Here is a 70,567-nt window from a genome sequence, read left to right as displayed (position 1 = left end):
GGGGCAGGACAGGAATAAAGATGCAGATGTAGAGAATGCACTTGAGGACCCAGGGAGGGGAAAGGGTAGGCTAGGACAAAGTGAGAGAGTGGCATGGACATATATACACTACCAAATGTAAAATAGATAGCTAGTGGGAAGCAGCCGCATAGCACAGGGAGATCAGCTCCGTGCTTTGTGACCACCTCGAGGGGTGGGATAGGGAGGGTGGGAGGAAGACGCAAGAGGGAGGGGATACGGGGATATATGTATACATATAGCTGATTCACTTTGTTATACAGCAGAAACTAACACATAATTGTAAAGCAATTATACGCCTATAAAGATGTTAAAAAAAAAAAACGGTTAGAAAATGGGCAGAAGACCTAAATAGACATTTTTCCATAGAAGACAGCCAACAGGCACATAAAAAGATGCTCAACTTCACTAATCCTGCAAGTCAAAAGCACAGTGAGATATCACGTCACACCTGTCAAACTATTATCAAATGTTGGCCAGGAGGTGGAGAAAAGGGAACCCTAGTACACTCTTGGTGAAAATGTCAATTGGTGCAGCCACTAGGGAAAACAGTGTGAAGATTCCTCAAAAATGTAAAAATAGAATTACCATAGGATGCAGCAACTTCACTATTGGATACATAACTGAAGAAAATAAAAACGCTAATCTGAAAAGATACACATACCCCAATGTTCACAGCAGCATTATTTATAGTAGACAAGATATGGAAGCAACCTGTGTCCATCAACAGATGAATAGATAAAAAAGATGTGGTATATATCTATATATACAAGGAAATATTACTCAATCATAAAGAAAATAAAATCGTACAATTTGCAACAAGGATGGACCTGGAGGATACTATGCTAAGTGAAATAAATCAGACAAAGAAAGAAAAATACTGTGCGTTATCGCTTACACGTGGAATCTGAAGAATAAAATAATGATTGAATATAACAAAACAGAAACAGACTCACAGATGTAGAGAACAAACCAGTATTTGCCAGTGGTAAGAGGGAAGCAGGGAGGAGCAAGATCCAGGGGTAGGAGATTGAGAGGTACAAATTGCTATGTATAAAATAAATAAGCTACAGTTTATATTGTACAGCACAAGGAATAGAGCCAATATTTTGTAATAACTTCAAGTGCAGTACAATCTATTAAAAATTTTGAATCACTATATTATACCCCTGAAACTAGTATAATATTGTAAAAATAAACTATACTTCAATAACAAAAAAAAAAACTCCTCTGCAGCCAACCATGCCCTTCTTGGCCCTCAGTATACGAGGTGCCTGCATCACCTCACTCTCCCTGCTCTGTGAACACTATGGAGATTACACCACATTTCCTCGTGATTTTTTTTCACACTAATCCCAATCATCCTACCCCTCAGGCACAAATCCTTCCCCCTAAACATAACTGGTGATTAGTTTCTATATTAGCACCAATGAAGGGGAACACAGTTCAGAAGTTCATAGCTAATCTAAGAATGAGTTATAGCCAAAAACTGGTCACCTGGAAGTGGACCATCTGTGCGCAACAGGCCTGACCTGTGGCCACTGTCAGGGTGTGAAAAGATTTAGGGCTCAGGAGAGGAGAAGGTTCCACAGCTACTAGTTACGGACTGTCTGAGCCTCCGGAGTGCCACCTCCCAGCTCCCATAAAATTACAGAACAAGCACGAACACAGAAGCCCTGTTCCCCTCAGGCTTCCCTGTGTCCATAAATGTCACCACCACCCACCCAGGCGCTCTGCTCACTAACCAGCACATCGTCCTTGACTCCTCTTTGCTCTCATCCCACATCCAGTCCACCTGCAGGCCCTGCTACCTCTGTGTCCAAACTTACCCGAACCTGGCCAGCCACGCGACAGGCTCACTGCACTTAGAATAAAGCCCAAACCCCTTCTCAGGGCCCACGAGGCCCCGCCCCCGCTCCTCACTCACGTCTTTCCCACAACAAGCTCAGCTAGTTATGCCTCAGGCCTCAGAACAGGTGCCTACAGCCCGGTCCCTCTTCCCCAGACCTTTCCCTGCCTTTCCCCTCGTCTGGTTTCACTCCAGCGCTTATTTTCTTCATTGCTTGTTACTTTATTGTCTGTCTCCCTCTCCAGTCCCATAAATGTCAGGTCCTTGAGAGCAGGGCCTCTGCCTGCCTTGTTCCCACTAGACGCCAGAGCCCTGACAGTGCCTGGTGCACAGTAGGTGTCAGAAGAAGGCAAAGAAGAGAAGCTGCTTCTGCCAAAGTGGTAGCTCTGCTTCCAAGGGCTGGCAGAAGGGGAGGGGCGGATGGGTGGACAAGTCCACTGACATTCTTCTCATGTGATTGCCTTTCAGCTAAACCACCTAACTCAGTGACTGGAGAAAAAATAATACGCCCAGGACATATTTTTCTTAAGGATGGACAGTAAGTGTTTACGTTAGGGGGCCATTTGGGCAGGTGTCGCTACCATGAGTACAGAATGTGGACTGCCCCCTTTACTGGGGCAGCACCTGTCTGTCTCTGGGAGGGCTCAGGGCATCCTCCGCACCTGCCCTGGTTGACAATCCCCCGAGGTGCTCAGGGATCCGCGGTGGCCCAGGCTCTGCTGAGGAGGGCAGGATGTGGGAGATGGTGTGCCCTAGGGCTGGTACCTTTGCTCCAGGCAGCTTTTCTGAGTGAAGCCAACATACCGTGTACATACAGAGGAATCGGGATGGTGCCACCATACAGCCATCCCTGGTCACTTCGCTCCTGGTCTTGAGGGCATCTGACCCCATGCAGGGCTCCTCACTGCCTGGTCAGCCCTCATTGCAGAGGTCAATCTCATGGTGCCTGGGGATGGGCTCCCCTTACCCTTGCTGCCTGCATTTGAGGAGCCCCAAATGCCTAAAGTGCAAAGCCATTACCGTGAGGAGAGCTACGGCTACAGATTGAGCCAAGTGCAGGAACTGTGTCTATCCTGTCTCTTGGGTCACCAAGAGATTACAGTTATCCCAGATAAGGAGACCACAGAGCCTAAGGAGCTCTCAGAGGAGGAGACCACAGTGCCCACGGTTGTCATCCAGAGCCCGGTTCCCAGTAATCCTCTCTGGTTCCCTGTGCTTATCTCGGCCCTGTTCCTGTTCCTGTTGCTGCCTGTCTGCATCTGCTGCTACAAGAGGGTGAGTGTCCAGCAGAGCCTGCACAGCCTGGTCCAGCCCTCACCAACCCCAAGTGACTGCGCACACACCTGCCCCATGATCTTGCCTGTGGCCAGGTTCCATCAGCTCCAAGGACCTCTCACCAGCAAACAAGGCACAGACTCTGTCCTCCCATCCTGAGCAAAGACACAGCCTGGGCTTATAGGGGGCCGCCTGCTTCATGCTTTCACCTTCACAGGGAGGTGGCCTACGGGCTGTCCTAGCCCCTGGGGAAAAAGGACCCCAGACCTCCTGAGACCAGAGCTGTCTCACAGCAGTCAGGCTTCCAAAGGACTCAGGTGGACCAAGGTCCCAGGAGTCTCCTCTGTTGGGGGACGAAGATGGGTCTGCAAGGGCACTGATGGTCCAAAGGGAGAAGGATGCTGGCCAGGAGGATGCTAACCTCGGGAGCAGCTGTGCCTTTGAAAACAGCATAGATCCCTGCCCATCTCTGGTACCTTCCATCATTCCTTCATCAGTCATCACTAAGTCACCAGGATGTGCGGGGCCCCGTGCTGGGCACAGAGGGGCAGAAATGAAGCAGCCAACACCCTTGCCCACAGGAGCTCACCATCTGATGTCTGGTCTGGTATTGGTTCCTGGGGAGCATTAAGGGTAAATGTCACCTTCAGAGGGTGTGGCAGGTGTCCTTACAATGAAAAGGACAGAGACTGGCCCTGGGTTGCAGGGGAGGAGGGGTGTGGGGAGTGTTCTCTTATCTTCATATGATGTCAGGGCTGCTGCTGAAAACTCCCAGGTGGGACCTCTACCAGGGACCAGGGGCCTTAGTCTGCCTGTCTCCCCGTTGACCCTACATTGAGGTATCGATTACCCTTTGAAAACTGAGGAACCCTGAGGCCCAGGGAGGTGGAACCTGTGCCCACAGACCACCAGGTTTCAGGGACCTGGTCGCCCTCCCCGGGCTCTGATGTATGCTGGGCTCCATTTCCTTGGTCTTCATCCCTGGCTCATGTCAGGATGAGGGTCTTGGCAGGGTTGGCCTTTAGGGACTGGGGGGCTGAGGAGGGTGGAGGGACTCTTACTGGGCATTGAGCTTTGAAGGAACCACAGCCCAGGTGAGCACAGGGACCAAGGGCCAGGTGAGGAGGCTGGGGCTGACCCGGGGTAGGGGCCCAACCCAGGGCCCATAAGAAGTAGTTAGAGCAGGGGTGCCATGTCCCCAGGCAGGGGACCTGGGCCTGAGATCTGGTGGGAAACAGAGTCACTGCCCGGGCTGACGTCTACACTGGCTGCAGTGTGGGCTGGGGAGGCTGGATCTGCCAGAGTCAGGTGAATACAGCTCTGTCACCTGCTAATGCCCACACCCCTGCCAGCCTCCGTCACATGGCACAGCCTCACGCCCAGCTTCTCCTGCAAGGGTGGCTGCCAGGAACCAAGAGGACAGGATAGAGTTTGTTGATATTTAGAAAAGAGCCATCTTTGTAAACCAAAAGGAGTTGGTGTGTTTTTCACATGGAGGCCACTCTCTTACGTGCCGGGCGCTGCTCATTTGTCCTTGATTCTCCAACAAACATTTGCTGACTGGCCAGTACTTGACAGGAGCCCAGGCAACAGATGTCATTTGTCTGCACCCAGGCGCTGCCAGACAAGGACTCAGACAATTATTTTCTTTCTAGAAGCCATGCCCCGTGCAGGGATATACTGCAGTGATTATCCCTTTCTGTGGGTGCCAAGAAGACAGGGTAAGACTGTTGGAGGTGAGAAGTGCCCTTAGGAAGGGAGACAGAATGCCCTCCAAGCTGGGGGGGAGGGGTGGGAGGAAGCCTGCAGGCCTCCTGCAGCAGAGGCCTGGACTTCAAAGTCCTGGCTGGGTGGAGATGAGTTTATGGGTGCTAGACTTTGACCATGTGGGTCCCAGCACCAGGGTCTCCCCCTTGGAACAGGCCCAGGATTCTTGATATTGGGGGCTGGCTCACAGCCGGCCAGTCGCTAGTTCTCACAGAGGTTGTCATCAGCTTCAGAAGTGGCCTGGATTTCACTGGCCAGTGACTGGATGAGTGAAAACAAACCAAATTACAAATAACCTCATGCAGGTCAGTAACAAATATTTCTGAGCCAAGATCTTACCAGCATTAAACTACCCGGGAGTGCCTATGACTCCCGTCTACTCAGTGAGGGAGGGAGAGAGCTCACTGCATTGTCCTTGAGGCCCCTGAGATGGGGTGACAAGGGCCACATGGAGGAGGGGGAGTCACTTCCCTCTCCCAGGTGACTGAGACCCCAGCTGGCAGGGGGCTGAGAGATGACAGGGACGAAGAGGGTCCCAGGTGGCGGGTCTGAGGAAGGAAGACCCCACCATCTCTGGGTTCAGCTTTGCCCTCCTCCCCCTGGTCCTGCCTCTGTCGCTGTGGGATCCATTGGTCCTCCTGGGAGCTTCAAATGGCAGCCGGAGGGCGGGCCCCGCATCTCTCCTGAGAGTCAGTGTGAGGGCACGGACAAGCCAGAGCTCACCTTCCAGAGAGGGAGGAAGCACCTGCCAGGGACTCGTTCCTGCCTCAGGCCCGGCCCCACCTTCCGCCCACACCACATCCACGTTTTCACCGGTTCTTTGGTTTCCGCATCTCTCTCTTTCCCCCGTTTCAGGACCCTTCCCCCTGAGCAGGGACTGGGACTTTTCCCTGCCTTCTCCCTCTGAGCCCCCCAAAAGCAGGCCCTCTTCCCTCTTCTTCAAGCTCCTGCTCAGCCTCCATGCCCCCCTCACCTTTCTCCTTGAGGACCTCTCCTTGGCTACTGCATGTCTCCTCCAAACTTTGACACTTTTTTCAAAAGTAGCCCCGACTTCTCCTCCTACACCAAAAGTACCGATTTGTTCCAGAACCCAAAACAATCTGTGACCCACAGTGACGAGCTCCCAACAAACACAGAAGGCTTTTAAGCCCCCTGCCCCAGGTGATGGCTGCAGTGCTATCTCCTCCAGTTTGCGGGGACACAGCTCTGGGAAGCCATGGGAGACAGAGGGGACACCACCCATCTGGACGCAGCGTCTGTGCCTGTAGCTTCCTCTCAATCACATCTGCTTTGCAGGGAAAACTGGATACTTTTTATGACTTTGTCCAGCACTGCAGCCAGCTGCCATTGATGTGGTGTCCGCCCAGGGACATGGTAAGCAGGGCACAGGGATGCTCCCCGTGGGCTGGGGTCTTGCTTGCTTGCCCTTGACAGTTGCCTCCGGGACTGTGGGTCAGAGAGCCCTGTCCGGGCATCTGCCGAGAGGAACGTCCAAGGCGTGGAGACCTGGAGCTCATGAGCCTCCAGACGATTCTCAACATGGTGCCCGTGCAATTCCCCTGTGTCCTCGTCTCAAGGATGTCAGGATCTTTCTTCTCCAGAGCAATGCCCAGCAATTCCAATCTTAAGCGAAAAGGGCTGAAGAGGCCTATTGGACTCCCGTCCATCGTCCCTCCCCACTGCCTGCCTGACCCTGTGGGACTGCTGGCTGCACCCCATCCATGAGACCCTCCAGGGCTGCTCACTCAGCTGCAGGAGTGGCGGAGGACATGGTGACACCCCCTCCCCAATGTTGTCTGGTCAACACTGACTGGTTTTACCAGGTAGTAAAGATGCCCTCCTTGTGTCAGTGCCTGTGACAGTGGGGAGAAGCCCAAGTTCTCCACTTGTCATCCTTGTTATTTAATAATAATAATGCTAGATAATTTTATTGTGTCCTTTCTGTGGGTCAGTTGCTAGACTAAGACCTTTACATGTTTTCACTGTTTTAATCCTCCCAGTAACTGTATTTTTAGGTGCTCTTATGATCCCACCTTTACCAAGGGGGTTCTGATCCACACAAACGCTGAGTGACTTGTCCCCGGTTACAAAGGCCAGGAGGGGCAGAGCTGGACTTGAATTCTGAGCCTGGCTCCACCCTTCTCACTGCTCTGCCCCCCTTTCAGTTCAGCACTCATGGTCTCATGATGGTTACCCCAAAACCACCAGAGTTGGCCCTACTCAGGCCCCAAGCCCATAGAGAATGGTGCTCCTGATTTCCCTTATAACCATCTGCCTGGGCATCATATTCCTGGGTGTCCCCATGCTCAGACATTTTGTACAGACTGGGCCAGGGACTTAGAGGATTTTGTGGTCTCAGGGTCTGTAGTGAGGGCTGCATTGACCACATTCACTGAATCAGGAAAACACTGGCTCTTGGTGGCTGGGCAGGTGGGCATTTGGAAACTCTAAACAGGCCTGAAAGCCTCTGGACACTGCTGGTGACACACCTGAGGCGTGCTCACACCCAGCAGAGACACTGTGTGGTGACAGTGGTGTCGGGGCTCCTTTGGCAGCTGGGCTCCCAGTTCTGGGTCTGAATCGAGCACTGAGTCCCAGCCTTGCTTGCACAGAAGCCCCATTTTCCACCTGATTCTCCTGGAGCCTCTCCCAGAACCAGCCCCTTTATAGTCATAAGAGCCCCACCCCAGCCTTATGCCCTGAACAGTGGAGACACCCACCCAGAGATGCTCACTCAGGATCAGGAGGGACAGAGCAAGACAGAGGGCTGAAGCAGAGGGAGGCAAGAGACAAGAGGGTGGACAAAGGGAAGATGCCAGGTATGGCCTTCCTGCCCAGCGAGGTAAGGGCAGGAGCGCTGAGCACCTCTCTGAAATGGTCCCATTCCCAGGGCCACTCTTCGAAGCTCAGGTTGGGGAAGTGGCAGAGTGATGGATTAGGGGGCCTTATAGCTGCCCAGGGCTCTGCCAGGCCCCTGCAATGCCAGCTCTCGAGTCGCCCAGCAGTCTGTGGCTCACAGTGACCTGTGTGCTCGCTGGAGGCAAAGCTGAGGCCTGACACATCAGGGGAGTTGCCAGGACCACCCAGAGAGTAAGTGGCAGCAGCCAGAGCTGCCTGCAATCAACCCTGCTCATGCTGAGAGGGGCTGAGAGCCCGTAACTGAGCCTGGTGGATGTGACCCCTCCCACTCCTCTGCCCCCGTCCCATTTGACCTTGTCCCTCCCAACCTTAGTCCTGGAGACCTAGTGCTGTAGGATTTCTCTGGATACGCCAGGATTCCAGTAGGTGCAGGAGTGAGTCCTGATTCCTTTCTTGAAGGCCTCAGTGCTCTGGTCCCAGGCTTAAAGTTCATCTTGGTCTAAGTGACGGGCTGTCAGCTGGGACCTACAGTCTCTGCAGACCACAGTCGGCCCCCAACCCCAGCCCTGAATGTGCAGCAGGAGATACCCAGACAGGCTATAGGGACACCCAGGAGTGTCCTTATGACAGTCCACACACTATGGCAGTCCGTCTTGTTTACTGTTACCTTCTGTGAAATGACAGTGTCTCTCTGCTCCACCACCTTCTAATCCCCAGAGGAATTTTTCTAATATTGGCCCTTCCAGAACACACTCCTTCCTGAGGTTCCAGGAGAGAATCCTTTTCCTGACTTTTCAGCTTCTAGAGCTATATTCCCTGTGTTCCTTGGCTCCTGGCCCTTCTCCATCTACAAGGCAGCAGGGCAGCACCTAAATCTGCTCTGATTGCACAGTCATGTTGCCTTGTTTTTTTGGACAAATCTCCCTCTGCTTCCCTGTCACAGGACCCTTTGATCAAGTGTAGGAGCCCCCCAGGTAACCTAGAATAGTCTCCCCATCTCAAGATCCTTAATCACACCTGCAAAGGCCCTTTTGCAATATGACCTACAACATCCACAGGTGACAAGGATTAGGACCAGGACATATTCAGGGCCATTATTCAAGTGACCATAGCAAACCACTGAACTAGAAGCTTCCTTGAGAGCAGGGACTGTTCTATTGGGCACCTTGCATACATACTATGCTTCATGTAAAGAACAGAGGGACACAAAGGCGCGAAGGTGTGAGTGTACATGGTGTGGGGATGCACAGATCAGGCTAAGAAGGGTCCACACTCAGGGGCCATGGCTCAAACTGTGCTCCTACGTTCTGACTGCCTTGGTTGCCAATCCTGTGGTCCTTGAGGACCTGCCCACTGGAAGTGAGCTGGGAATCTGGGAAAGACCAAGGTGTTCTCCCTCTTCTCCCTTATGCTGCCTCAGAGCATGGAGACCCTTTCTCACTCACTGTCTGCATCTCTTGGAGCTGAGTGCTCAGAGTTGTTGCCAGCTTCCAGAGTGCTTAGGGCACCCTGACTGGCAATCTGGGCTCTTCAGCTGGGAGTCCTCAGCTGAGCAGGAGCTGGGGACAAGGAGGAAATGACAGAAAAGCCAGGGGCAGTTTTTGCTACAGACGGATTACACTGTCCCAAAGGATCTGCATCAATCTTTACCCAAACCTAGGGGCCCATGTGCCTCCACAGCCCATCACCCATCTGAGGGTGCCCCCACCTGCCCTTGCCCTGTGGGCCCAGAGCCCAGCCTGAGGGTTGTGGTGGGGACTCATCCCTTCGGCACACACTCACCAAGAGAGCCTGGGCAATGCTGGGGCTACAGTGGCAATCAGCCCTTGTCTTTGCTCCATAGGCTCCCAGTCCAGAAGGAAGCAGGCAAGTTCAACACCAGAGCAAAGGCAGGCCAGAGTCAGAACAACAGGGTTCTCTGGGGAAGGGAAGGCAGTTGTCCAATGCCTGAATTGAGTCTAGAAATAGGAGCACAGGCTGGAGGCCAGCACCCAGGGAGAGGAAGGGCATCAACAAGGGCTCACTCTGGGGATCCTAACAGGTCCTGAGCCTGCTCCCCTTGAACCAAGGAAACCACAGCCTTCTGCTCCCAATTCTGGTGGCTTCTCAGTGACTTCTCTTCCTTACGGGGGAGGTGTGTCAACTTCGTCTTAATGTATCTCCACTATGCACAAATGCTCTGCAGACCAAAGATCTGCCTTTGACCCAGCCAGGAGTGCCTCCCCCTCGATAGCTGTTGCTCGCATTGTCAGCACACACACACACACACACACACACACACACACACACACACACAATGGAATACTACTCAGCCCTAAAAAACAATGAAATTGTGCAATTTGCCACAACATGGATGGACCTGGAGAGTACCATGCTCAGTAAAATAAGTCAGAGAAAGACAAATACTGTATGTTATCACTTATATGTGGAATCTAGAAAATGAAACAAACTAATGAATATAACAAAAAAGAAACAGAGTCACAGATATAGAGAACAAACTAGTGGTTACCAGCGAGGAGATGGAAGCGGGGAGGGGCAAGATAAGGGTAGGGAATTAAGAGGTACAAACTACTATGTATGAAATAAATAAGCTACAAGGAAATATTCTGCAGCACAGGCAATATAACAAATATTTTATAATAACTATAAATGGAGTATAATCTCTAAGACTTTTGTACATCTAAAACTAACATAATATTGTAAATAAAGTATATCTCACTAAAATTTTTTTGAATTAAAAAGTTGTGGTGTATATATATGTGTGTATATATATATACAATGGAATTTTATTTGGCCATAAAAAGAAAGGAAATCCTGCCATTGTGACAACATGGATAGACCTTGATAGCATTTTGCTAAGTAAAATAAGTCAGACAAAGATAAATACTGTGTGATCTCACTTATATCTGGAACCTTAAAAAAAATAAAACCTCATAGAAAAAGAGATCATATTTGTGATTACCAGAGGTGGGGAGTTGGGGGAGAAGAAATTGAATGAAGCTGTTCAAAAGGTGCAAACAGTACTTGGGGTGTAATTTACAACATGATAACTACAGTTAACACTGCTATGTGATATATTTGAAATTTGTTAAGACAATAGATCTTAAGAAATCTCTTCATAGGAAAAAACTTTTTCTTTTTCTTTTTTTTGTATCTAGATGAGATGATATAAGTTAACTAACCTTACTGTGGTAACCATTTCACAGTATATGTAAGTCAAGTTATTATGCTGCATGCATTAAACTTATATAATGCTATGTTAATTATATCTCAGTCAAAAGGGGGAGAAAAAGAACCTCAGCTAATAAATACAGAAGAAATAATAAAATTAGAAGTCACCATTTTACCTGCTGTATAGCACAGGGAACTCTACTCAATACTCTAATGGCCCATATGGGAAAAGAATCCAAAAAAAATTTTTTAAAGAGTGGCTATATGTATATGTATAGCTCATTCACTTCGCTGTACACCTGAAACTAACCCAACACTGTGAATCAACTATACTCCAATAAAAAAATTTTTTTAAAGTCACCATTTTGCAACGCTTAATGAAATAATATAGACATTTATCATTAATAGATGCTTAAGCCATTCGTTGGAATGTTGCTGGGGGACTTAACCATGAGTCAAAACATTGCTGGAGAAATTTAATGGTGGGAACAGACTGACAAACTTGATCCCATTTACCAATCTTATCATCAGTAAAAATACAACTACCAAGTATCATGTGTCTCCTGATGTAATACAAGAAGAATAAAATCAACAACAACAACAATTAACCTTGAATCTTACCAAGTTTCTAGCTCTAACCACTAGCTTATAAGAAATTTATGATACAAAAAAAATTGTTTAATGTAACATCACAGAGAAACTATATATCTCTTTATGACTGTGCTTCCTACTTTAAAAGATTCTTAACTAATTTTCAACCTCTTGGAGGCAATACCCTCCTTGTTGTGAATCCATAAAATAAGAAAAGAGTCTTACAAGTAATAATAGGAATTAAAAAGAAGATAGAGTAGAAATATAAAAATCAAACATATTCTGAACAACTTTATACCAATATAGGGGAAAAGATGTTCAAATTCCTAGAAAAATATATCTGAAATGACTGATAAAAGAATAGAAGCACTAAACAATCCAGTGTGGTAGCCTGCTCAGGCTGCCTTAACAAATTACCACAGGCTGGGTGGCTTAAAAACAGAAATTTATTTCCTCACCGTCTGGAGGACTAGGCAGGAAGTCCAAGATCAAAGTGCCAACAGGGTTGGTTTCTGATGTGGTTTCTCTTCCTGGATTTCAAATGACCACCTTCTCGCTGTGTGCTCACATGGCCTTTCCTCTGTGCCTGTGTAGGAAGAGAGTTCTGGTGTCTCTTTCTCTTCTTATGAGGATATCTGTCTTCTGGGATTAGGACTCCACTTTATAACCTCAATTAACCTCAGTCACCTCCCTAAAGGCCCTAATCTCCAAATACAGTCACAATAGAGGTTAGGGTTCAAAATCTAAATTGGTGGGTGCACAATTCAGTCCATAACATTCAGTAAATATTGAGTAAATTTTATCAGTAGTTTAAAAAGTTCCCACAAGGAAAACACCAGGCATAGATTATATCATATCAAATATTCAAAGAGGAGATTATTGTGATCATGTTCAAAGTCTTTCCAAAAGAAGGTGAAAACATTCCCAAGCACATTTTATGAGGCTAGTATACGTAATATCAAAACCGGATAAGAATAGCACAAAAACAGGAATTAAAGGGCAGCCTCTCTCATGATCACAAGTTAAAAAATTCTAAACTAATGGTAAACGCAATCCAGCAGTGTTTTTAAAAAATTATCATGATCAATTTGGGTTTAGTTATAAAATATTAAAATTAGTTTTACATGCACCAATGTAATTAATCACACTAACAGATTATTGGTGAAATGCACATATTCTTCAAAAGAATATACAGAAAGAGAATTTAGATAAAATTCAACACTCCTTCATGATTTGTATCAAACCGAGAATAACAAGGAAACTCCCTAATCTGACAAAAGATATCCAACAGAAGCCTTCAATAAATACCATTCTTAAACGTGATGTGTTAGAATTATTCTCTTTAAAATCAAGAATGCCTCCATCATAACTTCGAGTCAACATTTCATTGGAGAACTAGTCAGCATAATGTTTTTGGGTTTGTTCATTTTTTATAGAAACACAAACAATTCTACAGATAAATTTTTATAATAACAGAATTTAGCAAGTTGGGTGAGTGTATCAATAAATACATAAATTTCTTCAGGATAGCAATCATTTAAAAACTCTGTATTAAAAATGCCATTCCAATAGCATCAAAAATACAGAGTATATAGGGAAGGCACCTGACAAAGAAGTCAAGATATTCATAGGGAAATTTATAGGAAAGGCATTGAAAACAACTCAAATAAATGAAGACATTGCCGTGTTCACTGATAGGAGGAGTCCAGATCACAGATTCAAATCCCTCCAAATATTTACAGTTATTGTAGTCGAATATTAGAAGGTTTGGCTGGGGAGAGGAGTGAAAACAGTGTGCTACTTCTAAAATTTACATGAAAGAGCGAATGGATTTGTTACCCAAACGCAAGTCCGTGTGCCCGACCGCACTGTGAGGCCAAATACCAGAACGTATGAGTTTGGAGCAGAGAAAGGTTTATTTCAGGGCCACGCAAGGAGACAATGGCTCATGCCTTAAAAACCCCAAACTCCCGAAAGCTTTCAGCAAAACCCTTTTATAGGAAAGGTGAGGGAGGGGCGTGATTAGTTGTTGCAGACATCTTGGTGTCTGATCCTTCATTCTTGAGGTCAGGTCACAGTCAGGTCACGATGTTATTAACATTTGTTAATAACAAATGTTACTCTCTGTTCTGACAAGAAAGGGAAGGGGAGGCATTTAATTGTCTCCACGCCTCCTTTCGACTTTCAACACTTAACCAATCCCATAAGCAAAGAGACATCATTACCCCTCATTTTACTTGTTCAAGGTCCCAAGGCCGGACTTTTGTCCTCCGAGGTCCAGGCGCCGGCTAAGCGAGGGGGTCCCTGCGCAGGCCGATCACTCTGCCCGGGAGCGTTCGTCCAGCACCCAGTCTGGGTCCTCCCGCCAGTGCCCAGGTCCAGCTGAAGAGGCAGAGCTCAGCTGGCGGCGCCCTCAGGGCCAGGTCTCCAGACCCTGCCCAGCCTGAGGGAGCCAGGCGCCCAGGACCAGCCCCTCAGGCTCCTCAAGCCGCCTAAATGGGGGCCGGGTCCCACGGACTGTGACCCATGGAGACCGCCGCCGCCATTAGGTCCCGGAGGCGGGTTTTGGGGAGAGGTTCGGCAACTGCTTCAAGGCCTGGGCCCAGTCCGTGGGCAGCCATGGCCAGGGCTCCACAGCCCTCAGCCTGTCCCCGGACCTCCAGCTCACCTGGCAGCCTGAGACCGGAAGGCCTGGAGGGCCCCGGGCAGAAGGCCGCAATCCACCACTCACCGCACTCCCTGCCGCGAGGGCCGCTGGGAGGATGACTAAGGGTCACGTTCTTACGGAGTTAATTGCCGCAAGTTAGCAGCTGCGAGCCCACCACGCCCCGCCCCCCCATTAAGTTTTTGCATGTCTTTCCTTGGAGCAGAGACAAGCCATGTCACTCAGCCCTCTGTGAATTTCTGGTCCACAGACCCTGTGAGCATAATGAAATAGTTTTTGTTTTGTCACTCAGCTTGTGATGGCTTTTACAAAAAGTAGATAACTGGCATGCCCTTCATTCACAAGGGACTTTGACATCCTTGCAGGACCTTCTTCCCCTTCTAGATCCTTCCATCCACTGGGTCACATGAATGACCACTGCAACACTCTACACTCCCAGTTCCTGGACCTCCTCCCCCACAGCGATGTCCTCATCTAAGCCACCTCAGCTGCCCTCTTTGAGCTGACAAAAAGGCAGGATTTCTCCAGGATTTTAATGGCCACCTGAGAGGGTCTGGGATGAGGAACAAACGGAGGCCTCATCTTACTGCCCCTCCAAAGAGCCCCTGACTCCCCCCTTGGATTGTCAACAGGCAGGACACTGAGCAGAGCTGCAGGTCACAAAGTCACCATGCCAACCTTCCTGTCCATCATAAGGGACATCACAGGGAATTCTGCCCCCTTGGGGCGGGGGAAGGGCCATCCCCCAAGGCCGGCCATCTTTGCCTCTTCCGCCCTCAGGTCAGGTACTGGGGGAGGCTCACAGCTTTGGGGAAAGGGCTAGAGGGGCCGAGGACCCTGGGAACGCGCAGACACAGCAGAGGCCGGCGCCTCAGGTGGCCTGAGTGGCCGGCGTCCAGGGGGGCCGCAGGGGCAGCCAAAAAAAATGGGAAGCAGCGGGTCTGGTGTGCCGGGGCCCACACTCTTCCTGCTGCTGGTGCTGCCGCCGCCACTGCTGAGCGCGGTGAGCTTCCAGCACGACGGTCCAGGCTGGAAGGACCTCCACCACCTCAGTCTGGACTGGGGGAACCTCTACCGCCACCTCATCCAGGACGCGGGAACCTTCCACCACCTCCGCGGCCCCAGCACCTGGACCCGGAAGAGACGGGCAAAAGACGAGAACTCCTGCCAGAGCTCTTTTGACCTCTACTTCATCTTGGATATGTGAGTGGCCCCCCTGCCCCTGACGGCGCCATTGGTAGTAGTAGTGCTGTCTCTGATGTCAGTGTGGGCAAGACTTGGCTTAAACAGACGCCAGCTTCTGTGAGGGGAGAGGGTAGAGTAGTCTTGGTCAGACCTCTGTGGCCTCCCTCCTTGTCCTGAGGCAGAGGGAGTGACCCGGGCATTCGTTTCCTGGGACTTTTTCTTTGGGAAAGGAAAAAAGGCCACCATAGGTTTCTGGATGGCTCTCAGCTTGACTAGGACCTGTGGCCGGCACGCCCCTTAAACAGCTAGAGGGGCAGGTGGTTAGGCACTATCTTCTCAGCCCTTGGGAGAAGCTCACTTTGGGTTTGGGGTTGTGTTTTTTGTTTTGTTTTTTTTTTAACCGAATGACCTCTATTTTTCCTGGGCCCCAGAGAGATTGCCGTGTCATCTGTTAGGCATTCTCCTAGTGTCACTGCTTAAGAAGTCCTTTGCTTGGCTGGTTCTAAATGTTTTGCTTCTTTCTTTGACAACTTAGAGACCCACGTTACAGTTTGTGTGCACTTTCTGAACACTTTGGTCTTTCTGCATGTGGCTTTGGGAAACCTGGGCTGTGCATTAGGTACCTTCTGGCCCTCAAGGAAGGAAAGGGATGGGCTGGTCTTCAGACTGGAGAGATTGCCTTGGTTCCATTTTCAACTCCTCTGTGGGACTGAGGATAAATTTTACTTATTCGGTAATAACAGTGGTTTGACTCCCAATATCACTGAAGCACTTTATGGTCCCCAAAGCCCGTTACTGCACATCTGCCATCCTCAAAACAATACTGGGATATAAAGCAGGGAAAGTATTTGCATATTGCAATCTCCTGTAAAGGGGAGCAGGCTCCCAGAGTTTGGGTGAAGTAGCCCAGAGGCTGATGGGGGTGACAGAACCCAGGCTTCCTGTGTTTCCCTAATTCCAGCATCCCAGTTTGTACTTCCCCTGATTCCTCTTATTCTCTGTGGAGACTGATGACTGGGGGGGATGGGTGCCCCAGCCCACTAGCTTCTAAGCAGAGGCAGTAGAGGTGGGAGCACCCTGCTTGCTAGAAGAGAAATTCCCTCCTCACGGTTCAATGGCAGGAATTCTGAGATGCCCTGGGCACATCTTGTCGCCCAGGGTGGTAGTGATTCCCCTCTTGGGCATTGGGGTTGGGGATGTATGGGCATTGTAGGGGGATGACAGCCTCTTTGGGTCAGCCTTTCCAGAGAGTGGCAGTGAGTCCAAAGGGTCCTGTCAGCTGCCATCCTGTTACAGGGCCACTGCCCACACCCCTGCTGTCTGCAGTCAAGCCCAGTGTGGGCACAGCACAGCCCCAGGATGGATGGGGAAGGGCTCTGGGGACAGGTGGGTCACTTATTATGTTTCAGGAATGTGCTGAACATTAAGAACAACCAAGAGCTTGAGGAAGTAGGTTCTACATCCCTACTTTAAGGTGATGAAACTGAGGCTGGGAGTACTAAATGATTTGCTCAATGTCAATCAAAGTTAGTTTGCTGCAAAACATTAAATAGTGGAAGGATGCTCCCCTTTCCTCTCCTCCAAGAAGGGTGTGAGGTAGGGGGACTAGAAAGGCACCAGAGAAATGGCTTCCTGAGCCAGGTTGTCCCCACTTCCCACCCCTCTCACCCACCCCCCTCCCCCACCTCCTGCCTCCTTTGGCTTCTTAAGTGCTGGGAGGCAGCACTGATCCCTCTGACATAGCTGGTGCAGCTGTAGTTCAATGTAAAGGGTGTGGGTCTTCCCATGAAGGCTGGGAGGGCAGGAGAGAAAGGGGAGCAACTCAAGCTCAGTCCTGGTCAGGTTCCAGGACTGAAGCTGCTCCACAGACCCCGCCCCTTACTGTCAGTAAGACACTTGCCTTTCAGGCTGGCCAGGTCTGAATCCTGCCGGATTCTGCAAATGAGAAGGGGAGCTGGGGATGTCCAAAAGAAGGCCCTGCACACCCATTTCTCAGCCCCAGGCCATCAGGGAGGAGTATGCCTACAGCTTGGCCACAGTGGGCCAGGCCAGGCTTGTCTGAAAGCACAGTACACTCAGCCCCAGGGAAGGAACAGCACTCCCTAGGAACTATGCTCTTTTAGTCTAGTTGAAGAAAACCAGCTTGACAAGATTTTCCCAGAATGTGAGGACAGCCTTCCTCCTGATGTTCCCCTGCTACTCTTGCGGAGGGGGGAATAATGACCACTGAGGAGGCAGCCCCAGCTTTGCCGTCAGGCAGACTCCACTCATCAGTCATGCGGCCTAGGGCAAGTCGCCTCACCTCTGTCTGCCTCAGTGTCCCCATCTGTACAATGGGGACTTCATACCCACCTCACCAGGTTGTGATGAGGATGAAGGGGAGTTTATATGCTGGTCTGCCCAGCATGTGTCAGATGCAGTCGTGGAGGATGAGCATAAAATAAACTTCCAGGGAAGGCAGAGTCACACACCCTGGGAACTCCCCGGCACTGCAGGGGCCCCTGATCCAGCCCTGACTCCGTGGCTCACTCTCTTCGCATGTGCCCTTTGTGGGGAGGTGGGGTGTGGGTCAGACACCTCTGCTGGTGGCACTCCCAAGGTTCTCTGGATCTTTCATCCATTGGCGAACAGTCTTATCCATTCTCTCATTCCCTTGTTCATCTACTCACTGAAATAATTACTGGAAAACTGCCATACTCCAGTCACTGTTTTGGGCAGTGGGAATAAGGCAGCAAACAAAACTTGAAAAAGTCCTCATCCTCTTAGAGCTTTCATATTAGGAGATAAGAAATAAATAAATCAGAGAGGAAATATTGTGTTAGATGGAGATAAACACCAGGGGGAAAATCAGGACAGGAGGATGGGAAGTGCTGAGGGAAGGGCTGTTCTAAAGATGTGCTCAGGAAAGGCTATGCTGACAGACTGGAAGGTGAGGAGGTGGGAGAGGGTAGGTGCTGTTTGAGCAGAGGAGCTGTGATTGCACTGTTTCTAAAAGGGTCACAGTTAAAGGGCACAAGGGCAGAGCCTGGCAGGAGACCAATGACGGGCCTTGTGCAGGGATCCAGGGAGGAGATGATGGTGGTGTGGACCAGTAGGTACGGGTGGCGATGATGGAGCTCTTTTGAAGGTAGAGGCCACAGAATTCCAGACAGAATGGATGGATGGAGACCAGGTGTGTCCCTAGACTCAGGGTAAGGGTAGAGTAGGAAATCAGACTTATCACTGCGTCTTCTTAACAACTATGTGTAAATGTTATTACCACTGTTTTACAGATGAGGAAAGGAAGCTGCTCAGGGCCTGGGAATAACCACCAAAATCCTCAGATAGGAAAATGTGGAGCTGGAATTAAAACTCTAGAGTATCTGATTCCAAAGCCATTCCAAAGACTCCAAGACTGGGTGGGTCCCTGAGAACCCCTCCAGTGGTTAGAAGCAAAACCAGTGTCTCACCTGCAGGAAGGTCTTGAGTGGTTCACTCTCAGCTCCTTCATTAGATTCCTTATTCATTGGTTCCTTCGTTAGGCTGAATTGGATGAAAATGACAGACCCTCCCATGTGCCCACAGTACTGGCCAGTGGCCTATGAAGGCCAGGGAGCTGCAGGCTAAGGGAGTGGCCTGTGCAAAGGCCTGAGGAATGAGGCCCTCAGGTGATCCCAGAGGATCCAGGTGTGTAGAAGTTGGTCGTGGGGGAGAAGGAGAAAGGAGGGACACAGGCCAATGATGTGGCCCTGGGCCCATGTAGGTGGTGTGTTCTTCACATTTTATCAGAGGAGAAATGGATCAGATCTGCATTTTCAGAAGAACCCCTTGGCTGCCTTGGGGAGGATGGGTAGGAAAAGGAAAGACTGGAAGCAGCAGCTGAAGTAAAAAGAGAAGGGTCCAAGGACGGTCCCAGGCAGCTGGAGAAAGGCAGGTAGGAGCCCAGGGTGGATGTGCCCAATGAGAGGAGAATGAGGAGACAGAACCCAGAGGAGCACCCACATGTGGGGCAGAGTGGAAGAAGAGGGGCTGGCCAAAGAGGAGAGAAGCAGAGCACCAGGGACAGAGCGAGGCAGGATGTTCAGTAGGAAGTGCCTTGGCATCAACACCTGTGCGAGGGTACTGACAGAAGGAGGATTAAGTGGTGCTTTAGTGCAGGCCTGACAGGCTCGGCTGATCTGGGAGGAGCTCTGGAGCTGAAAGGCACCCTCAAGGTTGTCCCAAGTTGGGCCAAATGATTAGGCCATCAGTCACTGCAGGTGGCTACCTGAGGAAGGGAGTGACCTTGGGCAAGGAAACTCTGCACATGAGGGGTTCCTAGAGCTGATGACAGCTGAAGGGACATCCTCAGAGTAATATCCAGACTCAGCATATCTGTGACCTTCACAGCTCCTCCCACAGCATGGATGAATGGAAGAATAGGGCTATGCAGGCCAGACCATTGATCTGTGTTCTCCTGTTTGTGGGTCATCTCATGTCTTGTTTTCTCCTTCTTAGGACCCCTCACAGTCCCTCATGGAGCTAGACATGGCTTATGTGCTTTGATCAGCAGAGGACATTGAAACCTGTACCTATTAAACAATAACTCCCATTCATCTCTCCCCAACCTGTGGTAACCTCTATCCTGTTTTCCGTATCTGTGAATTTGCCTATTCTAGGTACCTCATACAAGTAGAATCATACACTAGTTGGCCTTTTGTGTCTGACCTATTTCACTTAACAAAATGTTTTCAAGGTCCATCCATGTTGTAGCATGTATCAAATTTTCATTCTTTTTATGGCTGAATGATATTCCATTTAATGTATATACCATTTCCTTTATCCTTTTATCTGTTGATAAACACTTCAATTGTTCTCCTCATTGGAGCTATTGTGAATAGTGCTACTGCAAACACTGGTGTACATGTAACTATTTGAGTCCCTGCTTTCACTCCTTTTGGGGCATATGCCTAGGAATGGAACTGCTGGATCATGCGTGCTTTTAATTCTGTGTTTAACTATGCTAACTATGCCATACTATTTTCCACAGTGGCTGCACTACTTTTACAGTCACACAAGCAGTGTCCCAAGGGTTTCAGTTTCTCCACATTCTCTCTGACACTTATTATTTTCCAAGTTTTGTTTTATTTTATTTTGTTTTGATAATAACCATCATGAAGTGGTATCTCATTGTGGTTTTGGTTTACATTTCCCTAATGACTAGTGATGTTGAGCATCTTTTTATGTGCTTAATGGCCATTTGTATATCTTCTTTGTAGAGATGTCTATTTAAGTCCTTTGCCCATTTTTGAATTGGGTTGTTTGGTTTTGGTTGTTGAGTTGTAGGAGTTCTTATGTATTCTGGATATCAATTTCTTATCAGATATATGATTTGCAATTGTTCTTTCATTCTGTAGGTTATCTTTTCTTTTTTTATATATTTATTTATTTGGCTTCATCCGGTCTTAGTTGCAGCATGCGGGCTCTTCGTTGAGGTGTGCAGGCTTCTCTAGTTGCAGCACGCAGGCTTCTCTCTAGTTATGGCTCATGGGCTCCAGAGTGTGCAGGCTCAGTAGTTGTGACACATGGGCTCTCTAGTTGTGGCACGCGGGCTCTAGAGTGTGCGGGCTCAGTAGTTGTGGCTCACGGTCATAGCTGCCCCACAGCATGTGGGATCTTAGTTCCCCAACCAGGGATCAAACCCGTGTCCCCTGCTTTGGAAGGCAGATTCTTAACCATTGGACCACCAGGGAAGCCCCTCTCTTTTCATTTTTTTTCATGGTATCCTTTGTACAAAAGTTTTTACTTTTGATGAAGTTTGATTTATCTCTTTTTTCTTTATTGTCTGTGCTTTTGGTGTCATATCTAAAAACCATTACTAAATCCAATGTGATAAAGCTTTTCCCCTATGTTTTCTTATAAGTTTATTAGTTTTAGCTTTTACATTTAGGTCTTTGATCCATTTTGAGTTAATTTTTGTATATACTATGTAGGTGTAAGATAAGAATCTAACTGCATTCTTTTGCGTGTAGACATCCAATTTTCCTAGAATCATTTGTTGAAAATACTGTCATTTCCCACATTGGATAGTCTTGGTGGTACCCTTGTCAAAAACCAATTGAATACATATATGAGGGTTTATTTCTGGGCTCTCTATTTTATTCCGTTGTTCTATATGTCCTTATGCCAGTACCACACTGTTTTTGTCAAGCTATTAATACAATAGCTTTGTATTAAATTTTGAAACCAGAAAATATGAATCTGCCAACTTTGTTCTTATTCAAGATTTTGCTTATAGCTATTTGAATCCCCTGAGATTCCATATGAATTTTAGGGTGCCTTGAGGAGGTCTGGTTAATGCATAATGCAGAAGCACAATGAATATTTGGGAGAGGTCCATCACAAATGGGGGCATGTCATGCATGTTTCAATTCTGACTTAGTCTGATTGTCTTGCCATAGAAAACTTTATGATTTTCCTTATGTTTTAACAATGATTTACATATTTTAAAATTTCTTTCAGCAATGTATTCTAGTTTTCAATGTACTGGTCTTTTGCCTCATTGATTAAATTAATTCTTGAGTATTTTATTCTGTTTGATGATATTGTAAATGGAATTGTTTTCTTAATTTCCTTCTTGGCATGTTCATTATTAGTATATAGAAATATAACTGATTTTTATACATTGATTTTATATCCTATAACTTTGCTGAATTTCCTTATTAACTCAAACATTTTTTGTGAAATCTTTGGGGGTTTTTACATGTAAGATTATATTATCCAAGAACAGAGATGTTGACATGTTTTTTCCTTATTTTTCAATTTGGATGCCTTTATTTCTCTTTCTTGCCTAGTTGCTCTAGCTATAACTTCCAATGCTATGTTGAACAGAAGTGATGAAAGCGGGCATCCTTGTACTACTCTTCATCTTTGGGGAAAAGCTTTTAGTCTTCACCATTGATATGTTAGCTGTTTAGCCTTTATCATGTTTTTCATAGAATTTTTCTCTATTCCCAATATGAGTGTTTTTATGAAGAAGGGATTTTAGATTTTATCAAGTGATTCTACATCAGTTGAAATGATCACATAGTTTGGTTTCTCTGATATATTAATTTTATTAATTACATTGTTTGATTTTTACATGTTGAACCATCTTTGTATTGTGGAAATAAATCCTACCTTTTCAGATGCTGCTAGATTTTTTGTTGAGGATTTTTGAATTTATATCCATATGAAATATTAGTCTGTACTCTTCTTGAAGTGTTTGTCTGGCTTTGGTGCCAGGGTAATGCTGGCCTCATAAAATACGTTTGAAAGTGTTCCCTCCACTTCAATTTTTTGGAAGATTTGGAGAAGGATTAGTGTTAATTCCTCTTTAAATGATTAGTAGAATTAATCTGTGAAACCATCTGGTCCTGGACTTTTCTCTGTTGGGAGATTATTGATTACTGATTCAATCTCTTTACTAGTCATAGGTCTATTCAGCTTTTGTTTCTTCATGATTCAGTTTGGGCAGGTAAGTGTGTTTCTTGGAATTTGCTAATTTCATCTAGGTTATCTATTTTGCTGGCTTACAAATTCCAGTGTTCTCTTATAATCCTTTTTATTTGTATAAAATCAGTAGTAGTGTCCCACTTCATTTTTTTTTTTTTTTTCTTTGCGGTACGTGGGCCTCTCACTGTTGTGGCCTCTCCCGTTGCGGAGCACAGGCTCCGGACGCGCAGGCTCAGTGGCCATGGCTCACGGGCCCAGCTGCTCTGCAGCATGTGGGATCTTCCCAGACCGGGACACGAACCCGTGTCCCCTGCATCGGCAGGCGGACTCTCAACCACTGCGCCACCAGGGAAGCCCCCACTTCATTTTCTGATTTCATTAATTTGAGTCATCTCTCTTTTATTTAAATCAATGGATATAAAGGTTTGTCAATTTGGTTGATCTTTTCAACATACCAATTTTTAATTTCACTGGTATTTCTCTATCTATTCTATATTTTATTTATCTCTGTTATAATCTTTATTATTTCTTCCCTTCTGCTACTTTGGGTTAGTTTTCATTTCTTTTTCCAGTTCCATAAGCTGTAAAGTTAGTGTACAGATTTGAGGCTTTTCTTCCTTTTTAATGTATTTGTCTACAGCTACAAATTTCCCTCTCAATTCTACTTTCACTGTATGTTTTGGTATGTTGTGTTTTCATTTTCAGTTGTCTCCTGGTATTTTCTAATTTCTCTGTGATTTCCTCTTTGACCAATTTGCTGATTAAAAGGGTATTGTTTAATTTCCACATATTTGTGAATTTCCAGATTATTTTCTGCTATTGACTTATAGCTTTATTTCATTGCGGTTGGAAATGGTTTTAAGTTTTGGGGTGATTTCCATCATTTAAAAATTTTAAAGAAATGCTTTGTGGTCTAACAGGTACTCTATCCTGGAGAACATTTCACATGCACTTGAGAAAAATGTGTATTCTACTGTTTGGGAGAAGAGTGTTCTGTACATATCTGTTAGGTACAGTGGCTTATGATGATGTTCACATACTCTATTCCCTTATTTCTCTATTTTCTTATATTTTGTCTGATTGTTCTATTACTGAAAGTGGGATTTTGAAGTTTCTAACTATTACTGTAGAACTGTCTGTTTCTCCCTTAAGTCTGTCAATGTTTGCTTCCTAAATTTTGCTTCTCTGATATTTGGTTCTTATCTGTTTATAATTGTTTTGTCTTCTCAATGAAATGACCCTCCTGTAATTATATAATGTCTTTCTTTGTCTTTTATAACAGTTTTATATGTAAAGTCTAGTTTGTTAATTATAGTCATCCCAGCTCTCTTTAGGTTTCTCTTTACTTGGAATATCTCTTTTCATCCTTTCATTTTCAACCTCCTGGTGTCTTAACATTGAAAGTGAGTCTCTTGTAGACATCATATGGTTGCATCTTTTTTGATCCATTCTGGCAATCTGTACCTTTTGACTGGAGAGTTTAATCCATGTACATTTAAAGTAAATACTGATAGGGAAGGACTTACATCGGACACTTTGCTATTTGTTTTCTACATGTCTTCTAGCTTTTTTCTCCCTAATTTTCTACATTTCTACCTTCCTTTGAGTTTAGTTGATTTTTTTTTTTTTTGGTAGCAACAGCTTTTGGTTACCTTTTCACTTCCTTTGTGTGAAGCTATTTTCAATATCTATTATAGACATTTTCTTTACAGTTACCTGGGTGTTCATGGTTACAAGTTAATATTCTCATGTATGATATATATATTATATATATATGTAATTTTCCTGATTTTCTTTTTCTTTCTTTTTAAAAATCATTATTTGTATTCAAATATATTTGACATATATCAAATAAATTTAGATAGCACCTCTATCACATCACATAACTATTATTTCTTTTTTTGTGGTTGGAATAATTAGATCTAGTCTCTTAGAAAATTTGATGATTAAAATAAAATATTGTTGTCTATGTTCACTAAACTGTGCATTAGATATCCCAAGATTTATTTGTCAACTATTTGCAAGTTTGTACCCTTAAACAACACTTCTTATTCCCTCAAGCCCCTGGTAACCACCATTTTACTCTGTTGTGACGAGTTGGGTTTTTTAGATTCACATATAAGTGATATCATAGAGTATTTGTCTTTCTCTGTCTGACTTATCTTACTTAGTGAAAAGTCCATCAATGTTGCCACAAATGGCAGGATGGCCTTTCTTATGGCTGAATTATATTCCATTGTATATACATATAACATCTTCTTTATCTACTCATCTGTTGATGAGCACTTAGGTTGTGTCTATATCTTGGCTATTGTGAATAATGCTGCAATAAACATGGAAGTGCATATATCTCTTCAATATCCTGTTTTCATTCCCTTTAGATATATACCCAGAAGTGGGATTGCTGGGTCATGTGGAAATTCTATATTTAATTTTCTCAGGAACCTCCATACTGTTTTCCATAGTGGCTAAAGCAATTTACATTCCCATCAACAGTGTAAAAGTTTCCTTTTTCTGTATGTCCTCACCAATGCTTGTTATCTCTTGTCTTCTTAATTATAGCCATTCTAACAGGTGTGAGATGTATCTCATTGTGTTGTTGTTTTTTTCACATCTTTATTGGAGTACAAATGCTTTACAGTGTTTTGTTAGTTTCTACTGTACAACAAAGTGAATCAGCTATATGTATACATATATCCCCATATCCCCTCCCTCCTGAGCTTCCCTCCCACCCTCCCTACCCCATCCCTCTAGGTCGTCACAAAACACCGAGCTGATCTCCCTGTGCTATGCAGAAGCTTCCCACTAGCCATCCATTTTACATTTAGTAGTGTATATATGTCAGTGCTACTTTCTCATTTCATCCCTGCTTCCCCTTCCCACCCCCGTGCCCTCAAGTCCGTTCTCTACGTCTGCATCTTTATTCCTGTCCAGTACATTTATTAAATGTACTGAGGTCCATTAGGTTCATCAGTACCACTTTTTTAAATCCCATGTATATGTGTTAGCATACGGTATTTGTTTTTCTCTTTCTCACTTACTTCACTCTGTACGACAGATTCTAGGTCCATCTGCCTCACTACAGATAACTCAATTTCGTTCCTTTTTATGGCTGAGTAATACTCCTTCGTATATATGTGCCACATCTTCTTTATCCATTCATCTGTTGATGGACATTTAGGTTGCTTCCGTGTCCTGGCTATTGTAAATAGTGCTGCAATGAACATTGTGGTACATGTATCTTTTTGAATTATTGTTTTCTCAGGGTATGTGCCCAGTAGTGGGATTGCTGGGTCATATAGTAGTTCTATTTTTAGTTTTTTAAGGAACCTCCATACTGTGTCAATTTACATTCCCACCAGTGCAAGAGGGTTTCCTTTTCTCCACACCTTCTCCAGCATTTATTGTTTGTAGATTTTTTGATGATGGCCATTCTGACCCGTGTGAGGTGATACCTCACTGTGGTTTTGATTCGCATTTCCCTATTGATTAGCAATGTTGAGCGTCTTTTCATGTATCTGTTAGCCATCTGTATGTCTTCTTTGGAGAATTGTCTATTTAGGTCTTCTGCCCATTTTTGGATTGGGTTGTTTGTTTTTGTGATATTGAGCTGCGATGGCAAATGAGATTGTTTCTTTAATTTCTCTTTCTGATCTTTTGTTGTTAGTGTACAGGAATGCAAGAGATTTCTGTGCATTAATTTTGTATCCTGCAACCTTACCAAATTCATTGATTAGTTCTAGTGGTTTTGTGGTGACATCTTTAGGATTTTCTATGTATAGTATCATGTCGTCTGCAGTGACAGTTTTATTTCTTTTCCAGTTTGTATCCCTTTTATTTCTTTTTATTCTCTGATTGCCATGGCTAGGACTTTCAATACTATGTTGAATAGTAGTGGCGAGAGTGGACATCCTTGTCTTGTTCCTGATCTTAGAGGAAACGGTTTCAGTTTTCACCATTGAGAGTGATGTTTGCTGTGGATTTGTTGTATATGGCTTTCATTATGTTGAAGTAGGTTTCCTCTATGCCCACTTTCTGGAGAGTTTTTATCATAAATGGGTTGTTGAATATTGTCAGATGCTTTTTCTGCATCTGTTGAGATGATCATATGGTTTTTATTCCTTCATTTGTTAATATGGTGTATCACATTGATTGTTTTGCATATATTGAAGAATCCTTGCATCCCTGGGATAAATCCTACTTGATCATGGTTTATGACCCTTTAAGTGTGTTGCTGGATTCTGTTTGCTAGTATTTTGTTAAGGATTTTTGCATCTATGTTCATCAGTGATATTGGTCTATAATTTTCTTTTTTTGTGATGTCTTTGTCTGCTTTTGGTATCAGGGTGATGGTGGCCTCATAGAATGAGTTTGGGAGTGTTCCTGCCTCTGCAATTTTTTGGAAGAGTTTGAGGATAGATGTTAACTCTTCTCTAAATGTTTGATAGAATTCGCCTGTGAAGCCATCTGGTCCTGGACTTTGGTTTGTTGGAAGATTTTTAATTACAGTTTCAACTTCGTTACCTGTGATTGGTCTGTATTTTCTAATTCTTCCTGGTTCAGTCTTGGAAGGTTGTACTTTTCCAATAATTTGTCCATTTCTTTCAGATTGTCCATTTTATTCGCATATATTTGTTTGTAGTAGTCTCTTATGATCTTTTGTATTTCTGTGGTGTCAGTTGTAATCTCTCCTTTTTCATTTCTAATTTTATTGATTTGAGTCCTCTCCCTTTTTCTCTAGCAGAGTCTGGCTAAAGGTTTATCAATTTTATCTTCTCAAACAACCAGCCTTGAGTTTTATTGATCTTTGCTATTGTTTTCTTTGTTTCTATTTCATTTATTTCTGCCCTGATCTTTATGATTTATTTCCTTCTACTAACTTTGGGTTTTCTTTGTTCTTCTTTTTCTAGTTCCTTTAGATGTAAGGTTAGATTGTTTATTTGAGATTTTTCTTGTTTCTTGAGGTGAGCTTGAATTGCTATGAACTTCCCTCTTAGAACTGCTTTTGCTTCGTCCCATAGGTTTGGATCATCATGTTTTCATTGTCATTTGTTTCTAGGTATTTTTTGATTTGCTCTTTGATTTCTTCAGTGATCTCCTGATTATTTAGCAGTGCACTGTTTGGTCTCCAAGTATTTGTGTTTTTTGCTGTTTTTATTTCCTGTAATTGATCTCTAATCTCATAGTGTTGTGGTCAGAAAAGATGCTTGATACAATTGCAATTTTCTTAAATTTTCCAAGGCTGATTTGTGATCCAAGATGTGATCTATTCTGAAGAACATTCTGTGAGCACTTGAGAAGAAAGTGTATTCTTCTGCTTTTGGGTGGAATGTCCTAAAAATATCAATTAAGTCTATCTGGTCTATTGTGTCATTTAAAGCTTATGTTTCCTTATTCACTTTCTGTCTGGATAATCTGTCTATTAATGAAAGTGGGGAGTTAAAGTCCCCACTATTAATGTGTTACTGTCGATTTCTCCTTTTATGGCTGTTAGCATTTGCCTTATGTATTGAGGTGCTCCTATGTTGGGTGCATAAATACTTATAATTGTTATGTTTTCTTCTTGGATTGATCCCTTGATCATTATGTAGTGTCCTTCCTTAACTCTTGTAACTGTCTTTATTTTAAAGTCTATTTTATCTGATATGAGTATTGCTACTCCAGCTTTCTTTTGATTTCCATTTGCATGGAATATCTTTTTCCATCCCCTCACTTCCAGTCGGTATGTGTCCCTAGGTCTGAAGTGGGTTTCTTGTAGACAGCATATATAATGGTCTTGTTTTTGTATCCATTCAGCCAGTCTGTGTCTTTTGGTTGGAGCATTTAATCCATTTACATTACATTATTGATATGTATGTTCCTATTACCATTTTCTTAATTGATTTGGGTTTGTTTTTGTGGGTCTTTTTCTTCTCTTGTGTTTCCCACTTAGAGAAGTTCCCTTAGCATTTGTTGTAAAGCTGGTTTGGTGGTGCTGAATTCTTGTAGCTTTTGCTTGTCTGTAAAGCTTTTGATATCTCCATCAAATCTGAATGAGATCCTTGCTGGGTAGAGTAATCTTGGTTGTAGGTTTTTCCCTTGCATCATTTTAAATATGTCCTGCCACTCACTCCCTTCTGGTTTGCAGAGTTTCTGCTGAAAGATCAGCTCTTAACCTTATGGGGATTCCCTTGTATGTTATTTATTGCTTTTCCCTTGCTGCTTTTAATATTTTTTCTTTGCATTTAATTTTTGATAGCTTGATTAATATGTGTCTTGGCATGTTTCTCCTTGGATTTATCCTGTCTGGGACTCTGCGCTTCCTGGACTTGATTGACTATTTCCTTTCCCATGTTAGGCAAATTTTTGACTATAATTTCTTCAAATATTTTCTCAGACCCTTTCTTTTTCTCTTCTTCTTCTGGGACCCCCATAATTCGAATGTTGGTACATTGTTGGTACATAATTTAATGTTGTCCCAGAGGTCTCTGAGACTCTCCTTGATTCTTTTCATTCTTTTTTCTTTTTCTGCTCACTGGCAGTTTTTTCCACCATTTTATCTTCCAGCTCTCTTATCCGTTCTTCTGCCTCAGTTATTCTGCTATTGATTCCTTCTAGAGTATTTTTAATTTCAGTTATTGTGTTGTTCATCACTGTTTGTTTGCTCTTTAGTTCTTCTAGATCCTTGTTAAATGTTTCTTATATTTTCTCCACTCTGTTTCTGAGATTCTGGATCATCTTTACTATCATTACTCTGAATTCTTTTTCAGGTAGACTGCCTATTTCCTCTTCATTTATTTGGTCTTGTAGGTTTTTACCTTGCTCCTTCATCTGTAACATATTTTTTTGTCGTTTCATTTTTTTTTTGATGGGTGGGGCTGTGGACAGGAGTCTTACTGGTTGTTTGGCTTGAGGCGTCCAGCACTGGAGTTTGCAGACAGCTGGATAGAGCCTGGTCTTGGTGTGAAGATGAGGACCTCCAGAAGGCCTCACTCCGATCAATATTCCCTGGGGTCTGAGGTTCTCTGCTAGTCCAGTGGTTTGGACTCAGAGCTCTCACCACAGGAGCTTGGGCCCAACCTCTGGCCTGGGAACCAAGATCCCGCAAGCTGCGTGGTGAGGCAAAAAAGCAAGAAAGAAAAGAAAAGAAAAAAAGGAGGAGTACAATAACAAAGAAGAAAAGACAAAAGAAAATTAGAAAGATAAAAATATGTTAGGAAAAATAAAAATATAATTGAAACAACTGCCACAAGGTAAAACAAAACCACAACAGAAAAAAGAAAAAAAGGGGGGTGGGGGGGAGGGAACAAGCCAAAAGAATCAAAACAATAACAAAGTATAAAGAATAAAATAAAATTAGAAAAATAAAAGATTTATTAGAAAAAATAAAAATATAAATGAATCAACAAGAAGGTAAAACAGAACCCCAATCTAAAACTGGAGAAAAGGGATTGGGATTGACATATATACACTAATATGTATAAAATGGATAACTAATAAGAACCTGCTGTATAAAAAAATAAATAAAATTCTAAAAATTCAAATAAATAAATAAAAGCAAAAAAAAGGAAAAACAAAACAAAAAAAGGCTTGGTTATGGGGGAGAGGAGTTTGGGCGGAGTTTAGGCAGAGGTGGAACTTAGGCAGGGGCTGGGTTTAGGGTGGGGGGGGATGTAGGCGGGAGGGGGTGATGTTTGAGCTTGGAGTGGGGCCTAGGCTCAGGACCCACGCAGCCGCAGCCAGAAGAGGCCTTGGGGGCGGGCCCTAGGCAGGGCAACGTTCAAGCATGGGGTGGGGCTTCTGATTAGGACCTGCCCGGTAGTGGAGAGACAGTTCGTCCAAAAGTGGGGGACCTCTGGAGTGTGAAGTTCTGGGGTTTGGCGGTAAGGCCCCGGGTGAGGGTGTGTGGGTGGGGTTTAGGCCCAGCGGGGTTGGCGGGGCTCTCAGAGGGGGTCTCCAAATACAGATGTAGGACCCTGGGTGAGGGTGTAGGGGCGGGGCTTGGGCTCTGCGTAGTAGAAGGGAGGCTCTGAGGGCAGAGGATTAGGCCCTGGAGCCCAGCAGGTTCCCTGGTGCCTAAGTGGACAGGGAAAGCGCTGGCTGCGTTCCCTTCCGTTCCTCCGTGCCCCACACCCCCGATTTCTGTATGTTGATTTTATATCCTACAGCTTTACAGAATTCATTGTTTAGTTCCAACAGGTCTTTGGTTGAGTCTTTGGGATTCTCTATATACAAAATCAGATCAACTGCAAATAATGACAAGCTTACTTCTTCATTTCCAGTTTGAATGCCTTGTGTTTCTTTGTTATGCCAATTAGCTCTAGCTAGGACTTCCAGTACTATGTTGAATAAGAGTGGGAAGAGTGGGAATCTTTGTCTTGTACCTGATCTTAGAAGCAGAGCTTTCATCTTTCCACCGTCGAGTGTAATGGTAACTGTGGGTTTGTTGTATATGGCCTTAATCATGTTGCGGTATGTCCCTTCTATACCCAATCTGTTTGAAGTTTTTAGCATGAAGTGTTGTAATTTGTCAGATGCTTTTTATGCATCTATTGAGATGATCATCTGGATTGTTATCTTTCATTCTATTAATGTAGTGTGTCCCACTTTTTAATTTGCATGTGTTGAACCATGCTCACCTTCCAAGGATAAACCTCATTAGGACATGGTGTATAATTATTTTGATGTGTTCTCTTTTATTGAGTTGAGTACATAGTTCTATTTTTTAACTGAAGTATAGTTGACTTAAAATATTATATTAGTTTCAGGTGTTACCATTAGTTTAAAACGTTGTCTTGCACTTTAGCATGGAAGCTTCTGATAGAAAGTTTATATTGTGGGAGTTGTCAGAGTCTAGTGTTTGCTACCCAGCAATTGTTGGACATAACCATGTCACACACATCTGCCCAGTGCAATGGGTAGAGCATGGGTTTTGAGGCGAGATCTGGATTCAGATCCATGTTAGCTATGGAAATTGTGGAAAATTCCATGACTTGTGAGAGCCTCAACTTTCTTTAATGAAAATGAAAATAATGCTGATATCATGGGGTTGTTCTGGAATTGGAAATCATGTATGTAAAGTGCCTGGTACATACATCTCAATGAATGATAATCTTGATAATGTTAAAAGAATCTATTCTTAGTTTCATCACTATTTGTTGAGAGATTTAGATGCAGCCTAGAGGACCAGAGATGAATGATAGGACCAACTAAGAGACTTTTGTGGGAATGGTGTGCCAGAGAGCCCTGACCCTGCCCACCCCCACACCTTTTCAAGGGGCAGGAGAGGAGTAGAGAGCTAGGAGTGGTTTATTGCCACGGGGAGTTGAGGGACCAAAAGAGTCATATCAGAATTACTGGAGGCTTTTCCAACCAATGCATCCTACATCATTTCCTATGGAACAGCTCCACCAAACCTGCTCAACCATCCTAGTTTGCCACCAGAAGTCCCTCATCCCTACAAGTTCCTGAGTCCCAAGCACACAGGTCTGGTTGGTCACCCTTCCCACAGTCACACTGATGAAGTCATCACCACAGTGACCCACTGAGGTCTCTGAGGGAGTGTGGCAGCCTTCAGCTACATTGGTGGGCGCGGGGGGCGGGGTGGCGGGGGGAGTTGCTAAAGGGTCTGCTGGAAGCTGAGGAGACAGAAATTCTACCCACACAATAGATGCACCTCATCTGTCTGACTCAGGTCTTCTTCACTTTCAGGTCAGGCAGTGTGAACAACAACTGGATGGACATTTACACCTTTGTGGAAGATTTGGTCAAGAAGTATGACAAGTACGACTTCTCCGAGTTTCAGGGTATTTACCCCTCCCAGGCAGAGTACACAGCTGTTTAGACTCAGTGGCCATGGGAGCCCCTCGGGTCAGGAGCACAGAGCCCAGGGGGGTGTTCTGAAGCAGAAGGAGATAACACTGGTTCCATCAGGTCTCAGCAGCTTTCTTAGCTCCTACCTGGAGTCGGGCCATATTGTAGGGGACACAGTCTTCCCTTGAGGACCTCATAGATGAGGAAACAGGCAAACCAGTAACATGATAACTAAACACCAGGTTAAATGGTGCCAAGGGCCAAAAGAAAAGGGCGAAGGACTTATAAGGCAAATTAAAAGGAAAAAGCAAGAATTCTTAGGAAAAAAGGATGATTTCTCAGAGGATGTGTAATTTTGAACTGGGTCTTGAAGAATGGGGAAAGACAGGGTAACGGGAGCCATCAAGGAGACTTCTTGTGCAGTGAGTGGTCTGTTCAGCTGGAGAGTAGGGTTACTCAGGAGAAGGCTAGGAGATGAGGCTGGACAGGACAGATTTGGACCAAGGTCATCAGGGCTTATAATGCCAGGCCAAGGGACTTGTATTTCCTGCTGTGAACAATAGGGAGCTATAGATGATTCTTGGTCAGGGGTCTGATATGATCAAGGTTGTGTCCCAGGAAGGAAAGTCTGATATTGTGGGTAAAATGTTTCTGTAACAAGAACGAGGAGCAGTAGAGAGCTTATCCATTAACCTATTGTAGCAATTTAGCTAAAAGATAATGAGGGTCAGTGGACCAAAAGGCAGTGGCCAGGGAGAAGAAAGGGAGGGATGTATATGAATAGCTGCCAAGAAAGAGAATGATTTTTCTAGATGAGAGAGAGATAAGACAGGGAGGGCTATGAAGGAAGGAAGAGGAGTGAAGGTACAAAGAAATTTTATAGAAGAGGAGAAGCCAGTTGGGAGGCCCTCATGCCACAGGCATAGGTGTCTGTCTCCTGGTGTGTACATGTGCACCTGTGTGCGTGTGTGCGTGTGTGCGTGTGTGTGTGTGTGTGTGTGTGTGTTGGAGAGAAAGACACTTTGGGGCGGGGGGGCGTGTTGGGAGCATAGGGTTGGAGCAGGATGCCATCCTGGCACTTCCTTCCAAGAAGGCACCGCATCTCCACAGGCCTCCATCACCAAGATTCCTAAAATCCTTCACTAAAGATATAGGGGCTTCCAGGGTTTGGGAAATGGACCCCAAAGAGAAAGAGTTGGGGTGAGGAACAGAGAAATTGGAATGTACCTTCTTTCTGGCTGCTCATTGGCTTAATTTTGAGCCTGTGTCACGTACACCTTCTCATGAGCACGTGCTTCCTCCCCAGCCCTAACCTGCGAATATCCTTCATCACCTACTCCACACTGGGTCACACCCTCATGAAGCTCACCTCAGACAGGTAAGTACTGCTTTAATCCCCCAGGCAGGCCTGTTGGATGGGGTCCGTTGAGAGCCCAGGGAGCTGACAGTTCCCACTGGGAGCAGGCTGGGCCATCCTGGGCTCCCCTCAGTGTCCACTCTGACCCACAGCCCTGGCTCCATGGCTCCCACTGACCCCTGGCTGCACTGGCCCTGGCAGACCCCATGCTGCTAGACCATCTCCGCCCCCTCTAAGCCCTGCCCTCCACCTGTCCTGTGTCCTCTCAGCGCTCTTCCCTTTCCTGAGAACTGGCTCACTGCAAGGACGCCTGGGATCTGGTGGAGCAGATGTGTGGGCCCTTTGTGAACATGGCCTGTGTTGGGCACCTGCTCTGTGTGTCACTCTCTGCTCTGGGCCAGTGGGGGAAGAGGGGAGGCACAGTCAGAACCAGGAGGCGGGGGTGGGCAGTGCTGAAGTGCTGGAGCTTCAGTGGAGGGGAGCTTGGTCCCTTGGTGGGTCTGAGACAAGGGAGCCCATGAGTGTGGGCTGGGGTGCAGGAGGGAAGCATCACACGCCAGCATCCTAGGCGGGCCGCTGGGAGGGCCCAGTGATGTGCCCAAAGCCCTGGAGGTGGGAAGCTACGGAGCTCCTGAGTAGCCGGCAGGGTCCGACGCTCGTGATGCAAATGACGGGAACCCAGGGAGTGTGTTGGTGCCAGTGCGTGGACACAGCACTCCCCATGCCTGGCTCCCAGGAGAAGCAGGGGCTGTGCTTCCTGTTAGGTGAGCTAGGGGAAGACGTGGTTTTGTGTGTCCCTGTCTTCTGCATTTCAGAGACAGAGACCTGAGTGAGGTTGAGGTGGAAGATAGCAAGCCATTGGGGGGCTGTCAGGCAGGTGGCAGAAAGAGAGGCGGGGGCTGGGCGGGGGCCTCTGGGGGAGGAGCTGCCCGTGGGGGACAGGAGGACCACTGCCTCCTCCAAGGCAGGGGTTCAGAGCCTGAACCAAGGGAGCTGTGGGGAGGCTCTTGAGGGTCTCTGGGGTCCTCTCTGGAAAGTAGAGGTGACGATGCCTTCCTCAAGGGAAGGTGTCAGAAGTGGGAGTGGGCTCAGGGGAGTGTAAAACGGGGTGGAATCTTAAGAAGTGAGGGCCTGATGAGGGCATAAGCAGCCTAGTGCACAGAGCTGGGAGTAGGGACGGGGCGGGGAGAGCCCAGGAAAAAGGCCCGCTCAGGCAGGAGTGAAGCCTGGCCAAGCTCAGTCCCGGGCCAAAGGCTGGGGAGAGATGAGAGCTCCAGCATATTTGGGGGTGCTGTCAACAAAAAGGAAATCTTCCCAAAAGTGTCAGGAAGAGGGGAGGGTGTTTGTGCTGGGGTGCGCAGGGCCTGGTTTGGCCTCCACTGGCCCTGGGTCACAGCCTCCTCAGCTCCTGGGCTGGGTCAGGCAGGGCAGGACCTGGGGCTCTCAGATCGCACCTCGCGGCAGAATCCCTTCTGCGCAAGGCAAGAGCCAGCCTTCAGGGACCATGTTTCTCCTTAGACTTGCTGTGACAGCTCAGCCCATCACACTACATTAGCCTGAACCTAAGCCCCACCCCTGGTGTGTCCCAGTCCCATCCCCTGCTATCTGCTTTAACAGAGGCCGACAGCCCATCCCCATGGCAGCCTGGGGCCACTTCTCTTCCTCCCACATGGACGGGCCTCAGGCCTCTTTCCCAGCTTATGGTCTCTTTCTTCAGGAGCACATGAAGCCCAGGAGCCCTAGACTCTAACGGAGCATCCTGACTGCTTCCTTTAGTACCGATCCAGAGGGGGAAGTGGCTTGGAGGGTCCGAGTCTGTGGCAGGGGAGGAGGGCACAGGGCAGGGGTATCAGCAGAGTGACCTTTCCAAACTCAGCCTTGCCTGTTGGAAGGTGATGTGCCCTCACCAGGGACCCCTTAGGTGCCAGCAGTACCGCCAGTCACATTGGAGGTGCTGGATTCACAGGTGCGCAGCCATGGGTGCTCCCCCCTCACCACGGACGGTCAAGGCAGCGCCCTTGCTGAGTCCCCTGAGGTCTGCAAGCCTGAGACAGGGATGAGCACATTGAAAGCCAGGCCCTACCCATGGGACCAGCAAAGCAGCATCCTCCACACCACTGAATGGGGGACAGAGAAGCGTTGACCAAGGCCTGTCAGTGTCAAAAACACAGGCAGAGAGGTTACCACAGGGCCACTTGTATCCTCTCTTGTCCAGGCAGGTCTCCACAGGGCAGAATGGCACCAGGACAAGTGGTCTGTTTTGTAACAGTCAACCCTCATTCCTCCTCAACCCCCTTTACTTTTTTTTCAGAAATGAAATTCGTGATGGTCTTAGCAGACTTCAGAATATAGTACCTAGTGGAGCCACACACATGCAGGAAGGATTTAAAAAGGTACAGATCCTACAGCTCTGAGAATTTATTCTGCTTTACCAAGTTCTTAGAGTATTATTGGGTCATCTCACTGCCCTCCACCAATTTCCTTCATTTTGTTGCAGGCAAATGAACAGATTCAACAAGCTAACTCAGAAGGTAAGCTTCCTGCTGGCGTTACTGTGCTCAGGTGGGACAGAGCCAGGTGCGGGCCTCAGCGAGGGCTGGTGCAGACCCACCTTGGCCAATCCTAGTGCTGACCTTGGAGCGAGTCCCTTGTCCTCTCTGTGCTGCGGGTTCCTCCTCTGCGCAGTGAGGATTAAAACCACCCCCAGGGATGCTTCCGAGAACCACATGGCTTCATGCATTACATTCCTGGTTCTTACTAGATATCAAATGCTTGACCTATGGTTGGGCTGCATGAAAAAGAAAAGAGAACTTCCAGGGATGGCGAGCAGACGGAGTTCAGTTTAGGGAACAGAGACCTTGGTGTCCCCCTGGCTGCCCACACTTTGTCCACCACAGCTCTGGCTCTGCCTCCTTTTCCCTTGAGCCTCTTCCCTCCGGTTGACTCTCATCCTGTGACTGTGCCTCCACCAGTGGAAATGGCTGTACTTGGCCCAGACCACCTGCATCGAGACTGTAGGGTTGCAGCCCTTGTCAGGAAGGATGCATGGGCTGCTGGGGAAAGGCGGGGAGCTGGGTGGGGGCTGCTGCCCAAGCACCTTGACCTCGAGTTCTGAATAGCAGGACCCACAGAGCCAGCAGGAGTGCCTGCCGGCGCCGCCCAGGACAGGGCCCACTGCCCCTGACCCAGGGGTGTCTTGTGCAGTCGGTCGGCTGCTCCTCCCTGCGCTCACCTGAGAGGCTTGTCCTCGTCCAGTGAAGTAGCTGCAGTTGCCTTTCAGGGCAAAGGCCGTGCCACCTGCCCATAGTGAAGGTCCACTAGGAAGGGCTCTGACCCGGTCTCAGGCTCCTCGTCTGTCAAGTGGGTCCTGGGCTGAGGCCCCTTCTCCCTCTAGGCGCTCTGGGTGTTGGGTACTCGGGTCAGGGTGGCCTCTCCCCAGGAGGAGGAGGTGTGAGAGCAGTGCTGTGGGCCTGGCAGCCTGAGGCAGGTCACTCCAGGTGCCCTGCTGACCAGGCCACTCCCTGCTTCTTCTGCAGAAAGCAAGCTTCCCTCTATGATTATCTCCTTGACTGATGGAACTCTGGAGGAAGCGCCATTTGAAATGACTAAGGAAGAAGTAAGTCCAGACCATTCTTACCAGCTTTGTGCTCCACCTGTTTTGTGAATTGTACTCAACACTTTTTTCCCTCTTAGGCTGACAAGGCTCGGAAAATGGGAGCAACAGTATACTGTGTGGGTGTAAAAGACTTTGAGGAAGACCAGGTAATTCAGAACAGGTAACCAGGTGCCACTCTTGAGCCCAGTTGGGGAAATCTTTCAAAGGCAGCCGCCCCAGGGTCTCCGAGAGGATGGCCCTCTACCCACCCCAAGTGTCTGGACAACAGGTAGCCACTGCAGATGAATAGCCAGTGCTGTGTAAACCTGCACACCAGAGGTACGGGTGGAGGAGCTTTCCCCTCGCTAAGGGTGGGCTGCTAGCAGATGCTGGCATGTGGCCTTGGAATCCAGCATGGCAGGAGGCAAGAGCCTGTCTCCTGGGATGGGGCCTGCTGCGTCCTCAACCCCTGACTGTGTGCCCACCATCTCCTCTCTGCTGTAGTTATTGGAAATTGCAGACAGCCCGCATCACGTCTTTGCAGTGGACCAAGGATTCAAGGCTCTTAAATACATCATTGAGCCAGTGAGTGAGGGCTGGACGTGAGAAGTGGGAAGGGGTAGCTTCTCGCCAAGCCCCCGTGTTCAAGCCCCTGCCCCTCATCTCCCTATTCTAGCTCGGAACTAAGTCCTGTATTGAAATTACAGCTGTGGAGCCTTCCAGTGTCTGTGCAGGAGGTAAGAGCTGGAGTGCTGTTTTAAACGTGTGTGTGTTTGTGTGAGTTGTGAATGTGCCCAGTGTGCATTGTGGGTGTGCTCTGAGCACATGGCTTCACTATGTGTGGGGTGTGCGTATAGTGTGTGTGGTGTGTGTGAGTGTGGTGTCTGAGTGTGTGGGATGATTGTATGGAAATTGTGGGCATAGGACTACATTGGGCATATAAGGGAATGTTTATGTGAGGTGTGTATGCTGAGTGTTGGGGGGGTGTATTTGTATAATTACTTCTTTCTTCCAGTGTTACTGATGTGTAATTGACATACAGCTCTGTTTAAGTTTGATGTATGCCACAAAATGACTTGACACAAAGATATTGCAAAATGATGAGTGTACATATTTTTTAAACTTAAAACCAAAAGTTTAAGAAATAAGAAAAACCTTATTTTAAAAACCCTCAACAAAACACTAGCAAATAGAATCCAACAATATAAAAAAAGCACAATACATCAAGAATAATTAGGGCTCACCTCTGAAATGCAAGCCTGATTCAGTATGTGAAATATCAATGTGATTTTCCTCATCAGCAAAATGGGGAAGAAAAATATGATTATTTCAGTGGATGAAGAAAAGAATTGGACATAGTTCACGGTCAGCGTCATACTAGCAACACAGACTGACAAAGGCATCCAACAAATACTCACAGCTATCACTACACCCAGTGGTTCAATGGGGTCGACCTCTCCCTGAGACCTGGAACTTGACAAGATTGCCTTCTCTCCTTTGGGAGGGTCCCTGCATCGGTGTGGGGAGGATCCTGTGCAGTTGCTTGTCTAGAAGAAGCCCTCTCTCTCAGTGAGCTCTGTGTGTGCTGGCTTGTGAGTCCACATCACTGGGATTTGTGGAGCTGAGGTGGGTGGATAAGCACACGCTCCCACTGGTAACAGTACACAGCTGGATGCAGCCGGACGCAGGCCCAGGAAGCTGGGCCTGGTCGCGGTGCTCTGAACTGCAAGGCTACAGCACAGTAGGCCATGGGGTCAGACACAGCAATGTTCATATCTGAGCTCTGCTGCCCCCAGACATGAAACCAGGGCTTCTCTGGTGTCATGTGCCAGCCGTGCAGTAGCCTGACAGCTTCAATTCTCTGATTATGTCCCTGGGACACACACAGGCCTGTCAAACCATAGAGGAAGATGCCCATTGTCATTCACGCCCTGTGGTGGCTCAGCTGAGGTGACAGGTGCCCACCGCACACCCTCTGCAGGCGTGGCCCAGCACTGCTGCTCTGACCTTTACAGCTGCTGTCATCTTGTCAAAAGCTGCCACACAGCATGACTGTCACTTGGAGGGAAAGCTCAAGGCAGGAACCCGGGCCCCAAATAAAGTAGAAGAAGCTGTTCATCAGGCTGTCATTCTGAATAAGTCAGTGGGCCGGGTGTGGGGAAGCCGGGAGTGGGGAGCATGAGGCACGTGGCCTCTTCAGCCTCTCGGCCTCCCTCCAGGACTAGGCAGAGGCCTCTGCTGGCCTCCCTGCCTCCAAACCTGTGCTCCAGCCATCCTCTGCACAGGGCCTGAGGGGCAGAGAAGACCACTTCCCTACCCCAGCCTGACCATGGAAGCTGAGGCCCCTGAGCCAGACAACCAGACCCTCCAAAGTCCAACCTCTGCTCTAAGCCCATCTGCTGCGGAGGCTGGGGGCTGAGGGGACTGGGCTCCCTGCAAAAACCTTCCTGAGCTTTACAGGGTCCAGCCCACCATCCTTTTGGGCCTTATTCTCAGGGCATCTCAATCCCAAAGCCTTTCCTAGTCAACTGGTCCCTCTGGCTTCTCACAGCCCTTGCTCTATTCCTGCCTCTTGTCAGGCACTTGTCACCCAGTATGAGCCATGACTTCTGCTTGGCTGTGTCCACAGCTTTGTTTTTTTATTTTTTATCATTCAATTCACTGTTTTTTTTGTTTTGTTTTGTTTTTTGCGGTATGTGGGCCTCTCACTGTTGTGGCCTCTCCCGTTGCAGAGCACAGGCTCTGGACGTGCAGGCTCAGCGGCCATGGCTCATGGGCCCAGCCGCTCCGTGGCGTGTGGGATCTTCCCGGACCGGGGCACGAACCCGTGTCCCCTGCATCAGCAGGCGGACTCTCAACCACTGTGCCACCAGAGAAGCCGTAATTCATTGTTTTTATTCCAGCTTTTTATTACGGAAGATTTCAAACCTATGGCAAAGTGGAAATGAACGTACAATGGATACCCCTCTCTCCACTACCTGGATCTGCAGTTAATACCTGACCATATTTCCTTTACCACTTATTTATCTAACTTCTCTCTCTTTCTTGACTCTCTGTTTTCATCAATTCATCTTTTTTTTTTTTTTTTTTGGCTGCATTGGGTCTCCATTGCTGCGGGCTTCCTCTAGTTGTGGTGAGCAGGGGCCACTCCTCGTTGCGGTGCGCAGGCTTCTCATTGCCATGGCTTCTCTTGTTGTGGAGCACGGGCTTTAGGCTCACAAGCTCAGTAGTTGTGGCTCGTGGGCTCTAGAGCTCAGGCTTAGTGTTGTGGTGCACGGGCTTAGTTGCTCCATGGCATGTGGGATCTTCTTGGACTAGGGCTCGAACCCTTGTCTCCTGCATTGGCAGGCGGATTCCTAACCACTGCACCATCAGGGAAGTCCCCATCTTATATACCTTGATGCATTTCAAAATAGCTTACAGTCATCAGGCTACTGCACCACATTTCTTTACCTGGGAAACAATTTTTGTTAAGATTTCTCTTTTTGAAATGCAACAAGCAAGTGTATCATTTGACGAGTTCTGAAAAATGCACACACCTGTGTAATCCCCAGCCCTATGAAGACTCAGAACATTATATTTGCCCCCGGAAAGTCCCCTCAGCTCCCTTCCCAGGCAATCCCTGCCCCAGCCGCTGGAGGCAGCTACTCCCTGATTTCTTCCTCCTCAGGCTAGTTTGCTGCTTTAGAGCCTCTCCTCAGGGACTCACAGGGGATGAGCGCGGGTCCTGGCCTGGGGCACTCGGCACCGTGGTTTGGGGATTCATCCCTCCTGTGTGTTGCTGGGTTGGCCCGGGGGCTTGGACCCCAGAGGCAGGCTGGAGGCGGCACCTGGTCACTCCTTTTCCTGTATGTGACTGGGCCAGAGTGAGTGTCTGCAGGAAGCCCAGCGGGTGGGGCCCAGCAGTGTGGCCATAGGAGGACACAGTGCAGAGCAGGGCTTCCCTCTGAGGTCCGGCATCCAGCTCTGCGTCATGGCCAGAGACCTTCTGGGGGCGTGGGGGGTGGAGGGGGTGGGGGTGGGCAGGCTGTGCGGGGCAGGAGGACCTGCGGGATGAAGGCAGGACACACTGCGCAGACGGGGACACTCCTGCAACCAGCCTGGTCCAGGCTGTCCCCCACCGTGATAAGGTCCCCCCTTGTCCCATCCTGCTCTCTCCAGAGATAACCACAAAGAGCTCAGCTTTTATATGTAAAGCCCTACCTAAGTATGCTTTACAAGGATATTTTTACATTAATGGGATCGTGCAGTACATAGTACTTTCCAGCCGTCTACATAGTATTCCATTGCATGGATGGAACAGTCTGTTTCATGGGCCTCCCTTGATCAATAGTCAGATTGTCCCTAATAAGTCGATGCTAGAAGTCATGCTGTAGGACCATCCTGATGCTTACCTCTGCGAGCTTGGGAAAGGAATTCCCTGGAGTCAAGACCAGACATAGGCCTGCTGCCTTACGGGGACACCCAGATCACAGCTGGCCGGTGTCCAGTTTCTCTCAAAGTGACTGTCCCAAGCAGCATGTGGTGCTCCCAGACCCCCCCGCCTCCCAGGGCAGGTCGCGTCCACCTGTGCACCTGTGTCAGTCTCAGGCAGATCAGATGCCCTCTTCATGCTCAGCTCCACCAGCCTTCTCAGGGAGACGCCTGCCTTCCCAGCTCCTCTCTCTGGAGCCCACAGCTGGCCTGGTGTACAACTTTTCTTCCAGAGAGAAAGCTCTCTGTTCCAGAAAGGATGCATCTCCCTTACCCGGACTGTTCGTCCTTCTGCTGCCTGAGAGCTGGTGGGCAGTGGACTGTAACGTGGGACATGCAGCCCTGCAAGCCGATTTTAGACCTTCCTGTGACTTCATTTTCTTCCTGTGGTTGATACTGTTGGAGGAATTGGGGTGCAGGGGGAGGGGTTTGGGAAGCAAAAGGAGCAGCTTTCTGGACAAAGCAAAAATCCTTTACCTGCAAGTCTCTTTTGATGAAATATTGAAACCATCACCCTGCCTTCCACTTTGGAGACTTGCCGGAGTTCAGAAGCCCCCTTAGGGAGCGGCGGTGCCTGGGCACAGGGGGCTCTGCTGCAGAGGTGAAGCAGCACCCGAGCGGGCTGAGGGCAGCAGGAGACACAAGGAGGAAGGAGGGTGTCCAGGCGGAGGGCAGCGTGCGCTGCTCCTGAGGGTGCGGCACGGGCTGTGCGCTGGGCTATCAGATGGCCCTTCCCTCAGCTGCCGCCCGCCCTCCTGTCAGCTACGTGGAAGAGGAGGCTGGGTCCAACCTTCAACCATGAGGCCGGGACTGCCAGGTCCTCTGTGGGGGCTTTCTGCTTCCAAAAGCCTATCAAAACATGTTAGCAGGCCAGCTTCAGCCCACAGCCCAAGAATCTGTTTACTTCAAAAGAGAATTTGTAAACTCCACCTTGATCTGAGGTGACCACAGGAAGATCTGAAGCAGGATGAATCAGCACTGCCAGGTCCAAGGTTGTGCTGGCATTTCTGAGTCATGTCCCTCAGAGTTAACTGACCTCAAGTATTTAATTGACCTTGACCAGGAGACAGAGTTGGAGGCTGATGACCTCAGGCTAGCAGCAGGAAGATCTGCATTTATCCTGGCCAGCTCCCCAGAAGTCAGGCACTCTAGCTGCCTTCTCTGGATCCCCTAGTATATGTTTCAGTTGTCAGGAAGCACCAGTGGGGACCCAGCAGCCTGCAGAGGGGCTATGGCCCAGAACTGCATCTTAGCAAATCAGTGTCTCCCACCCTGACAGAAGGAGGTGCTTGGTGAATCTCTGTGGTGGGCGTGGGGGGTTGTGTGAGGCACATGAAGGGGCAGGAAGAGGGAGGGGCAGAGCACTCATTGCCAACTTCAGAACCACAGCTGAGATAGGATTTCACCTTCCATGGGGGATTCTCCTGTGCAGGGTCCTCGCCTCCTTCTTGCCTCACCCAGGTTCTGGCCTTGCTCCTGGGGTCTCCAGCCTGCCATAGGCAAAGAGAGAGAGACACAGAGGAGGAGCAGACTACCAAGTGTCAAAAAGCCCCACAGACACCCAGGCTTGTGTGCTCAGCTCAGACAAGGGTCAGGACTGTCTTCAGCCTGTGTTGTCTGGGTTCCTGTCATTTGTGTAAGAGAGGGCCTGGTGGAGAGCACTGCCTGCGCCTTTTAGGGAATACCTTGGCTTCGAGTGAGAAACCTATGGCTGGGTTTGCCCCTGTGGAGGGTATGAGACTGGATGCCTTTAATGAGTTGGATGGGTCAGGGGCAGTGGTGAGAAGCCCCTGAGTGCTCAAGGCCCAGCCATCTCAGTTGTACCCTTTGTGATACCAGGTGAGGCCCAGTGTGCACACAGATACTGGTTCAGACACACATGCTTCCTCATCGGAGTCTCTGGTAATTCAGTTATGGAGTGGCCTGTCGTAACTGCAAGATCAGAGGGAAGACAGCACTCAGCCCCTCCTAATACAGACCTTTGGGTGTTGCCCTTGCAGATGAAAACGAATTGATGATTTCTGGAAAAGGATTTAATAATGCGAAGAAGGAGGATGAAGTTATTTGTAGATTTAAGTTCAGTGACAAGCAGTTGTTTGGTAAGTAACCCCCTTGGTGCTGCCAAGTGACATGCTTCCCACACCACACTGCGTTCCCTGAGCCAGCTAGGCGGTCGAAACCCTTGCTGACCACTCACTGTGGACACTGTGAGAATAGAGGCAGCATGGACAATGGAAGGAGGGACCTGGCTGGGAAGCCTGGCCACTGCTCCCTTCATCTCAGGCCAGGAAGTGATCAATCCCCAGCACATCAAGAGCTTCTTGGGTCAGGGCGTACACCTTTCAAGGCTGGGTTGGGGGTGCTGGGTCTGTCCTCACTGCTACACTCCCCCCACACTTTCCTCGGCCCTCACTTCCCTTGAGAGACAAGGACTTGAATCTCACGAGTCTGCTGGTGGGAAGTGGAGGCGGCCCCAGAGCCCTGAGTCTGGGCCAGGTGCACTGAGTTCACCCAGGACCGTGTGGTCACCTGGGATTGAGAGAGGATGCCAACTGCCAGGCCTGGGCCCCGGAATCCTTGCTCTGGCCCACATTACGTGTGTGATCTTGACCTAATGAGTGTTCTGCTCTCAGCCTCTATTATCTGTACTGTGAAATGGGGCCAGTATGGTAGGTGCACTAACTAAGCCCTATCACATATTGTAAAGCTACTGTTTGGAAATACTCAGGCACCAGGTGTCCCTCCAGGATGGGTGAGAGGCCTGAGGAAGCACACAGTTGGGGAAGCAGATGTGTCCTCAGGGCTGAGGTGGGCCTTATCTCCCCCACAGAGCACCTGGGGACAATTGAACTTACTCTTCCTTCTCAACCCTCCCCTGATGCATTGATTTAATATGATTATATTATGTTCAGTGACACTCCTCATTCCAGGGCCATCTGGTAAACCCAGAGTGAGCCCTCGCCCCATCACACTTCTGGGCCATCTCTCCTTCTTCCACGGGTGCATAGAATGCACAGGCCTCTGCCATTGCCACACTCTCACACCACATAGTGTGTAGATGGCCTCAGGGAGCTAGATTTCCCTTGGACTGTAATTTCTCAGGAGTGATTAGGACTCAGTAACACATTTATGTGGAGTGCTAATGTTTATTGAGCATCTACTACATCTGCTAATGTGCTAAGTGCCTTACATGCACTATCCCAGTTAATTCTCAAAAGAAACCTATTGTTATTCCTTTGTGTAGATCTGAAACCAGAGTCAGAGTCAATTCAAGAGCTTGCCCAAGGTCACAAGCTGGTTCAGGAAGAGCTGGAAAGTAGGCATAGGTGATGTGATTGCCCAGTCTGGGCCTTTGACCTCTCTGAGATGACAGTTCTTGAGGAAGGTGGGACTCAACCTATCCTCCAGGAGATGTGTTCAGATGTTCCCCTGTGTTCCATGGCTATATTGCTTTCCCACTCTAGATATCACCAGTGTTTCTCTCTGAGTTGGACCAGCACCAGGATCTCACACAGGAGGGCCCATCCCACAGTCCTGGGCTCCTCTGCTGACCACCTCACTGCACGTAGTCAAGGCTGACCAGAAGTGGCCGTACAGGGCTGTTTATCGCCAGGAGCCCTGATGCACTGATGAGGATTGATTTGGTTCTTTTTAATTATATTTTCCTCTGATTAAAACATATGGCAAAACAGTTTAGAAAATATAGAGAAACATAAAGAAGAAATATTTTAATCAAGGTTTCTATATGTTTTGTCTGTCACTAGTATGTAAAGTTTTCATATTTTAAGACAAAGCTTTTTAAATGTGGCAAGTGAAATATTTAGTTAATCCGTTAATATTGGAAACTGCTTTCCAGTCAGCCATGCTCTTCTGGGCCCTTAGTATGTGGGGTGCCTGCCGTCACCTCCCTCTCCCTGTTCTGGATTGTGAACAGCCTATGGAAAGTAAGTTGCTCCCCTTTGGAATTTTTTTCACACTAATCCCAGCCATCTTATCCTTCAGATGCAAATCCTTTCCCCTAACCATACTCGGCGATTAGTTTTCATTTTCAGTCCCAACAAAGGACTAACACAGTTCACAGCTAATCTGACAGTTGAGTTAGACCCAAAAACATTTCCACATGGAAATGAACCATTCTGTAGGGAATAGCCCTGACCTGAGGCAAAAAAGAAAAACAATACAAATTATTAGAGATTGTTAATTATAACAATGCTACACAATAGAAAGCAGGAAGTACAAAAAAGTAAAGAATAAAATATTACCCCTGATTCCAAATCCACAAATAAGTGCCAGTAACATCTCAAATACAGCTGGTAAACCCCAGTTTTCCTGAACGATAGAAGAAATACTGAAGTGGAATTGAGGAAAGTATTGAGCTTCACGCAGAGCCTTCCTCATGAGACATATTAGTTCCCAAAAAAATGCCCCTAAGTTAAAAGGAGGCTCTAAAAACACTAACAGACTAGGAATGTAAGAGGAAAATCTTTAGTTTGATTATGATCTGTGTACTTTTGAAGTTTAAGTGTCCGGGTAGTGACACCTAGACTCCAGTCTTTTAAAAATTAGAGAATATTTCTGAACAGACAACAAGCCTATTTTTGAATAAATTTAAAAGAAGAACATTTAAAACTATCTCCACTTTTTGGGAGATACTCCGGAACGTGTCCCTAGAGGCGTGGCCCTGGGCATGGCCCCTCCTGTAGAACTTCATCCCTAACCTCTGATCACAGCCCTGTGGGTGCAAGTCTAGGAGAGAACCTGCTTTCATCCTACACAGCAAAAATGTGCAGGCCAGCATCTGTCCACACAGGGCAGCAGGTGCAGAGCTGTGGTTCCAGACCCCAGGAAGTGGTGACCTAGCTCCTAGGGCCTTGGGAAGCCTGTGTCATGAAAAAGGCCAGTGAAAGGACTCTTCTCCCGAATCACCGATGTCGGAACCGCTGCAGCCCTCTGGGACCATTGATTCTAACTTTCAGAGGGGAAGTCTGGGACCTGGGGAAGTTTGAGCAGGGTGGGGAGAAAGCTGGTAGGAAAGCCAGCAGTCAAAGCAGCTGGGCCTTCCCATCTTTCTTTACATCTTTTTTTTACAAGGATGTAAAGAGTTAGGGCTCAGGAGAGGAGAAGGTTCCACAGCTACTAGCTACAGACTGTCTGAGCCTCCGGAGTGCCACCTCCCAGCTCCCACAAAGTTACAGGACAAGCACGAACACAGAAGCCCTGTTCCCCTCAGGCTTCCCTGTGTCCATAAATGTCACCACCACCCACCCAGGCGCTCTGCTCACTAACCAGCACATCGTCCTTGACTCCTCTTTGCTCTCATCCCACATCCAGTCCACCTGCAGGCCCTGCTATCTGTGTGTCCAAACTTACCCAAACCTGGCCAGCCATGCGACAGGCTCACTGCACTTAGAATAAAGCCCAAACCCCTTCTCAGGGCCCACGAGGCCCCGCCCCCGCTCCTCACTCACGTCTTTCCCACAACAAGCTCAGCTAGTTCTGCCTCAGGCCTCAGAACAGGTGCCTACAGCCCGGACCCTCTTCCCCAGACCTTTCCCTGCCTTTCCCCTCGTCTGGTTTCACTCCGGCGCTTATTTTCTTCATTGCTTGTTACTTTATTGTCTGTCTCCCTCTCCAGTCCCACAAATGTCAGGTCCTTGAGAGCAGGGCCTCTGCCTGCCTTGTTCCCACTAGACGCCAGAGCCCTGACAGTGCCTGGTGCACAGTAGGTGTCAGAAGAAGGCAGAGAAGAGAAGCTGCATCTGCCAAAGTGGTAGCTCTGCTTCCAAGGGCAGGCAGAAGGGGAGGGGCGGATGGGTGGACAAGTCCACTGACATTCTTCTCATGTGATTGCCTTTCAGATATAAAAGCCGAGTCTGTGAAAGATACCAGTATAACATGCCCAGGAGTAAAGATAGAGAAGCCAGATCAGTAAGTGCCCAGCTCAGGGGCCAAGTGGGCAGTTTTTGCCACCATGAGGTGTAAAAAATTTAGGAAGCCACCTCTACTGGGGCAGCACATGTCTGTCTCCAGGAGGACTGAGGGCATCCTTCACACCTGCCCTGGTTGGTGGTCCCCGGAGGTGCTCAGCGATCTGCTGTGGCCCAGGCTCTGCTAAGGAGCGTAGGATGCAGGAGATGATGTGCCCCAGGGATGGTATCTTTGCTCCAGGCAGCCTTTTGGAGCTAAATTCACATACTCTGTACATACAGAGGAGTCGGGATGGTGACATCATACCGCCATCCCTGGTCCCTTCACTCATGGCCACGAGGACATCTGACCCCATGCAGGGCTCCTCACTGCCTGGTCAGCCCTCACTGCAGAAGCTGACCTCGTAGTACTTCGGGATGAGCTCCCCTTACCCCTGCTGTCTGCTCTCTGGTAGCCCTGAGTGCCTGATGCTCAAAGCCATTCCAGTGAGGAGCTATTATAGGCTACAATTTGAGTCAAGTGTAAGAACTGTGTCTGGCCTGGTAGTCACTGTCTGCCCCTTTTATGCTTTAGGGAGGTCTTTGTTGAAGTTAGCCTGAACAATGGTGTCAGCTTCATCAACAACAATGTTAGCATCACCAGCAAGAACTGTGCGAGTACCAGGGTAAGGCTCTAGCATCTAAGGCTGTCCTGACACCCTGAACCCTGGGGAGGCAAGTGAAGGGAACAACACCCCAGGCAGGCCCAGCAGGTAGCCTGTGCAGACAGGCCCCTGAGCAGCATCTCACAGGTAGCTCGGAGCCCTTAGCCCTACCTCCAGGAGCTGAACCCCCATGAGGCTTGGGTAGTGCCTTGAGAGTGCTACTGAAAAGAGCACCTGGGGGACACCTTACTGTCCAGGTCTTGCAAACCTTTGCTCTCTCTGTGAACCAAGTGTCACTGAAGGTACATGGAAGAGACCAATTAGAGCCCTAAGCAGAGTCCAGAAACAGTGCTGAGGCTCTGCCCACCCTGGACCCAGCTTGCCTCCTCCCCTGGCCTCGGCCTTGTGGTGGGGAGCTCAAGGCTCCATCCTGGATTCCAGCCGGGGTGAGCGGGAGAGGCTGCGGCACTGTGTGCCAGGGGACAGGGTCCAGAGCCTCTAGGATACCTGGGCCCTCCAAGTCGGGGTCCCCGGCATAGGGGTCAGGAGGGTGGGAGCAGCTGTGACCGTGCTTAGTCAGCGTGGCCCGAGGTTGCAGAGCGGGGAAGTAGGGGAGGGAGGCTACGGGGAGGTGAGCAGGGTGTCCTGCCTCTGCTCTTGCATCCACACCTCTCTGGGGCCCCGAAGCCCCTCCCTCACCCATCTGTGTGTCGTAGCATTTTGTGGTCCTCATAAAAACCCCTGTATGTCATACTAGGCAGGCAGTGAGGGCTGGGTTGTCACTGCATGGAGGACTGGTATTCCTTGACTGGGCCCTGGGGAGAGTTGCGGAACAGGGCCAGTGCTGGGGTCTGTGGCCCAGGGCTCCACAGTGGCTCTCTGGGTACCAGCCCCGACCTCCTAGAATCTGTGTCCTCAGGTGGGGCAACCAAGTAGAAGGGGGACTGGGAGGACAGGGTGGGCTGGTATGGGATCCAAGTAGCAGGCGCCTGGTCCATGCCGGGACTCTGCTGTGTGTTTTTTCTGTAGGAAGGGAGACTAGATGACAGGAATGCCCCACCAGCTGCCCAGCAGCCTCCCGAGGAGCCTCCCTCATCACCACCCCCACAGTTCACCCCCTATGTCAACCCTCTCTACTTCTGTGCCCTCATCCCGGCCCTGCTCCTGTTCCTCCTGATGCTCTGGTGCATCTGGTGGCTGTGCCGCAGGAAGGTGAGTGACCCCTGCCCGCACAGCCTGGTCCAGCCCTCACCGACCCCTGAGGGACCAGCCCCATGCCTGCCCCATGATCCTGCCTGTGGCCGGGTTCCATCAGCTCTGGGGTCCTCACACTAGCAAACAAGGCACAGACTCTGTCCTCCCATCCCGGGCATAGACACAGCCGGCTTCTAGGGGGCCACCTGCTTCATGCTTTCACCTTCACAGGGAGGTGGCCTATGGACTGTCCCAGCCCCTGGGGCAAAAGGACCCCAGGCCTCCCGAGACCAGGGCTGCCCCACAGCAGTCAGACTTCTGAAGGACTCAGGTAGACCAAGGCCCCAGGAATCTCCGCTGTTGGGGGACAAAGAGGGGTCTGCAAGGGCACTGATGGTCCAGAGGGAGAAGGATGCTGGCCGGGAGGATGCTAACCCCAGGGGCAGCTGTGCCTTTGAAAAACAGCATGGATCCCTGTCCATCTCTGGTGCCATTCCTTCATCAGTCATCACTAAGTCACCAGGATGTGTAGGGCCCCGTGCTGGGCACAGATGGTCAGAAATGAAGCAGCCACCACCCTTGCCCACAGGAGCTCACCATCTGATGTCTGGTCTGGTATTGGTAGCTGGGGGGCATTGAGGGTAAATGTCACCTTCAGAGGGTGTGGCAGGTGCCCTGATAATGATAAAGGACAGAGACTGGCCCTGGGTGGGAGGGAAGGCAGAGGCGCTGGCCGGCTGGGTTTGCAAGGACACAGGCCAGAGGTGGGTGAAGAGGAGGAACAAGCAGAGCTGAGAAAGGACAAGCAAGGCAGCATAGAAGCCAGCAGGTCAGATTTCTGCAAAGGGCGAGAAGTGAGGAGAGAAAGCCGGGTGGGGGAGAGGGAGGTGGACTGTCATCCCTGAGGGCTGGGAGGCAGGGAGGGCTGCAGGGGGAGGGAGGGAAGGGGAGAGGAGGAGAGGTGTGAGGAGTGTTCTCTTGTCTTCATATGATGTCAGGGCTGCGGCTGAAAACTCTACCAGGGACCAGGGGCCTTAGTCTGCCTGTCTCCCCCTTGACCCTCCACGAGGTACCGATTCCCCTTTGATGACTGAGGAGCCTGAGGCTCAGGGAGGTGGAGCCTGTTGGTTGCAGACCCACAGACAGTGGGCCCAAGGTTGACACCCCAAAAAGGCCATGGTCTGCCCCCTACTGCTGCTGAGCACGGTCCCCTCCTGTCTGTGTGGCTGAGCTGGAGCCCTCCACATGCCTTTTATTCTAACCTGTGATTATCACCATGCCCCACAGTGATCGTCCCTTGTTGTGGGTACCAAGTAAGAAGGAAAAGATGGATGGAGGTGAACAAAGCCATTAGGGAGGGAGCTGTGACCCCCAGGCTAGGGTGTGAGAGTTGAGGGAAGCCAATTCATGCTGCAAAGACCCGGTAGCAGAAAGCATCACTTCAGTAGAGATGAGTTTTATGGGCACTAAACTTTGACCACTTCAGTTTTGACCATTTCCATTCTAGACCATCAAGGAGCCACCACCAGCCCAGAAACCAGAAAAAGTAAGTGGTGTGTTTCATTGTGATGTTGTCACCATCCTTGATGCACACACTGACCTGCAGAGAGAGGCCCTCCCCCGCCCTCCAGCTCCCCACCTACCTGGGCAGAAAAGCTGGCAGAAAGAAGAGAGTGACAGAGGGCAGGAAGGGATGCAGATGAAGAAGTGGGCTCAGAAAATGTCACCCAGACAATATCATTCCTGAACTCCTAGTATGGCCTGATCCAGGACCTTTATCACAGCTATGATCCCTCCTGATATAAATGGGCTTTTTGTCAATTCCCAAAGGACTGTTAGTAGGATGGTCCTTCCCAGGACTCAGGTGAGTTTTTGAGAAAGGATCCTCAGGTTTCAGGGACCTGGTCCCCCTCCCCAGCCTCTGATGTATGTTGGGCTCCATTTCCTTGGTCTTTATCCTTGTCTCATGTCAGGGTGAGGGTCTTGGCAGTGTTAGCCTTTAGGGATTGGGGAGCAGAGGAGGGTGGAGGGACTCTTACAGGGCATTGAGCTTTGAAGGAACCACAGCCCAGGTGAGCACAGGGACCAAGGGTCAGGTGAGGAGGCTGGGGCTGACCCGGGGTAGGGGCCCAACCCAGGGCCCATAAGAAGTAGTTAGAGTAGGGGTGCCGTGTCCCCAGGCAGGGGGACCTGGGCCTGAGATCTGGTGGGAAACAGGGTCACTGCCCCGGCTGACGTCTACACTGGCTGCAGTGTGGCCTGGGGAGGCTGGATCTGCCAGAGTCAGGTGAATACAGCCCTGTCACCTGCTAATGCCCACACCCCTGCCAGCCTCCGTCACATGGCACAGCCTCACACCCAGCTTCTCCTGCAAGGGTGGCTGCCAGGAACCAAGGGGACAGGATAGAGTTTGTTGATATTTGGAGAAGAGCCATCTTTGTAAACCAGAAGGAGTTGGTGTGTTTTTCACGTGGAGGCCACTCTCTTACGTGCCGGGCGCTGCTCATTTGTCCTTGATTCTCCAACAAACATTTGCTGAGAGGCCAGTACTTGACAGGTGCTGGGGCAACAGATGTCATGTGTCTGCACCCAGGCGCTGCCAGACAAGGACGCAGACGGTGTTTTCTCTTCCTCGGAGCCGGAGGAGACATGTCAAATGTCATGCCCCACAGTGATTGTCCCTTGTGGGTGCCACGGAGGCAGGATGAAACAAATAGAGGTGAGAAAGGCCCTGAGAAGGAGTGATGACCCCAAGGCTGGGGAGCAGGAGGTGAGGGTAGCCAGTTCGTGCACAGGTCTGGACCCATAAGGCATGGAAATGAGCTGTGGGTACTGGACTACAGTCACTTGGTGCCAGAGAAAAGCCAAAGCCCTCCCGACCCTAGTGGCCCAGGGGAGGCCAAAAAGTATGAGGGCTCATGTTCCCATCACCACCAGGGTATCCCCCTTGGGATGGGCCCAAGTTTCTGGATGTTGGTGGGTGGCCCCAAAGGGTGGCTGTAGTGCTATCTCAGGGAATTGGTGGGGGACAGAGCCCTGACAGTGCCATCTCAAGTCAGAGGGGGACACCACCCCTCTAGAGGCAGCATCTATGCCTGTAGCTTCCTCACAACCACATCTGCTTTTCAGGGAAAACTGGATACCTTGTGTGACTTTGTCCAGCACTGCAACCAGATGTCATTGATGTGGTGTCCGCCCAGGGACATGGTAAGTAGGGCACAGGGGTGCTCCCCGTGGGCTGGGGTCTTGCTTTTGCCCTTGACAGTTGCCCCTGGGACTGTGGGTCAGAGAGCCCTCTCCGGGCGTCTGCTGAGAGGAACACCCAAGGTGTGGAGACCTGGAGCTCATGAGCCTCCAGACGATTCTCAACATGGTGCCCGTGCATTTCCCCTGCGTCCTCGTCTCAAGGATGTCAGGACCTTTCTTCTCCAGAGCAATGCCCAGCAATTCCAATCTTAAGCGAAAAGGGCTGGAGAGGCCTGTTGGACTCCCGTCCATCGTCCCTCCCCACTGCCTACCTGACCCTGTGGGACTGCTGGCTGCACCCCATCCATGAGACCCTCCTGGGCTGCTCACTCAGCTGCAGGAGTGGTGGAGGACATGGTGACACCCCCTCCCCAATGTTGTCTGGTCAACACTGACTGGTTTTACCAGGTAGTAAAGATGCCCTCCTTGTGTCAGTGCCTGTGACAGTGGGGAGAAGCCCAATTTCTCCACTTGTCATCCTTGTTATTTAATAATAATAATGATAGATAATTTTATTGCGTCCTTTCTGTGCGTCAGTTGCTCAAGAACTTTACATGTTTTCACTGCTTTAATCCTCCTAGTAACTGTACAGGTAGATACGACTATTATCCCAGCTTTACCAAGGGGGTACTGACCCACAGAGAAGCTGAGTGACTTGTGTCAGGTCACAACAGCTGGGAGGGGCAGAGCTAGACTTGAGTTCTGAGTCTGGGCCCACCTTTCTCACTGCTCTGCCCTGCTTTTGGGTCAGCACTCATGGTCTCATGATGGTTACCCCCAAACCACCAGGCGCTGCCCTACTCAGGCCCCTGGGGCCCAAGGAGGGCAGTGGTTTGCCTGAAAATCATCTGCCTGGCCATTCCAAACTCAGACCCTTTGCATAGACCGGGCCAACCCTATAGTGAGGGCTGCGCTCACCACCTTCACTGAATCAGACAAACACTGGCTCTTGGTGGCTGGGCAGGTGGGCGTTTGGAAACTCTAGACAGGCCTGAAAGCCTCTGGACACTGCTGGTGACACACCTGAGGTGTGCTCACACCCAGCAGAGACACTGTGTGGTGACAGTGGTGTCGGGGCTCCTTTGGCAGCTGGGCTCCCAGTTCTGGGTCTGAATCGAGCACTGAGTCCCAGCCTTGCTTGCACAGAAGCCCCATTTTCCACCTGATTCTCCTGGAGCCTCTCCCAGAACCAGCCCCTTTATAGTCATAAGAGCCCCACCCCAGCCTTATGCCCTGAACAGTGGAGACACCCACCCAGAGATGCTCACTCAGGATCAGGAAGGACAGAGCAAGACAGAGGGCTGAAGCAGAGGGAGGCAAGAGACAAGAGGGTGGACAAAGGGAAGATGCCAGGTATGGCCTTCCTGCCCAGCGAGGTAAGGGCAGGAGCGCTGAGCACCTCTCTGAAATGGTCCCATTCCCAGGGCCACTCTTCGAAGCTCAGGTTGGGGAAGTGGCAGAGTGATGGATTAGGGGGCCTTATAGCTGCCCAGGGCTCTGCCAGGCCCCTGCAATGCCAGCTCTCGAGTCCGCCCAGCAGTCTGTGGCTCACAGTGACCTGTGTGCTCGCTGGAGGCAAAGCTGAGGCCTGACACATCAGGGGAGTTGCCAGGACCACCCAGAGAGTAAGTGGCAGCAGCCAGAGCTGCCTGCAATCAACCCTGCTCATGCTGAGAGGGGCTGAGAGCCCGTAACTGAGCCTGGTGGATGTGACCCCTCCCACTCCTCTGCCCCCATCCCATTTGACCTTGTCCCTCCCAACCTTAGTCCTGGAGACCTAGTGCTGTAGGATTTCTCTGGATACGCCAGGATTCCAGTAGGTGCAGGAGTGAGTCCTGATTCCTTTCTTGAAGGCCTCAGTGCTCTGGTCCCAGGCTTAAAGTTCATCTTGGTCTAAGTGACGGGCTGTCAGCTGGGACCTACAGTCTCTGCAGACCACAGTCTGCCCCCAACCCCAGCCCTGAACGTGCAGACGTAAGTCTTTCGTCTGCTCACTGCAGACCACCCCGTGTTCTGCTCAGACAGAATCTTGCCCAGACCCTCTTCACCAGGCTATGCTGGAAAACAGAAGCCGCAGGAGAGGAGGTTCCCAGCAGCACAGGTGCAGAGCCTCTCTCTCCTCCTTCCAGTTCCCGATCCACAGGGAGGTTGTTTCCAAACTCCCCAGCCTGGACTGGAATTGCAGTCAGGCCTGTGGATGTGAACGTGCTCAGAATGTGAACTGTGGAGTCTGGGGTTGAACTTGTAGGAGATACTGCCTTCTAAAACCTCAGTCCAGCTGCTCGTTTCAGTGAAATCCAGATGTTTCTGCACTTCAGCACAATACCATGCAGAAAAATTCTCAAAGGCTTCAGTTTACCAAAAATCTCAGAGTTTTGTAGCAGACGCAATCATGCTTGTTTACTGTAACCTTCTGTGAAATGACTGTGTCTCTCTGCCCACTGCTTCTCATCCCCAGAGGAAGTTTTCTAATAAGGGTCCCTTCCAGACCATCTCTCCCTACACACATATACAAAATGACACAGCAAGACTCAGTTTAGTTTCTTAGTCTTGAGCCAAACCCTGCCCCCAATCCAAGGTCCTGATTCTCTTCCTTCCCTGCCTTTTCCAGGGCAGCCCATTCAGTTCATGGAAATCAGTTCTCCTAGATCCGTCAGAAAAATCGGGTAAAAATGGGAAACCTTCCATGTCTCACTGATGTGATGCTGACAGTGATACAACTGTCTCCAAGAGAGTGTGACCTGGGTGCCACCACCATGCAAGGCCCTTTACACAAGGATCTCATTCATTCTCCCAACAGCGGGCCGTTTATACGAGTAGGGGTCGCCAGACACTGAGTACTTTAACACAGGCTCACTCTTTTCATCCTCCCAGCACTCTGCGGGGGAGGAAGCTGACCCCTGAGCAGTTGAGTCACCTGCCCAGCCACATAGCATGAAGCAGTAAGGCCAGTACCAACAGTCCAGGGCCCAGACCTCACCCCGTGCTTGGCTGCCTCTCTGTCCTGCCAGATGATCACTCCTTTGCATTTTGAAGCTGAAGAAACCGAGGTTCTGATGTTTCATGATGGGCTCAATGTGACAGAGTTCTGGAGGGGTACAGCAGGGCTGTGAACAGAGCCCAGGGAGGCTCACTTCCAAGTCCAGGCTACGGCTCCTGTAACCTGCTATCACGGTGATAGGGAAACAACTGGAAAGTAATTCCTTCCTCTGTGCAGTGTGTTAGATGTGCAAACAATTATGAATGTTAATTTCTTATTTTCACACTGTGTTGCTTGCAGACCTCCTCTAAATATGAACACATAAATATTTATTGGAAACAATTGTCCTGGGTAACGATCAGAGCTGCAGAGAGGCCATATGATGCATTCATGGCCAAGGAGCTCCTGAGTTCCTATCTTTTGACCCCATCCACAGAAGGAGCACCAAGCCGTGTGTGATAAAGCTGGGCCAGGACTTGAGCCCTCCAGGAAGTCTCAAGTTGACAGATGTCCTTCAAGACAGTGACCTTTGTGAAAGTCCCAGATCATAACTTTGGGACAGTGATGGCAGCCTGCTCCTCCATGCTCGACAACCCTCACCCCCTACTCCTCACACACACACAGACTCTCTCACACACATTCACACATACAAACACGCTCACATGTACACGTGCGCACACACTTCCCTCTGTAATAAGCAGGAGATCCAGAAATGGAACCAAAGCTCCAGAGCACTGGAGATTAAGGTTCAATCAACCATTTGCCAATCTCTTAAACATCCCTTCACTGTGGAGTCGCTGAGTTGATGTAAGAAGTAATTGGTCACTGGCTTAGATCTCTTCATTAATAGAAAACCAGAGGGGAGGGAGACCCTTCTCAGCCCCTAGTCACCTCCCTCACCCCCTTATGATCACACAACAGACTCAGGGGCTCTGCCACTACCCAGGGGCCTCCACCACCACCTGGATCCACTTGCTCCTCTCCCTCAGCCCACGTACACGTCCCCCTGCAGCTCCCAGTGACGGGCTGCAGCTGAGGGAGAGGAGCCAGGCCTCAGCACAGGTGCCCTGCAGTCGTGCTTTGAGGAGATCAAAGGGGTCCTACAGCAGATGGTAGACACTAGGTCTAGAACGTTCTGTTCACCGTCTGGATAAATAAGCAGAAATAAAGGAGCTTAGAAATAAAAATAGAAGATCCCAGTCTATTCACAGTAGCAATGAAAGAACTTACCCACGCGCAGGTGTGACAACGTGTGCTGACCTGTAATAAAAAGAAACCACAAAACTTTACTCTTCGCTATAGAGGGAGACCCTGCTGGTGGGCTTGAGAGAAGAGGGAACCAGCTCCAGTGCCCTGGGGGCTGTGTGGCCCAGGCGCTCCCAGGCTGACTTGCGGGAGGGCAGAGGTGGCCTCAGAGGATAGGTAGTCTGGATATGGGAAATGGAGAGGCAGGGAGGACAACCCTGGAGCAGAGGAGCACAGAGGGTGCAGCTGAGACACAGGGACACTTTGGGTGTGTGTGGGCAGTGTTGGCAATGGGCCAGGAGCCGGCGGTTGGGTGGCCTGGTGGGCCAGGCTGGGCACTGGGGCTGGATTCCCAGACAGTGAGGAAGCACAGCTGAAGGTGTGAGTTGAGGAAGAGGAAGCCAGAGGAAGTTGATTCCATGAGGCCTGGATTGGGGGGGGAGGGGAGGAGGGGAAGGGCCAGGTGACCAGGGGAGAGGAGACACTTGAGTCGGCCTAGGAAGGGAGCTGAGGGCCTGGACAGGCAGTGGGTGCAGAGCGCGGATGGGCAGCTGGAGACACTCGTGGCTCAGGACGGGGTTCGGGCAGAGTGGGCTCCGAGGCTGGGCCTGGGGACCTAGAGGCTGAAGAGGCCTGCAGAGTAGGAGGCAGGGGATGTGAACTTGGATGACACAGGACCCGCAGGAAGGTGGCAGGAGAGGGCAAGCCTGAGCCGTGCGTCTGGAAGGGAGAACGGCCAGCTGGGAGTGGAGATCAGAAAAGGCGAATTGCTGATAAATGATCAAAGAAGTTGCTGTCTGCCGAGAGTTCAGGATCCCCTTCATAGTGGTTATTGTGGGTGGTTGGAAAAGAAGCATGTGTTTCCTCGTGACTCTTTTCCTGTGTTGCTTAGATTCCCTATAATGGGCAGGTACTACTTTTATAATCAGGAAAAGTAAAAATGTTTATCTGTAAAAGAGAAAATATTAACTTATTGAAGTCTAAGGTGATTTTACATAGAAAGTGACATTTACCAAATGATCTCAGGCTTGTCATGCTGGGGAACGTCATAGTGAGAAATCCCTTCCCATCTCTGGGTCTGGTTCTGCCAAGAGGTGTGGGTCCCAAAGCAGGGTGTATTTCCTGAAAGTTTCATCAGATCAGACATCCCTGTGGGTATGGAAGAGGACAAGGTCAGGCTCAAGGTGTCGAAGATTTGTTAAGAACATTCTTTCAAATTCAAGGGGGGTTAGGTCTTCTCTTTTCCTAATGTGGCTGCATTACCAGGGAAAACCACGATCATTCTAAAGGGTCACTAAGGATGTTAAAACCTAGGTGATGAAAATGACAGCCTCAGGAGGGGCAGGCAGTGTTCAGTGGCCTTTGTCACTCACAGGCACTCAAGGTAACACTTCACGCGTGAATGGCAGGCTCACGGAAGCCTGAAGTCTGCACACCACGTGGAGCACCTATAGGGACCAACAGGCCAAGACAGACCCAGCAGGGGGATCAGGGAACTCGGCAGCAGGAGACGGGTGGGCTTGAGACAGGGAAGGAGCTCGGCAGGCCCCAGAGGCCAGGGAAACCACAACCTTCTGCTCCCAATTCCAGAGGTTCCTAGTGACCTTCTGTCTCTTCTGTCCCCTGCAGGGGGAGTGCCTCAACTTCGCCCTAATGAAGCCCCACTGTGGGCAATTGCACTGCAGCCCTAAGGTCTGCCTTCAGCACAGCCAGGAGTGCTTCTCCGTCAACAGCTGCTGCTCACGGTGCCAATACCCCCCGCCCGTGTGCTCCAGGCTTCCCTCCAGGATGCAGCCGCTCATCTCTCCCCCTGCCCGGCCATGCTGCGGAGCCATGCTGTCACTCCAGCCCCCGTAGCCCAACCTTTAAAGCACCAAGAACCCAAGATTGTTAAGAGCCCTTTGTTTGCTGAATTAGATATGTATACTGAGACTTGGTTTACAGTCGAAAGGCGTTGGAATTTGTTGCTGATCAGAGTTTGTTACCTGGTGAGACGTATCTATACTGCTCCTGCCAGGACAAAGCACCCCGGCATCCTGTGGATGTAGACATGATGAGTCCCACTCCCCAAAGCCTGGTCTTCATCTGTCACCAAGGGCTGGGACGCATGGAGTTTTAGTCAAATTCTGCTCTTTGAACAAAGCCCAAAACGTCTTTGAAACATGAATAGTATCCTGTGTCTCCTTCCCTAATCTGACGCAGAGAGAAGTACTTGAATTTCTCACCTCCATCACTCCGTGCTCCTGGTTTCCATTTTTTGGCTACCTCCATTGCGAACGTGTCTCAGAAAGAGACGAGGCTCTCTACAGTTCACCAGCCGGAAGTGCATCTTCCAGAAATGCATCTTCTCTTTCCAGGTAAACCAACTGGTCCCTAGGCACAGGGGAATTTTAGAGGAGTCTCTCCATTTCCATAAAGTTCCACCTCCCCTATTTGCCATCTGCCACCATAGAAGAAACCGTGCTTCCGACAGAGATGTTTTAACATGCCGTGTCCTCCCCACCACCCAGGGGGTCTGTATGATACTCCAGCGCCATGCATACAGCCCACGGGAGCACTCAAGGAGGGGTCCCCTGGGGTTGGGGGCCTGGGGGCAATAACCAGTTGTCCCTAATCTGCATGGATAGTGAGTTGAACTACTCTCCACCCTCGCTCCCATCTCCTTGAATGTTATATTTATGCCTTTCAGTTGAATTTCTATAAGACAACTAGAGGTAAAAATATGTCAGGTTTGGGTTTTTCATCTGTACTGATTGAAGTGGATGGATAGTGATGACCGTAACTTGCCCTGCGTTCAAAAATCGAAAATGTGCTCACGATACCAAGGAAAGTGTGCGAAACTTTTTTTTAGGCAGAAAGGGGGTTTAAATAAAGTGAAATCCTATAGAGAGATTTTATCTGTTCCTTAGAAGTGGAATATTTTAGATTGTTTGTAACTGGTGAAAGCATTGTCCAGGCCTGAGAGTGTCAGGGACACTTTTCTGAGACTGGTTCTGTGCTCCTACATTATATCTATGTGTCTGTGTATACCTGTAAAATAGTACATACCCACCTCTGAGACTCTGTGACCCTAAATGGAGAAATGTGTCTGTGATTTAATAACGAGCCTAATGTGACCCTGGCTGAAATCCACATGTCTGTTTATTAATGGATGTTGAGAGCCTTCTCATGTTTAGCCCATCACTCCTTCCTGACCTCTGAACTGAGGAGGGAGGCAGTCATCACTTTCATCAGGTGAGGGGAGATCTGGGAGGGACACAAGCCCACAGCTCGGCACCCACACCCACTGACCCCGGCCTCCCTTTCTGCGGTGGACTGTAACAGGAGACAGCAGGAAAAGGGAGTTTCCTTGGCAGTCTCCCCCTGGGCCCCTCTGTCCCCCTGCCTTCCTTCCTCCTAGCTCATCCAATCCCTCTGGTTTGGCATTAACCAGGGGCTCCTCACCCTAGTAAAGAGGAAAGGGGGCACAGCCCTCAGCTGATACCTGACTTGTAGGGCGGCCTTTTGTCCCAGATCCCCCTTCTGTCTGAATCCTGACATGGAGCAGGATAGCTTTAGGTAACAGGTCTCACATCTGAGCTGCCTCAAGCTGAGACCTGTACACAGAGGAATATACTGGGCAGTGCTTCTTCCTTATTTTAGACTAGGGCAACAAAAACGTACATTTTCTGCGTGCCTCTTGGTGTCGTGTAAAGCAGCCTCTGTAGACTCAGATGGACCTCCAAGCCTGGGCCAAAGCTTGAGCTTCTGGAAGCCAGGAACCTCCCTCAAACCCCCGCAGTGTCAGCCACAGGCCTCCTCCACAAGCACACAAGTAGAAGCCATGCACACGCACCCCCGCGAGGGAACTTGGGTACCTGGCAAAGCTGTGGCCTTAACAGCAGTCCTCCCACCCTCTTGTCTGTGCATCAGGACCCGGCGTGTGCCCAGGATGCAGAGGAGGTCGGGGTGGCAGAAGGGAACTCCGTTTCTCAAGCACTGCCCAGGGCTCCCAGTTGCGCTGTGCTGGGCAATCTGCACACGTGTCCACTCTGTGTCATGCTCTCATTCTGCTTTCCTTTCCACATTCCTAGCAGGGAGCCGGGCCCTTGGTATTGCCTGACTGTTTGCAGTGGGAAACGAGTGCCCCGAAGTCAACCTCTTTTCCATCTTGTGTCAAGACCGAAGCTCCTGAGGGCAATGCTTTGTGTCTCTGAGTGAGGGAGTAGAGTGGAGAGGGCAGGAGACAGAGGTCTGGGGTCAGACGGGCGCTGCCCGTCACCGGACTCCAGAGAGGTGGCTGGGTGGTGAGCAGGACTGGGGACCCAGCCTCACCAGAGCCACCAGGACTGCAGGGTCCATGCAGGCCGGGCCCTGGGTGACTCAGGGGCAGCCACAAGGACCACTGATCGGGGGCCTTCTGCGTGCAGGACTCTTGCCCAGCCTGGAGAAGGAGGAGCTCCCGGAGCATATGGAAACTACGTTCGTAAATATGAACGAGCCCATTTTTTTTTTTTTTTTTTTTGCGGTACGCGGGCCTCTCACTGTCGTGGCCTCTCCTGTTACGGAGCACAGGCTCCGGACACTCAGCGGCCATGGCTCACGGGCCCAGCCGCTCCGCGGCATCTTACCGAACCGGGACACCAACCCATGTCCCCCGCATTGGCAGGTGGACTCTCAACCACTGCGCCACCAGGGAAGCCCTGAATGAGCCCGTTTTTAAACCATGACTCTTTCAGGGGAACCACACAATTTGCACACATTTCCTAGACCATGTCAAAATGTGGCCCAGTTGACTCATGTTCTCCATCTACTGGGGATTTTCATGGAAAAGTTTAAGAAATCCTGCCCTTTGAAGTCTCCACACAGGAGAGCCCAGCCTGACCTTCTTCCAAGCTGGGCAGAGGCAGGGTCCACAGCCGATGCCAGAAGGACAGGGCTGGAGTGGCTGTGGGTCCTGACCCACGCGTGGGTGGATAGGCAGCCAGGCCCTGGTGGGGCCAGATGTTGCCAACTCCATGGGGTCCATGCTTGGCCTTCTCTTGCAGGATCTCCTGCTCTCTGCACCGTGTCATCACTGGCCTCTGTCCCTCCCCCTCTCTGTGTGTCTGCTCTTTCTCCCCCATCTCTGCCTTCCTGTGCACAGTTCCTGGTTGCGGGTCCCCCGCTCAAGTTGTCTGGCTGCTCCCCAGTGCCCCAGCGCTGGGGGAGAGATGTCCATGCCTGGCCCAGCCACCAGGGTCATGTACAAACACGGCTGCTGTCAGGCCCAGCACGGGGCCTGGGGGTGGTTTTGAGAGTCTTGACAGTGGGCTGAGCAGGCACCTCCAACGTATTTTCAGCATGTTAAGGAGCCTGACCCATCTGTCTCTCCATGAGTTGCCCTTGTCACCCTACATCCTTCATCCCTACTCATTTCTCCCACCTACTTTGTCCTCCTGACACCCTAGGAAGCTGGGCCATGTAGGCAAGCAGAGCCCCTCGTGTCTGCTCTTCCCTGCCCCCAACCCCTGCCCCTTCTATGAAGGTCCCACACCTGCCTGCTGCCTCCAGTCTACAGACTGGGCTTGTGATGACTGGGAGAACAGGGCTTGGCTTGGCAGTGGAGGTAGAGAGGGGAGACCCTTAGGTCCAGGAAACAGGGTGGTGCAGTGTGGGTTCAGTTAACAGCAAAGCCACTGTGTTCATTTGCTTGGGCTGTACCCAACTAAGTACCACGGACTGAGTGGCTTAAACAACAGAAATCTATCACAGTTCCAGAGGCTAGAAGTCTGAGACCAAGGTGTCTGCAGGGTTCTTCTGAGTCCTCTCTCCTTGGCCTGTAGACGGTTGTCTTCTCCCTGTCTTCACATGGTCTTTCTTCTGTCTGTGTCTGTGTCTTAATCTCCTCTTCTGATAAGGACACTAGTCATGTTGGATGAGGCCCACCCATATGACCTCACTTAACTACCTCTGTAAAGACCATATCTCCAGTCACATTCTGAGGTCCTGGGGGTTAGGGCTTCAACAGGTGAATTTGGGGAGGGCACAACTCGGCCCATAATAGCCATTTATCAGGAGCACCTCTTTTCAAGTAGTGGGTTCTAGGGAAGAGGGGGGTCCTGGGAAAAGACTCCTACAAGCTTTGGAGACAAAAAGGCCACAGGTCCTGCTCAACTCCATTGTGATGGACAAGTTGGATGACCCCAGGCAGGTCACCCTCACCTCCGTAGTGCCCCCAGCTGTGTGAAGACAGAACATGACTGTGTACATAGCTCCCTGCACTCACATACACAGTGGGGGCCCCTCAGAGACAGCTCCTGCACCATGAGTTCCTGGCAGTTTGAGGCAATGCTGGGTCAGGACCCACTTGCTGCAAGATCAGGAAGGGCCTTGGCCACTCATCCTCACCTTTGACAGGTGAAGAGCTGAGGAAGTATGTGTTGCAGCCCCACTCTTATGATCCTTGTGGAGATTCTGGGGCTCCAGGGGACATCGGGACGCCCAGCACTGCAGCTCATGAGCCCAAAGATGACAAGGGGTTTTCAACCCAAAGACACAATTCCTTGTAACTGGAAATCCAGAATTTTCATTCCTTATTTCTCTGCTACCCGTGGGTGGTAGGCATCCCAAGGAAGTAAACTGTGGCTCAGAGAGCAGATGGCCACCAGCCACAGGAGGTGCTCACCATGCGAGCAGAAGGACGTAAAGGGGAAGGAGGCCAGGGACGGGGGTCCTGCCCTGTCTCAGAGATGGGCTGGGCCTAAGTCAGCAGCAGTCTAACCCTGGGGGCCCAGGGAGCAGAAGGCACAGGGGGCTAATGGGCGTTGCCTCCGGTCCCACCCTCGCCCCCCAGGGGCCTTCCTGTCCTATAGCTTCAGGCACTGGGTGCCCAGGTGCCTTGTTGAGGACAGGATGGCAGGAAGCTGGTGTGATGTGGTAAACTGTTCATGTTCAGAGCTTACGTTTGCCTACTAGCCCAGTTTAAAAATCAGTTTTAAAACAGTGTTAGCAGAGTCATGGAGCAAGCACGATGGAGACTTTTGTTTCACTTCTTAGTTGATTTCATGCCCATTATGTGGCCCCTTCTATCACACTGTCAATGGTGAGAGCTATTTTTCCCCTCTGTGGAGACTGAAGATATTGCTTGAAAACCTAGAGAGATGGCAGAGTACTAGGGGGGTTGGGGGGACCCTGCCCTAAGCCCTCAGCATGGCCTTGTCCCACCCACAGGCTTCCTGCCAAATGTGCAGCTTCCTGTGATGAACAGCAGACTCATGGCTGGGGCAGCTGGGTCTGTGCCAGCGGGCCGGCCCCAGCCCTTCTGCCAGAGCCCAGCGTGCCCAAGTGTAAGGGCCCCGCATGCTGTCGGGGCCCCATGGAAGAGGCCGGCCACTCCGCTCTGCCATCCTCCACCCTTCTCCCCAGGAGCATCCTCTAGTCCTCATTCACTGCAGACTCGGGCACCTGGCTGACACTGCCCCACAGCCCAAAGCCCACTGTTATCCCCGGCAACTTCAGCATCCACAGGATGACGCAGGACCTCTTGATCCTTGACCTCTTGGCCTCCAACTCCCTGCACTGCGAGACATCTCTGTTACTCACACCCGCATCTTGCCGCCATTTGCATCTCTGCCCTGTCTGTCTGCAACCCCATGTCCCCTCCTCCTCACTTGCCTGGCCTCCGGCCCCCCAACTGGCTCCACACAGCTGCAGGCTTCCAGAATCTGGACCAGATCATGCCATTCTCCTTTGTGCGCCGTCCATACTGCCTCAGTGTGCTCCGGCGAAGCAGAAACCCTTTCCACGGCCTGCAAGGCTCCTGTGTAGTCCCCGTTACTTTCCCTGGTGACTGCAGCTGTTCTCATCCTGAACAGGCCACACCCTCCCACGTGTCCCTCCCTCATTCTAATGGGTAGTTAGCCCCGGGCACACACACCCGACCTGGACATGAGCACCCCACCATGGGCATCCCTTACGTCCATTTTGCCTGTCTGCTACCCCACCTGCAGCCCTGTTCCTGGGCTAACTGCAACCATTCATCAGGGCCCAGAGAAACATCGCTTCCTTAGAGCAGCCTCCCAACATGGGGATCCAGATGAGACCCAACCCCCTGCCCTGCTGTCTGTTCTGACAGCATCCTCTGCCTTCCTCTCTGCCACTCACCTGCAGCTTACAGGGCTTTGTGGACAGGCTTTGCTCCCCCGGGCCAGGGTTGCAGGCTCAGCATGGCCTGCTCTCAGCTGAGCGCTGGGAACACAGCAGCGCCATCGCTCTTGAGTGAAATATGAGGCTGGAGATCTTGAGACCCCTCCCCGATCAGAAGAGCCTAACATTCCTCATAAGAACTCTAGCGTGGCCTGGCTAGGTACTGAGCACCTCCCAGGCCAGCTTCTGCCAGCCTCATTGTTGTGTGTGGTCCTCAGTCCCCGTCTGAGCAGTGGGAAGCGCAGACCACAAAGATTTCACCCATGAGGACCCCACACAGAGTGCTCAGTCATCCCAGGGTGCGGCTATCCAGACCCAGTCCTGCCTGACGCCAGGCCAGGGTTCACTCAGCAGGGCTGAGCAAACCCCATGGTTTCGGGCACCTTCTTCCTGCCTGACTCTGTGACATCACATGGCTATCCCAGCCAGGTAATGTGGGGGAAGAGGATCACTCTTCGGGGCCGGCGAGATGCCCACGCCCAGCCAGGAGTGAGGAAAGGCCATTTAGGAGGAGGAAGTAGGCACAAGGGCAGGCTATGGGCACAAGTGGGTGGGTGAGAGGTTCCAGAATGGACGTGGGGCTGACTCAGGACGTCAGAGACCCATAGTGACATGATGTGAGTGGGTGATTCTGGGATGGGGACGTTGAGCCAAGGGCACCCCAAAAGAGCAGGTACGGACCTTGGGGCTCTCATCTCTGGGGTAGGAGGTACCCAGGTGAGCCCAAAGGGCAGCCTAGCCTCAGAACCACCAACAAAAAGGGGGAAGAATGGAAGCCCAGGGAGGAGTCCTAGGGGACAGTTTGGTTGCAGAAAAGAGATGATAAAGAATGGCCAGGGGTGCTAGCCATCCTAGAAGCTAAGTCCAGAGTTTCAAAACGAAGGTGAGGTCCTGCCTGCAGGAGCTGGTCAGGGTGGGGCCTGAGAAGAGGGCCCAAGTGCTGGAGGGAACAGGTCACCGAGGGCAGGACTTCTCCTGCGACCTCACTGGGTCGCTGTGCACTGTGGACCCTCAGAGGGCAGGACCCTGTCTGACATTCTCTCTGTACCGGGCTCTGGCCTGTCTTGGTCTCAGAGTCCAGAGTTTCTCTCTGGGCTCGGCCCAGGGCCACCACACTGGGGTGACTTAGCTAGGGTCATCCTCATAACTGACTTTGGACAGACCCCCCTGGAGGATACCCACTCCCCAGACCCTGATCCTCATGGCATGACGTGGGCACGGCCCCCGTGAGCAGCAGAGGTCCTGAGAAAGACTCACCAGTGAGGATGCCTTGGTTCTGGCTCCAAGGGCTCCCAAGGAGGGTGGGGAGTTTGGGGCCCCAAGCAGGCCCTGTCTCAGTCCGTGTGACCTGAAGCAAGCTGCAGTCTTCCTCTTATGGTGGCATCCCACAGCTCTGTGTGATGACCGTCCAGTTCCCACGGCAGCCCTGGGCAGCGGCTGCTCGCCGGCCCCAGCTGCCTCCCCTCCCCTCCGCATGCTGGCACAGCTCCCTCCCCACCCGCCCAGCCCTCACTTCCAGAAGGAACAGCCTGGGGACTGTGTAGAGAAAGGAGCACTGGAACCAGGGTCAGGAATCCGGAGGGGACAGTTCTTACCTACTACCCTTATGAAATAAAATTCATATTTTATGGCAAGACAAGAAAAATTTAAACATAAACAATTTTCTCTGCCCTTTGGCCTCCCCTCTCCCGCACTGTGCATCCAGCACCAGACCTCCCGTGGGCAGAAACACTTGCTCCGTCATAAAGAGCAACATTCTCCTGGCACAGGCTGGACAATTCCTTAAAAGATAACATTCCTTCTTGATCTTGTAAGGGGTCACATGGCACTTAGATCTGGATTGCGTAAACTATTAATAACACGTCATTTAATGTACAGCCCTCTGTCTCAAAAGACTTATATAGCTGTGCCTTGACTTCTAACAGGCGGAACAGTTCTCAGAGCCTTCTGAGATGCTCTTCCCTGGTTATAATCCTCAAATTTGGCTCGAATAAAATTTTCCATTGCTTTCTTAGATCAACCAATTAATTTTTCATCAACACCCTGAGAGGTTTCACTGAATGCAAGTCGCACCAGCGTGGGGCTGTTTTTCTCTGGGGCCCTAGGAGCAATGGGGGTTCTGGAAGCCCTGGGGAAGTAACCCCAGGATGGAGAGGTTACCGGGTAGTCGCTGAGACAAGGTCTTTACCCTGAAGGGCAGGTTAAGGGGTGGCATGGGGAGAGTGGTGCTAAGGAATGTTCTAGGCAGGAGCCCCAAGGAAGGCAAACTCCAGAAAGGAAAAAATTAACCTCTTTCCAAGACGTTCCTCTCTCCCTTGGCAGCCAGCGTGTCCTGCAGGGCCCGTGGCAGAGCGAGCAAGTCCAAGAGGCCTGGTGGATCACGTGGCTTTTTCCCACCAGAAGTGTGATTTATGCCAACTATCTAAACCTTGGAGTTTCCATTTAACTTTTGTGACAAAGATTAAAGAGGAGAGAGTGCACAGAGTGATTAAAGAGGGATCTAGGCATAGAGACGCCCCAACCAGCGGAGGCTGCCATTATTTTATGTCCTTTGCAGAGCTCCCCATTATATCGTTCACTGGGGAGAAGCCGTGCAATAAATAGACTCCTTTTTATAGATCAGGTCTAGCAAAGACTGAAGGAAGACCCATGTTTGCTAAGTGGGGTTTTCACAGGTTGGAGCTCAGCATTCCCAGTCTGTGTAACAGCCACAGCTCAGACATTTGGCGGCCAGCGGTGTGTTTCCACAGGGCATTTGGGCCGGTGCCAGGGTGGGGCCTGAGAGCCGCAGGAGGAGCCCAGAGCCCGGGGGGGGGGGGGGGGGGGGGGGGGGGGGGGGGGGGGTGGGGGGGGGGGGGGAGGGCGGGGTGTGCAGGTGTGGTACGGGGTGGGGCCTGGGGCCTGCATGCTGGTGCCACCACACCCAACCCCAAGCCGCCCGCTCTTCTGAGTGCGGCAGGGCCAAGTGTGCAGAGTCTCAGAGTGGAGGGAGGCCTGACCGGTGCATCTTCATCTCCCTGACAAAAGGCGCGCCGAGGTAAACCAGATGGCCTGGTGGAAAGCCTGGGTAAGTGCGGAGCAAGCGGAGGTGGAGGGTTCCCTCGTGGTGTTGGCCTAGAGAGAGGTCAGCTCGGGCAACCCTCTGTTTCCTGCCGGGGCAGGCACAGGACTGGGCTGCCCCCTGGGGAGGAAGACAAGGAGATACTGCCCCGGTCCCAGAGGCATTCATGGTGGCCAGGATGGGAACAGGGGAGATGGGCAGATAAAGAAAACTTGAAATGCACCTGGGGAAGCTGAGGAGCTGGGGGAGCCCAAAGGGAGGGGTCAGGCTGCTGGAAACAAGGGGGAGTCATGGTTGAGTCATATGTCCATGTGTGTGCGTGTGCGTGTGTGTGTGTGTGTGTGTGCGGTGTATGCACATGTGTGTGTTTAGGGAGAATCAGGCAGATGTTTCCTTAAAGAGGGAACAGTATGTGCAAAGGTTCAGAAGACTGGGAAGCTTGGCTTTAAAGAGAAGTAAGCTTGAGGGTCCTGGATGGGAGGGTAGAGGGTCGGGGGAAATGCACCTAAAGAAGCAGGCAGGGCCGGGTGCTGCAGAGCTGTGCATGGCAGGCTAAGGAGCTTGGGCTCCACCTTGAGAGCAATGCGGAGCCATTGAAGGACCTTGAGCTGGAGAGTCACCTGATTGAATAGGCTGATGTTAGAGGACTCATCAACGTCTTCTCAGGGGATGGGAGGACGACCTGGGCCACAGGGGCCTTCCACATTTGAAATCCATGAGTGAAATTTACAGTGACAGATGGCTGAATTAAGGGGACAGCACATCCTGCCCCCAAGTCTCCCATGTCCAGTGAATGAACAGATTCTCAGGAGTGTTTCATCTGGGTTTGAGTCCGACGCTGTCTCATGCTAAGGAGTTGAAAACACAAAAGGGGGACGAAGATGAGGAGCAGGTGATGGCCCCCGGGCAGACACAGCGCCGTGTGCTCCGCACACGTCCCTTCATTTCATCCCCAGGCAGCCCTGGGATATCAGGGCTGCTATTTCCACTTCACAGATGAGGTAACCAAGGCTCAGCCATATCTAGTAACTTACACAGTCCCACAGCTAGCAGGTGGGGGTCTAGTGTGAACTGGGGTCTCTCTCTGTCCCTGCCCCCAGGCTCTCTGTGAGTCTTAGTGGGTGACCCGGGCTTATCCTAATTCAGGAAATCTCTTTGTCACAAACGTCACAACCCAGGGGCCCTCAGATTCAGACATGCTGGGCCTGGACAGGTGGGACAGAGAGGAGAGAGCAGGGGCAAGATGTGGCAGCCATCTGGCCCCAGCGAAACAGCCAGGAGAGGGCAAGGGCCAGGGAGGCCTCCAGCTTCATCCTGGCTGATGGGGAACAAGGCTTTGAGGAGGCAGACGTGGCAGGGAGAGTCCAGTGCTGGGCACTTTCCAAAGTCAGCTGCTGCCCAAGGTGGCCTGACTTTGGGCCTTGCTCCCAGTGGGACGGGGCAAAGGCCCATCCTTGGGGCCCACCCAGACAGGCAGGCAGAAACCTCCTTGCAGGGAGGCTGGATGACAACCTGACAGGATAACAATGACATTCCTTGAGCACCTACTGTGCCCTGGACCTTCCTCTGTCAATATCTCACTTGAGCCTCTGTACACCTCTGCGGTACAATATAGATGCCAATATCCTTACCCACAGATGAAGAAACGGAGCCACAAGGAGACTAAGACGGTGCCCAAGGTTGCCACACTACGAAGTGTTGGAGTCTGGGTTAGACTCTGAGCAACCTGACGCCAGAGCTCAAACTCTATGGGGTTCGGCCACCCACAAGCCAAGGGCAGCCAAGGGGCATGAAAGATCAGCTTGAGGGGGGCCTGTCTGTGCCTCTCTTGTGGAGATGAAGTTCTGCCTCCCAAGTTCTCCGGGGCAGCCCTGTGATGGGGGAAGGCAAAGGCGTGGCAGCTCCCCTGAGACCTTCACAGACACGTAACAGAGTCACAAGCCAGGCTGAGTCACCTTTTCAGTGAAAATGTTCCTGTCTGGACTAGTCTGCTCTGTGCAAGACCCGGCAAGGGCCTAGGCAGACCCCTCCTGCAACATGGGGTGGGGAGTGGGT

At 49.9% G+C, this 70,567-nt stretch overlaps 2 protein-coding genes across 3 annotated transcripts in view; both read left to right on the top strand.

Moving 5' to 3' along the window:
- Window positions 1-15,120: 15,120 nt before the first annotated feature.
- Window positions 15,121-59,149, top strand: LOC116741288 (anthrax toxin receptor-like). The gene is made up of 18 exons (XM_032607579.1): window positions 15,121-15,398; window positions 32,523-32,594; window positions 33,931-34,002; window positions 36,293-36,374; window positions 36,954-37,056; window positions 37,518-37,597; window positions 37,675-37,743; window positions 38,081-38,161; window positions 38,253-38,313; window positions 44,050-44,148; window positions 47,908-47,977; window positions 48,551-48,641; window positions 49,650-49,832; window positions 51,322-51,360; window positions 52,408-52,584; window positions 56,072-56,156; window positions 57,053-57,152; window positions 58,815-59,149. The coding sequence occupies exons 1-18, from the start codon at window positions 15,121-15,123 to the stop codon at window positions 59,140-59,142; spliced, it is 2,070 nt and encodes a 689-aa protein (XP_032463470.1). The 3' UTR covers window positions 59,143-59,149.
- A 9,245-nt stretch (window positions 59,150-68,394) lies between these two features.
- The window catches only part of LOC116741715 (annexin A8), a 16,962-nt gene continuing 14,789 nt past the window's right edge, over window positions 68,395-70,567 (top strand). The window contains exon 1 of one of the 2 annotated variants that reach the window (XM_032608660.1): window positions 68,395-68,518. In XM_032608660.1, coding sequence (XP_032464551.1) covers window positions 68,498-68,518 — 21 coding nt within the window. In that variant the 5' untranslated portion in view covers window positions 68,395-68,497. The remainder of the gene's footprint in view (window positions 68,519-70,567) is intronic. The other variant, XM_032608661.1, reaches the window with a different exon arrangement.

This window comes from Phocoena sinus, chromosome 16 (assembly GCF_008692025.1).
Source record: "Phocoena sinus isolate mPhoSin1 chromosome 16, mPhoSin1.pri, whole genome shotgun sequence".
NCBI lineage: Eukaryota > Metazoa > Chordata > Mammalia > Artiodactyla > Phocoenidae > Phocoena > Phocoena sinus.
The sequence above is the reverse complement of the archived record's forward strand: the minus strand, read 5'-3'. Positions and strand labels throughout refer to the sequence as shown.

Excerpts from the sequence above, each read along its gene's own strand:
- LOC116741288 (XM_032607579.1), top strand. The coding sequence starts at position 15,121 with ATGGGAAGCAGCGGGTCTGGTGTGCCGGGGCCCACACTCTTCCTGCTG. Across the intron at positions 32,595-33,930 it reads TTGGTCAAGAAGTATGACAA|CCCTAACCTGCGAATATCCT; the intron begins GTACGACTTCTC and ends CTTCCTCCCCAG. Across the intron at positions 37,744-38,080 it reads AAGACTTTGAGGAAGACCAG|TTATTGGAAATTGCAGACAG; the intron begins GTAATTCAGAAC and ends TCTCTGCTGTAG.